Genomic DNA, 72,089 nt, shown 5'->3' on the forward strand with positions numbered 1-72,089 from the left:
TTTCTCTACGCGATATTGGGATAAGCCTTACGTTAACCGGTGGATAGAGCTAAAGCTTAAAAACGTCGGAAACTCGTACTGCTTCCTGTGTTGGAATGGAATCCTTGTATCGAGAAGCTTCGACTGCTCTCTTTGTCACTCGCCCAAATCGATAGGATCATTAGCATAATTCTAACTAATCATATCCTAGTTAACTTCGGATAGTGTCAAAGTTACGAACAATACGGAAAGTTGGAACCAAAAAGGTCAATGACAGATAACATGTAGTGTATCACTGATACCAACAAGAAGGTCACGCGAGCCGCCAGGAAGCCACTGCGACTCACACAATCTGATAGAGTCGTCACGAGAGTCTTGTTAACTCTCAAGCTGAGGCATAATCTTTTACATTTTGTTCTGTGCACTCTTTCTTTTAATACTTTTCATATTACACGACACTAACGGTTGGTTTGATTTAAACTTAAATCGTAAACCACCTGCCATAGACACCTTGCAGACCAATAATAACATACAATGTCATTCTTTCTTGTAATATAATATCTTGTAAACTATTTTGAACAATATGATGCAGCAATTATTAATGAGGTTTGCATTACCACACAGGCCCCCACATGCAGCAGGCCCCTGACGCCTTAAAGTTTTGAAGTCAAAGTCAATCGAATTTTTATCCTCACAATGATTGGTGCCGAGTGTTCTAGACTAGCTCTAGTACAGTTTGCATTAGATTAATCTTAACAGCACGCTATTTGAACACATTTATATATGGTTTTCTAATAAGATTCCAAGGATCATTTATTATAGGATCAGAATATTTTTGAATGTTATTAAGTTATCCTCATGGCCTGTTTTTTCTAAAGATTCTAACTTTTGTATACTAATGTCCGTGAAATAAGTGAGAAAATGATCATTTCCCCCCATAAGAAAACATGCTTCACTATACAACCACCATAAAGATCTCAACAGGATACAATATTGGTTGTATTGTTTTTGCATTATTTAAAAAAGTACCATTATTTCTATTAAAAATAATAGTTATTCGTAAGACTGCGAAAATTCAACAATACAATTTTTTTCAGATTCACTGCATAATATTTTAACGGTGGTTAGATTAAGTTTTTTCTTCGATACAGTTCTGTTTTAAAAATGTCTCAGCTTAAAAAAGAGGGTTGTTCTATTAATCCCAGAACAAAATCGTCCGGACATTTACTTTAAATGTTTATGTGAAAAGAAAAACCCAAATTCAAGACGCTTTTTGGAGAAACGATAGCTTATGCTTAATTCATTTCATAGATCCCTATTCAGCTAGTACAACGCCTTTTCATCATTGCAAAGGTGTACGTTCTCCAAATATAGATAAAAGACGAAATGCTGCATAACTATTGCGGTTTAAATCGATACAGCAAACTCATTACCGTACACGAACTAAGTCGTACAATTTCTTTTAATGTTTGTATAAAAGAGCTATAACGTGACTGCAGCGATTGTGCGTGTTGTATTTTATTGTCGAATAACAAGCCTGCAATGTTTCCTGACGACTACCGTGACGTCACGATCTTGTCCGTCCAACTTGACGGGTCTTTACTCTTTACTCAAACATTTCTATGGTTCCCTAAATTGAAATGTATATACTTATGCAATTGTAAATAACCACAATTGGTCAATATTATTACGTTATGAATTTAGTTAGAAACATGAACTTCAAACTCAGAACTTTTATTATTTTTTTATTAAGTTAACTGGAACTTTTTATTAAACTAACTGAAAGAGGACTTAACATTGATTTCAGATAAGGACATATCTCGTAAATCGTATTCGCAACTATCGTACGATTTATTATTAATGTTGTGTTGAGTGTTTGGCACAAGTTTTAGTGGCATTTAGAAGTAATTAAAGAGTGTCTTTTTACTCATTGAAAATATATACTTTCGTATGTTTTACGTTTTAAGAAAATTTATGTTAAATTAACCGTGGCAATTCATACAGTGCTACAATGAACATTATTGTTCAATTATTTCAGATACTAATTGTACTTCATATGGAAATCTTCTCAGAATTGTACACAAAGATATGTCAGTAATGTGAGCATTACAAGCATTACAAGATGTTAGAATACGAGTATCCATAATGTGAAACTAATTTGCTTCTCGAAGAAGCGTTGATTTAAAATTAGGAATTGACAAGATCCCTTGTTATTCAACAGTGCCGGCACAACTTCAAACGATGTACGTCATTTCCGATGTGTTTCTTTGTGTTTCAAGTTTTTGTTTTACATGTAAATCCGATATCCATATTTTTAGGTTGTTTATTGCTCCTTTTCGTATTCACTTGATGATCAGAACCATTCTCTTCGACAACAGACAGGACAGTACACATAGGAAGCAGGAAGAGTTGATTTAAATTAGGAATTGATAAGATTCCTTGCTATTCAACAGTGCCGGTACAACTTCAAACGATGTACGTCATTTCCGATGTGTTTCTTTGTGTTCAAGTTTTGTTATTTACATGTAAATCGATTATCATATTTTTAGGTTGTTTTATTGCTCCTTTTCGTATTCACTTGATGTTCAGAACCATTCTCTTCGACAATAGACAGGAACATTACACATAGGAAGCAGGAAGAGTTGATTTAAATTAGGAAATTGATAAGATTCCTTGCTATTCAACAGTGCCGGCACAACTTCAAACGATGTACGTCATTTCCGATGTGTTTCTTCTTTGTGTTCAAGTTTTGTTTTACATGTAAATCGATATCATATTTTTAGGTTGTTTATTGCTTTTTTTCGTATTCACTTGATGTTCAGAACCATTCTCTTCGATAACACACAGGAGAGTACACATAGGAAGCAGGAAGAGTTGATTTAATGCGACTTAATGATAATTGTTCGAGTTCAGGTGAAGCTGAAATTTATGTTTACAAAACACGTTTTTTCCTAGTAGAAACAAATTTATAGTTGCAGTCCTGTCAATGTAAATATAATTTTAGATATCTAACTAGTGAAAATGTAATTGATAAAAATTCATATATGCTTAAAATACTGAGAGTTAATATTGTTGTACATTTTTAAATTAAGGTAACGCACAGTTCTGCTGTTATTAATGTAAGTGACGCCTGCAAAGAATATTACGATAACGCCTTGCATCATGTTGATATGGCAGTTTATTGATGTACTCTGTTACCTTCTGACAGCTAGCCTCATAACATTGTATTCTAATTTCTACAATAACTATATGATTCCTTCAATATGCAACTGTTGACTAACTATGCGGAATTTTGGATTTAGTCACACAAAAGAGACAATATTTGTCTCGTGTTCGTTTCTTCTATAGAACCAAGAAGAATTTAAAAAAACTATCCTATTTCACGATTGTTGTTAGTTTTGTTTTATTTGTCAAAAAATAAAGTGTATTTATCCGATAAGTGCTTATCAAAATCATATCGTTGACCGTTCTATAAATATTCAGTTGAGTCCATTAAATTATTTCTATTATATTGCATTTGATGTTTTATTATATTTTGTCCACATAATTTATTCACAATGGATAATAACCACAGCATTATCCTTAAATGAATTAGTCCGGTAATTTTAGAGTTAAGATTTAGTGATAAAGAAGACCATACTCCTTAATCTATGCTACAAGTTTCATCTGCAGAAGCCCTTTTTTCAAAAACAAGATTTTTTTTATCTTCACGGTAGGCTTAGCTTTGGGGAAAGGAAGCTACTCCCTAAGTGAAAGGTTAAAGGTTCCTTAAAAAACGTGTAATATAGTTTAATTAAAAATCAAGCAGACGTACATATTGTACACTGACCAGTCCGTAACTGTGTAGGTTCTCATCAATGGACTGCAGTTTAATTGTTTCTGACAGACCAATTTAAAACCAATTCTATTAAAAAAGAAAAGTGACAGCATACCCAAGTTCTCTTTGTACTTAGTTCAAGTTTATACTTTTTGAATATTTAAATGATGAATTACAACTAAGTTTAAGATTTTTTTCTGTATAACGTATAAAAATACAGAACAAAATTGAAAAAGTTTCCCCACCCCCCCCCCCCCCCACCCCCCCCCCCCCCCACCCCCCCCCCCCCCCACCCCCCCCCCCCCCCACCCCCCCCCCCCCCCACCCCCCCCCCCCCCATGTGGGTAACTAATGCCTGCCATGCACTTCTGAGCTACCCAGTGTGATATTTGGAAACATTTAAACTTTTTAAAAGTTTCGGAGAATGTATCTTGAGGCTACACGTTTTTAATGTAAATGATTCTTTATACATCATGTATTAATGATAGAGTATAAAATTATTGTGTCATTCGGACTTATGAGATCCACAATACAGAATAATAATAATGTACTTATATTAAGAATAAGTATATATATTAATACTCGCCTTCGGCTCGCTGGGGGCTACGCCCCCAGGCCCCCTTTTGGGTGTTAGCCAAATTGGGGGATAAGCGGTATTCGGTGAGAGGTTAATCAGAGAATTAGATTAGGGATCTGGGAGTTTAAATTAGACAATTTCTTTTTGAATTTTCATGTTTTAATCAAAGTTTTGACTTTAAGGGCATTTTTTGGCTAAACGTTAGAGATACAAGAAAAAGTGACTGTACCTTTCTTGTCGGAAATTTAATTTTGTTTTCCGATTCTATCCTCGGATTTGAGCTACGATCTCTGGTTTAGTCGGTACAACGCTTGGGATAAAAGTCTGCACTGGTCAGCTATTGTGTAAACAGATATAGTGTAAATAAATTAAAAACTACCTTTATCAGATTATTAAGTTGATCAGGGGGTTTAATTTAATCAGGAGTTCTTCAACCAGGAAATTCCCGGGAGGGGGGTTTATGTTCTCGGGGGTTAAAGAACGCGTGGTACTTTTCTAGTAAATTTGTGTCTGGGCACGAGGAATTTTTATCAAAATAAAACGTTGATCAGGGGGTTTAAATTACTTCGGAAATTATCATTCTACGCCAGAGTTTTGACAATGAACTAATATTTCATAAAATTAAATTTAAAAAAACACACTCTGTCCCTATCTACTACAGTAGCTTCACTAACGCTCAGCAAACTCCCGATTTGGAGGGGGGTTTTAATCACTCGTTAACGTAGTAATACAAGGTTAATCTGGAACCAGCATGAATCGCACTAATTATTGTTGCAAAAATTAAAAACACCTGACGACAAAAGTGACGACAAAGAATTTGCCATTTAGGATCAATATTATCAATGCTTACGGAAAGATAAACGATAGAAAGCTGCTGGAACCCTTTTTTGTAGATCCTATCAATAGCTAGTAACAAAACATTTTTACATTTAAGCTAGGGCCAACGGTTCGGACTAATAACGAGCCCGGAAGGTAAGTTTTTAAGTGAAATTTTCAACATAATCACGTTTTACGGCTAAAGCATGGAAGAAAGAAGTAAAAGATTCACCAAAGACCTTTTTTGTAAAATCGCATTATTTTGTATTAAATTAATTTTTCAATTTGGCCTAAACCTAAGGTTTTGTCTGCAATGGAGCCCAGAAAACAAATTATCTCACGTAAAACTCTGAAAAATCGATACTTTAAAACGCCGTAATGCGGCCAAACCATTGGGGATAGGGCACAAATGTCATTGGACCCTTTTTTTGTAGAACGCAGCCTGTTTTTCTCACAAATCTCAATGGGAATTTGTTTTGAGCTATACCGACCAATCAGTTTAACCGCTACTTCGAGCCGGAAGGTATAACTTTTAGTGCGAAACACGTTCCAATTACTCTTTCACTAAATCGCAATTAGTCGGCCAAAGCCAATGGAGTCATAGAGTAAAAAAAGTCAATTAACCTTTTTTAGTAGATCCACTTTATTTCCTAAATGTAACCTTTGTTTTATTTTGACCTCCGACCAATGGTTGCGCCCGCTACTCGACCCCCAAAACAAAAGTGTTTACGTCCCCCAAAATATTACAAAAAAAATTGCACATCCAATCACTTTTTTCGGCCACAACGCAATGTAGATAGGGGGAAAAAATCACTGGACCTTTTCTGTAAGATCACGTAATTTTGCTAATTTGATGGGTCAATTAGATTTGAGCTAACGACCCTACTACCGTTCGGGCCCGCTATCGGGCTAGACAACTTTATTTTAAGCGAAACCAAAATCTCTGGAAATGTCAAAACATTTCTGCGTTTTGTGGCTTAACCACACGAGATAGGACAAAAAGTCACTGGACCCTTTTTTTGTAGTTCAAACTTCATTCCTCCACTAACGATTTTTCGTCAGATCGAAAGCTGAGCTCCAACGGTTTCGCCAGCTATCGGGGCTTACAAGAAAGGCCTGCAAGGGTAAAAGGAATGCGCGATTTTCGGGAATTTTTTTAAGTGGTTTAAAAGTTAAAAATTCCCTGTTTTCTCAGACTTTTCCTTGTTGGTTATACGGCAAAAAGGTACACTGTAGTGGCACGATTTCAAGTTTCTAGCACTTCTAGAAGTAGGGTTAGAATTTGTATACATCCATCAGTGAAGTGTCAGTCCGGTTTTCATTTCACATGGCGGGCCTGTATAGTATATTAGATATTAGATATGCCGATTAAATATATATAAGATCTCTTAGAGAAGTTTCAAAGAAAACTACAATTTCGTTTAATGTACAATATTTCGTTGTATTACATAACTTTGTCGGAATTACACTTGTAATACATACACAGAATAGAAAAATAAAAATAAAACAAACAAAAGAAGTTACACCTGATAATAAACTTTTTTTAAATGTACGAATAAGCAAATTTTGACATAGTAACACAAGTTGTTATGATATAGTTGTTCAATTTAAAACATAACTAACATAATTATAAACCTAATCAAACATAAATTAATTTTGAATTTAGGTAAATTTGTAATAATCAAGAATCTAAGGATTCAAGTAGAAAACAATTTATATATATTATAGTATATGATATATATATTAGGTTATATATATATATAATACTTAAATTGTAATAAATGGCAAGTAACCTTATTTTAATTTCAATAAACACTGAATCGCAAAAAAGTTACTTGCTCCGCCGGGAGTCGAACCCGGATCTCTCACTTGCCGAGGTAGAAGTGTGCTAACCATTACCACCACAGAGCGCTTACCTTTTTCGGCCGATTCAATTATTTTAGGTATTTGGCCGTATCTGTTCACATAATGAGTTTAAATAAATAAGCCAAACTAACATATGATTCGGAAAGACCAAATACCTGTAATCAAACAGACTTTTACTTTACATTAAATTTGTTATAAATGGCAATAGCCTTATTTAATTAATAAATTTTATTGAAATTATATAATCACTATATTAATAGGTATAAATATAACTTCAACAAAAGGGTTAAAAAGTTTCAATGTTTTTTTAAATATCACACTAGATTCCTCAGAAGTACGTCGCAGGCATTATTTACAACACAAGTAGACTAAGGACAGTACTAATGCTATAACCTCGTTATTGGTCTAACTGCAGGGTTTATAGTTAACGGTTTTTAACTGCCTCCTTCAGTTATATGCTTTACACCGTTTGGGTTTGTAATTAAATTCATCGACAGGTTTCAGTTATAAGTCTTTTACCATTGACCAAATATTGGCTGAAAACTCCTCTAAATCAGACAAGAAAATTTTTTTAAAGTTTTATACTGTACTCTGTTTGAAAAGCTTCCAAAAAATTTGAATTTGTTTTAAACTTAATTGAGTCATCAGTCATATATGTTGGTGTAATAGTAGCTAGGTTATTTACTATGTATATACTATGTTACAAACTCTCGGCCAATATTTTTAGAATTTGCCGTTCAAGTCAAGGCAAATAAACATGTGCCAGAAATGAATCTGTCCGTCTGTATAAGTTTTGTTTTAGATTTAATTTTTATTTCAGAAACCAGAACTGCAAAAAAATCTCAAATAAACTTCGTTCTTTTGGTCTGAAACTTAAAAAAGAATTAATATTATAGCATCATTTAAATTTTAAGATGGCGGATTTTTGAACAACTAGAAGGTTTAAATTCAAATGCAAACATTTTAACACCTAGGTTATAAAAAAAAAACCCAACCAGTATAATATTTACATGCTTTTAACTGTTATAATCTCGACACTATTAGATAACTTGGGAGTGCCTACCGAGTGTCTAAGACATTGGACTTTGGGTCTGAGTTAGAGATAGCGCAGGTTCAAATCCTGTCTTTGGCCGTTGCACTTTTTATCAGTACCTATGACCTTGTACTGTTAAAGATCCTCGCACAGGCCAGTGGCCCATGGGGACGGGCAGAAAAAGACTGTTACAAATAATGCTACTCTGCCTGGCTTGTATGGTTCTACATTATATTAATTAATCTTTAGTCCTTTACGCTGACACTACACATTCTCACTCCACCCTTGTTATTTGTAACACGTCAAAATTAAAATTGAAATATTATTTTTTTAAACTATTTTATGTTTACTATATAAGAGTCGGATAATTACAATAACTACGATACATTATAAGTATTACCGACAATTCCGCTTAGTGGTATCTACTAAATACCACGGGAAACCCATCCACATGTAGTAAAGTGAAAGGCTTACGGCAGAGATAGCCGTATCTCAAAGTGCGCGAACTGTATTTGGAAACTTACTCCTCCCCTGAAATGTACTAATAGATCATTCAATGAATCACGGCGAAGCCTATCACTCGGACGACTAACAAAATATGAGTTCTTCTGTCTGTCTCTTTGTCGACACGAGAATGAACTAGCATACATACGAAATTTTACTTGAAACTTTATTTCTATACAGTTTATATCTGGGTAGAAAACGGTAAACGTCACTCAACGGGATTTGCTGAGCATTAGTAATCAGTTTATTATTCGTCTTATAGGTAATCATGATGGAATCGAGAAATTCGCAGAATAAATACAATTGTAAACTAACTGAGTACGATCCATTAGACATTTTAAACATGTGAAATTTATAGCTGTTTATTTTCATTTCAGTTTAAATAATATAAAACTACATCTTAATTGGTTTGCTGAAACTAACTTTTGTATGTACTATCATTATTAATCTGAAAACGCTGTTTCTTACTGAAATTAATTATAAAACAGTTTCAAAGCAGGTCTGCTGTTTAAATATTTATACCTTATTACAGTCATTGAGCCGCAATAAAGAATAACCCGCAAGCAATCCATGAATATTTATGCGGTTAGCGAGATAATTACAAAGTTCTGCAGAATGTAACAAGGTCCTACTTGTTTCCAGAGTTTTACCTCAATAAGTTACTACTAGTAATAATTGCACTTCGTTGCTGGAAAATTGTATATTCGTTATATTGAATTTTATAATATTTATAATTTTGTAAAAGAGTTATAAAACGGGATTTTCAGCTTTATGTCAACTACAAAAATAACTGACGGATGGTTTTCAAAATTGTAATTTGTAACACCAGGTAGGCTCTGCATGGCTTTCTATTTATTTATAAATATTTAAAGCTGTGTAAATACTGTAACTGATATTGCTTTGGATAAAAGATAAGGACTTGAAGTTTTAACGATAGAAATAAACCTTTAAATTACATACATAAAAGTAAATCACCGTAATAAGCACTATTGTTAACTATATCACTTGAACTCGCTTACGGTTCTGGTATTTAGTAATTATACACAAGTAAATATTGAGCAAATGTTTTCTACTATTATTTATAGATTGGTTTATAGGATCCGTAGTTACAGTATGTCGTAGATAATATTCTAACTACAAAGTCTTCTACAGAAATAAACGGATTCGTGTTATAACGAGATGCATTATATGAGTTAAGTAGCAGATCGGGCTCATAATTGTAATATGTTTGTTTGGAAAATTGTCAATGAGAAGAAAATGTACCTTATCTAGCAATACAATGTTCTGGATACTTGGTCATAATTAATTATCCTGCTATTTATAAATGTCGCGAGTTATATTTAGAGTTATTTTATAAGGATATAAAAAATACTGGATTTTTTCAACGGTGATTATAAAGATGTAGCCTTAGAATGACGAGGAGGAGTCCTTTAATTTAATCCACTTACTTACGCTATTAGAATATCTCCATATTATGTTAGAAGAGTCCCAATTACTATTTAGAGGCGGGCATGTGGTTTCAACTTAACTCTTGCCCACTTTCGTAACGAGAAAAGAGACTACTTCAAAAACCGAATTGAGTGAATTAGTCACCCATATCACCTGATTTTAATCCCGTTAAACTTCTTCTTATAACGAGGGAAAATGGCTTTGAGAAGAAAGGTATGACTATATATTCATATGAAAGACATTATTTATAGCTCGCTTGTTCAGATTGAAAAGGATTCAGTTGCTCGGATAGCTGAAGCTGGATCTGGTGCTGTGATTCCAAGACAGTGGCTTGGAAACTAACTCACTTCTGACGAATGTAACAATAGAGGAGGACTTCAAATTTAAACATTTAATTTAAGTTTTCAAGTTAGTTAGAGATGAAATTTTTAGTAACTGTAAAGAGAAGAACTGATTTTTATAAAAAAGAGTAAAGTACATTGTTGTTACTTTGCAAACCCACTAAATAATCATGTGTATTAAGTCAGTTATAGTTCTACGTGTAAGTTATTAGATACACGTTTAAATAGTCGCTGTTATCCATATACGACTTCTGTCTGACTGTACGCACGATAAAAGTTGTATGAGTAGACCTAATATATTTTAAATTGATATGAAAACTCTACATCTACGTAAATAAAATATATATATAATATTAACTTTATTTTTAGCGGTTGGTTATTGAGTACTACAGGATCCTGTCACGTATTGGTAAGGAGCAGGGGTTACCTGAGACGGTTGTGTAATGTGAAGTGAGCTTATCTCTACCGTAAAACCCTTCACTATATGTAGGTAGCCGGATGTTCGCTAGCCGTAACCCAAATTATCAGCTGCTACCGGTTCTATAATAACCTCATCGGTCACAAAAGTCCAAGTATAAATAAATCACCTTCCTTACTAGCCAAGTTGTTTATAATGGTGACATTGCTGGCAACTGTATAATTATTCAGTTTGAACTTTTTAACAGTTTTTCCCATGTACTGTACTTATTTGTCGTGGGATTGATACGATCAAGTTGTATTCTGTTTACTAGTAACACATAACATATATTATAAACGTAAATACCAATTATTTCTTTGTTTAAAGTTTTACTTTTTACGATGGATGGATTGTGAAGGAAACAAGATTTTTCTGGACATTTCCCGTCGTTCCGTGTAACACTACGTTTCGATATCCGAAATCTGATTTCTTCTTCAGGTAAATAACTAAACTAACACATAATTACCAAACTAGGTTACAGTTTTAAAAAATCACACCAGACCGTTGTGACACGCATCAGGAATTACAACCACTATGTTGTGAGTCAACTTCACTAACATGCACTTAATAAAAAAATAAACTCAACACTAATGAATAAATCTGATCAACCATTTGCCTGAAATATAAAAACTAGAGTCCTCACATAAATAGAAGAAAAAATATTTTTAGCTATATTTAGCTGTTTTTATTTCTGAATATTGAAAGACTGAAAAGTTGACAGTCATGCGAGCTGAACATTCTGCATTGATTTCATAACATAGCATTAACCACAAAAAATAGAGAGAAGTAGGTTCGATCGTAGGTAATGTATTGCCTTCATAAAACCAAGGATTCCTGCATTTCTTAAAATACTTTCTGTCTTCAACGTGAAACTTATCTGTAAAGGACTATAATAACACAGGCATAACAGATTTATCATACTTGAAAAACTACGTTAATATTAAACTATACCCTTAATACATTATTCAAATTACTCTCTTGAAATCTGTTTTAAAAGAAAATGAGTCAAATCTAAACAAAACGAAGAATTTTATACTCAAACAGATGGACTTAAGTGTTTTGTGTAACGGGCTAAATGAAAGCTTATTAAGTTTAATCTTGCTCGTTCTCTTTGATGTCATTTGTTTAGGGATTAGTGTTTAAAACGTATAATCTATGTTTATTAACAAACAATTAAAATGTTTACCTGGTTACGTTTGTAAGTAATTTTAGAGTCGTTTATTCTGACGTGGTAAACAACACTACTTGCACATCAAAAGTCGCTTTCGTAAATTACGCGCATTACTGTTAATGGATGAATTAACAGTCATTCAAAGTACAACATTCAAAGTAGAAATGTGTTTGCTTTGTTCGTAAACAAACAGATTGCTATTACTCTATGTGTCACTTTGTTCCAGTTTCTTCACAAGATACACAAATATTGGCTATTTACACTGTTATGTTACTGAAGTTACGAAACTGTTGATACAAGCGAGAAGTTGGATATATGTTTTTAAAACACGTAGTTAATAACTTAGCCAAAAAAAGAAAAGGGGATGTACATTTTTATTAGCTCATTCTAGAAACCATACCGTGACTCTGCGTTAGTTTAATACCAATATTTAAACTTTTGATACTTTAGGTTTACAAAGTTAATTACAAAAAGGTTGTAAAAAACATTTAAATCTGGAATAAACTATACCTGTATGCAAATTTCACTTTAAACTACTACTTTTAAAAACATATCCCTATTACTATGATATTCTGAAAATGCGATATGAGATAAAATACATTTGGAAGGTTAAAACATCTACCAAAATCAATAATATGTCAAGTTTATTCAACATGTTGTAAACAAACTAACTGATAACAAAATAATGTATGTTGAATACATAGATATTTCTTAGTTTTTAGTGAACTAAGGATAAAATAATAATCCATCCCAATTTTCCGGATGAAACTTTAAACTTAGATTCAGAAGCAATTATAAAGTTCATACGATTTCTTAATCCAGTAACAATTAAAGAATTATTAAATTTAATTAAAAGTTTAAAACCACAACATTACTGGCATTTACAGAGTCAACTTCAATATAGCGATAACCATACTTAAAAACTAATTAAAGTTTTGCCGTATACAAATAATTTAAGCTGTTTTTTACATATATACATAAATTTCAAACACGTTTGGTCGTACTCTTACTTTATACGTATTCTAAAATATATTTGACATTTTAGGAAACCATGATTACCAATTCACATCTTTAATGTGTTATTAGATAATAATAACTACTACAAAGTTTCGTAGTTTATTAGTAATAATGCTGGCATACAGAGATGTTTGTCAAAAGTTTATATTATATATTACAAAAGAATTTCACACAGTAGATCATGCTGTTTTTTTGTTTTTTTTTTGTTTTTTTTTTGTTTTTTTTTAAGTCGAATTTGTTATTCTTTCTTATTTATTCTTGTTATTTTGTTATTCTTTCATCTGGCAGCAGGCTTGTTATCTGCAGAAGGAAAAAGAGTATCGTTTATTAATGAATCAGAATCACAATAGTGAAAAAACTATTTAGGCTCATGCAAATGTAAAGTAAGATGATCAGGAAATAAAATCAAATACGAACAAGCAAAAGTAATAAATTATAAGCTAAAAAACAAATATTAGTAGTACAAGTTAACTTTGTTAATTATTTAAGTAACAATAATGATATAATAGCACTATTATTAATAGGGGAAGTTTTAAAATAATACACACCAAATCTGATTTGTTTTAAATATTCAGTCAAACGTTACTTTAATAGATAAAACTATAAAAACTTTTACATTAGAAATTCAAAACTTAAGCAATGAAAACAATATTCATTGTATTTCCTCATCCTAGAGTAGAGTAGATTTATCTTGTAAATTAATTTACTAGATATACTAAGTTTACAACATAGGATGGGTAGGAGAAGAGTTACTTTCAGCAGAACTTATAACAGCCTTACTAACTCTATAAATATTCATGAACTGCTTGCGGGTTACTCATTGTACCTCTCTCCGACTGTAATAACAAAAAGTACATAATATGCAATTTATCAAACAATATGCTTTAAAAGAGTTACCAACCAACAATTATTGGCTGAGCGTTCACGAAGCCTATAACTCTAGGGGTGGACAAATTTCTATTTGTATGTCCGCACGATATCTCCAGAACGAACTGACTACATTGACAACGTGGAGTTAGATGATGGTGGTGCAAGTCACTGGATGGAATTTGGGTGAACCCAAGCGAATATTTTTACATTTGTTTTATTGGCAATCATAATGGCATGAGTAAATAGTTGAGTATATAAATTTTTAAACAAACGTAAGCAACCATGTGAGATTTTTATTCAATAGAGGAACATAAATTTAATAGAGTTGATAGTAGATGTTTAAATTTGGTGACAACATTAGATTTAAAATTAAATTATAAACTTATTACAATTAATTCATTATTATATAACATTTGATAGTCGCATACAAAAACAAGTACTAACGACAGCCAATTAAAATAAGTACTACCGATCTTCAGCTTTAACGTAAAACCTCTGCTATTTTTATGTGTGCAATAATCAACAAATCCGGTTTGTAGACTATACTTTATCTCAAGCATAAAGAACTATATATGTGAAAACTAACTGAGGTATAATTTTATTCAAAGGCAGATATCGGATTATATGAAGCCGTGTGTAGGAGTTAGAAATTGAAGACCGGAAATGTTGTCACTATAGCGTGAGGAAGCAAGGACTGAAACTGGAGGTAACCGTACCTAGATGTCTGTCTGTATTGCTCCTGCAGCTACAGTTTATTCTGCAGTAGTGATTGAGACTGAACCTGAATCCGTGAATAAACCTGAGAGAAGATTAGCTGTTGCATTCCGCTACAGTTTCTTACTACGATTCTACAACATTGATTAGTGTATAGAAATGTGCTTTATTATTACGTATTTTGTGAACTGGTCAGATTTTAAATTAGCTGATTTCCATAATTATTTTAACATTTTTTTATTGAAATGTTGTGTTGATTTTGTCAGTCCTGCATAAAGATTTGAGCAGAAAGAATATATTATTGTTATACTATTGTATAGCTGATAATTGTTTTAAAAGAAAGCTACCCGCTGTTAGCTGCTACTGAAAAACTCATCATTGCTTTCTAATAATTTATAAAATGCCCGATATGGATTTAGCGCTAAAAAATATAACTATATCTAACAACTATAGTATAGTAAAGAATAGAAATGTTGGTCCACCATGAGTTGAATGTACAATTCTGAAGTAGCCAGTGATGTGTAAGTTGAAGTTCTTAATATTAAGAATATAAAACGAGAAGTATATTCTTAAAAAGAAAGCAAATACTATGTTATCACGAGGTTGTAGACGAGTGTGGTACTTGTCGAAGAAAATGAGGTTCTGATATGATCAAGGGTGAAATACCAGACTCAGATCTGTTTATGAAATATGGCGTTGTGTTATTGTGCAGAATAAGATATTGCGCGTTTCAGAGGTGTCAAAGAAATATTAGATTTACTGTCGTGAAGAATGAGAAACGATCACGAAAGTCTTCTTTACTTGGTTTGAATTACTTGAAGAGAAATATTATTGTATTATCGCTAAGGCTGAGAAATAGTTTCGAGAGATTTCATTACAAGATTAGAACTTGTCACAAGGAAATAATAGTATAGGAGGTAGCCAATTTGTATCCCATATATAAATGTTATTTCAGCGCAATGTAACCATATACAGACTGTAGCGATTTTCATTCAGCGGTATCTGACGCTGTCGCAGACTTGACTCCTGGAATCTAGAGTCATGTTCGTCTGAAGAGAACCGAAACAAGTCAGCCATGAAGAAGCTAAAAACTAACCGACGTTTCGATATCAGAGACACATAGACGACAAAATAAGCCTAAGAAAGCATCAGATATCAGACATTGCAATAAGCGGAAGGCTAAAAGAAGCTAATGTAAAAAATCAAATTGAATTAATCCTTGCTACTATAGCTACGTTATGTGTAGAAAACTCGGTTGCTCCGCCATACTTGGAGATCGTGTCACAAATATCGTAGTGCACTCAGTTGTGCAACTGATGAGACAATGAGACAGCCACTTTTTCTAGTTTACACTATACTATTGTATTTTGTTGTCTAGGAGCCTCTGATATCGAAACGATGTAAAGGTTCGTTTTTATGTTCTTCGCCGCCGACTTTTTTCAGAAAAACATGATTGTATTTTCCAGGGGTCAAGTCTGAGACAGCGTCAGTTACCAGGCGTTGACAACTTTGAACGGGTTATCTACTATAAATATGTACTTATGGGTTTAATTACGTCTCAACCATTGAAGCTTGTCAGTTTTATACAGTTTCATAAAAGTATACCGGCACGTTTTTATTAGGTCACACCATAAATTCGAATAACTGCCCTCTTACTATTAAAATTCAAATAGTTATTACAATGATAGAACTACGGAAAAGTGTTCATGCTCAAGGTGATCGTTAGTAATTTATCTAAGCATGAAACATAAAAAAGAATTTCCTCAAGTTTACTGGTAAACCAACAACAGTAGTCACTCAGGTTATCACCGTTACACCTCATAGGAGCGGGATATGATGTGTTTGGAATTCTATGTTGTAGTTGAACATAATCTTTACAGTATTTTATCACATAAAATACCTATCACTCTCTAAAGTGTTATAAATTACTACATTATGTTTAAGTACAACATACTACTGTTTTATGTGTATTAGAAGTACCACTTAGAAATATTTGAAGGTGATTTTAGGTTAGTAATTATTTACTTTGATAATATTTCTGCTAAGAATTGTTTAATGCCGAAACAAGACTGAGAGTGGTAAACGAAGTCAGAGAGTGGCATGAATTATGCACCATGCGTCTTGCTACTTGTACATTCACTTCAGACTCTGTTTCTGTAAATATATCTGGCACTTCACATATTTTTACTGGATACTTTATTTACAGGAAAAGTTATAATTCAGTAAATTAAAAACCTCCATTGTCATCTGTAACACTATTAACTACAGTAATATGAAATTACTTGAGTATGTCATTCAATCACTAAATGTAATGCAACCAAAGCTCGGTTGATTTAAAACTTTCATGTCATATTCCGCTGGTAAGTTTTTTTTCGTACTTAGTGTTTTATAATCAATTAATATTATTTTCAATTGGTGCTTTGTATATCACAAGTTAAGAGTTAATTAAGAACTATAACGAAGTGTTTATGGTAAAAACATAAAATAGAATACACAGGAACATAAAATTGTATCTCGGTATGATAAAAGCTTTATTTGGAAAGTGTATTTAATATATTTAAAGAAGAAAGGTATATAAACATAGTAAGTTCACTTTTAAAGTAAAGAGAATTAACAAATATGATAGAATATCAAAGAAGAGAAATGAAAAGAACGAATGGACGAACAGTCTGACGGACAGACAGACGCAAAACGACACGTTTTTAATAAGGCCTGTCGAGTCCTTATAAAGAATTCATTAAATTGCCTGACAATTGGTGGTCATAGTTTCTTGTCTAGTTTGTAGATGTTTTAAGGTTTAGTAACATTTGAGATCCTTAAAGTGAAAAACGTGTTTCGTAATATGTTTTAATGTGTTGTCTATCTGTAGTTGTATTAGTGGCTGGACTACATTTTATTTATGGATAATATTTGATCCTTATCTAAAGGTTATAAGTGACTTTTTTTCTCCATGATTATTTAGTAACGTAGATCAAGAGAGTAATATAGATTAGCCAACGTATATTTAAACTTCATGGTAAAAGCCCACAACCATTATCCGTCAAACTTAGTAGATTTTATATCGGACTCTTTGTTTGATCTACATTGTAGGTATATTTTATTGAAATTGGAATTGTGATTCTATAAGTAACTTATACCGTCTAAATTGTATGAAAAAGCTACAATTTTATTCGCCTGTATTTTTTTTTAATTTTTAACCTGAATATTTATTGTAAATCACAAAAAAACAGTATCCGTAAATCTATTACACTTTATATAATGTGGCAAACAATTCTCTACTCCAATCAAAAATTACGATTTGTAATATTGAAATATTAGTAATTTTAAAATATGATTCTTTCATATAGAATCTTTTTGTAAATTCATTAAAATGATTTGCAGAAACAAGCTGCATTACAGGTGGAATTATAAGCCATCAAATATCTTTACGAGACACAATGTGATGTATTGGCAGGTCCTTAACAACTAGAAGCAAAACTTTCCAGCTTGGGACCATTTATATCAGTTAGTTCTTGGCCTGAAATATTTTTAGAAATAAAGCTATTTTTGGAATGTACTATGGTTATTAACAATGAACAATGATGTTGAGTGTAATAAAAAAAATGTAACTTTAACATAAATGTAATTGTACTAAATTTACGATTACTAAAATATCCAACTTGAATGCCCCTGTTTTATATCCTAAACTTTATGGCGACATAAACGAGGGTATAAACCATTCAGTACCTCAGACTCAGCCCTAGAGTGAATGAGAATGGCTTGATGTATAATGCATTAAAGTCACACGTACTTGAAAATTCACTGCTATCTGAATTTGAGACAAATATTTCAAGCTCTATAATGTTGTTAATTTGTATTAAATCTGTATAAATGTGATTGCAGATTTACGTTCAATGAATTTACTCAAAGAATAACATTATATTAAATCTTACAGGTAGTTAGTCTTCAAAAATGTTTAAGATTGGGGCAAATCAAATTAGGATAAGTTGATCGGAGCTAATACTTCACCGCTAATCCTGTTGGGAGACCACAGTAAGATGTATTGCGATACAGCTGAGACGGTTCTGAGCCACCACCTGCGCCTTGTCTTACCGCGCCGTTTCCTGTTCATGCAGGATACACTCAGCATATTGAGGTGTCATTCTTTCCCAGCCGATCCCGTCTTACATTATTACTATTGGAAAATAAATATCTGTGCGTAATCTAGTTTTATTTTCTGCTAGCAACCAAATAGTAATAAATTATTACCGTTCTCGTCAAAAAACCATAACTAATAAACAAGACTTAATGTACGAGACTAGTAATGTAAAGACTCCTACCTTAAATTGACATTTGCCACGAGATTTAATATATGAAAATTCATTCATTATTAGGAATGGAAACATAACTAAAAGTACAGGACATGATAATAAGCTGTATTTACACAATAAACACTAAATAAAAGTCTACATAGGAAACTTTTAACGCATTCTTGTAACACTTAAGGCCACTTTAAAGGCTTCAAGCGAATTATTGATTACTGTTCTTGAATTGCGCTCCAATGATTTAAAATTAAAGTTTATAAAAATAAGTCATTTGCAGTGATGTCGTTCTAGCACTTAAACCATCTCTCATCTTTGCCACGTACACTTTTAAATTAATATATTTTATCGTAATAAGGTTTATATGGTATACCACAATTATTTAAACTATAACTAGAAAGAAAGAGTCAATATAGGATAGATCATATTGTATGGTCCTCGTTGTTTATCTCACATGTTGTTACTACCTCGTGTTCCTCGTTTTCATGGACCTTTTTACAATGAGTCCCAGTTAAATACGCGCGATGATCGTGTATTATTTTAGGCTTATTCGGCCTTTGTCCTTGAATTAAATCGTAGTTGTCCTGAGGTAAATATCGCTTAGTCTGTTAGATTCTTTATATATTATATCTCGTGGGAAAAACCATCTTTAATCATATAATAAACCTAAATATTTTATTACGGCAGCCTAGATTAAGATTAAAATGGGATTAAGGGCTAATTTAATAACGATGTCTGTCCTTTGAGACATCCACGACGCTTGTGTCTGATGAAAAATGTATAATCAGCGTAAAACCCCAGATTCAACTTTTTGCCAGTCTCAATGGCTGGTATTCTCGAGTAACATTTGAATGAATCTCAGTTACTGTCTGAGTGTAATGAAATTCAAGTTTAAAAAAAGTTGCATATCATAAAATCGTCAATCATTTTTGAACATCTTAAGAACCAAAAGGATTTTTTAATTTCTTTACGATGCCTGATCATATTTTATGCACTAGCTTTGGAACTTTTGATTTAATATTGACTTGTCAAACCACACATTAGGGTAGTAAAACCGAGACTTGAACTTAATTGAAAATCGTCCGAGGAATTGTGAAGAGCTATGGCTTAAGCAGTCAGTAGTTCAACAATCCCAGCTCAAACAGGGTGAATAGTTACAAAGTAAATCATTTTACAAGGTGTGACCATTTAAGGTGATTTATAAAAGACACTTTTATTTAGTATTATTTGCATTCCGTATTATTTAGTATTATTAATATTATTTGCAAGTATTTGCATTCCGCAAAAATAAACAATTATTACAAAAACATTAAGCAATTAGAAAATTTAAGAACTATTTTGATTTAATCATAGCCTTATTTATTTATTTTCTAGAAATAATACAACCCGATATACTAACACCGTAAACACCACCACAATCTCGTATTTCTAGACTAATATCTTTTAGGCTAACAATTTACTACACAGAACAGCCTCACTATTATGTATGCTCCGATAAGTTGAAAAAGGCTGCAATCGTTTGCAGGTATAACAACGGACACTTACCAATTTTAGTGAGCGCTGTGCGCAATTTCCTGGTTGTATGTTTTGGTAAGCAGGTTACTGTAGAATACCAGTATAGTAAGGTTTAAATGAATATAAGCAAGTTTTTGTATTAGTCTATTTAATATGAACGACAACAACAACAAAACTAGTTAGTTTGGAAAAATTTAATGCTCTGTCAGATCGCAGTCACCTCCAACGAGACAGTATTTCGTTATTTCATGAAGGTTTCTCAATAACTGCCGAGAGGAGTAATATTGTAATTAGGACAATACAGTGGTGGCTATCTGGCTCTGATCATTGTTTATTTCACAAGATATTACCAACTTGCGTGTGTCTTATGCTAACTTATCCTAAATATTAATATCCTTGAACCGACCGGATCCTTGGGAGATTTGGATACAAAAAAAATCAAAACATGGGACATGTGTGTGTGGTATCACTTTTTATTATACTTACTATAATCGATAGCTTCTTATATGTTGGTACCCTTAAGGTTCTATAATGTTTTTTATGTCGAGGTTAATAATGACGCGACATCTCTCATGACTTCATTGCTGTATGAATTAAAATTAAAAAAAAATAAAAGAAACTTATTCGTAAATACAATTTCTTAGATCAATACGTGGCTGATAACAATAAATTTAAGTTTATCAATGTTTTCTGAAGTTTGAAAACGACATACAGCATATAAAATGTTATATCTGGGTTTGTCCGTTGTTTACTTTATTACTTAGAGGATCGTTATCAAGGTTAGCTAAGAACTTGAGGGTCTGGAAAAGGTAATTTCTGTCAGTCGTCCGCACAATCACGATATTTTGACAATTAACTTCCCTTTAGACTTGAAAGTTTTAAATGAAGCTTCATTTTTATAGAGGAACATCTATGAACGATCTATGAATATGCACGTTACTCAGTAGGGTTCAGCTAACGGTGCTAACATTTTCTCGTCACTCTAATGGGTAACACTGATGGCAAAGACAATATCGCAGGATAGAAAGATTTGTAAGCAAACTAAGTACAATCATGTGACACGTCAAAATATTACAAAATGTGGACCAAACTGTTTGTAAGATATCTCTAGAATGATTCCATTTGTAGGCTTTATATTTTACATAAAACTAATTTCCACATAGACAGAGTGAGATGTATGGTGGTGTATGTTTATCCATGGGATTGGACTGCACAATTCAGTAGCACAATAACCTTTGCCTGCAGCGGGGATATAAATTTTACTATTTGATTGTCTGTCTATCTCTACGTAGGACATCTCAAGAATGAAATGGTTATAGGGTTTAAATTTGCACGAGTATTCCGTGACACTTATTACGCGACACGCTATATTGTGAAGAGAGTTAATTTAACAACCTTGGATACAACTGCACAATTCAGTAACACAATTAACCTTTGCCTGCAGCGGGGATATAACTTTTATTATTTTATTGTCTGTCTATCTCTACGTAGGACATCTCAAGAATGAAATGGCTATAGGGTTTAAATTTGCACGAATATTCAGTGACACTTGTTACGCGACACGCTATATTGTGAAGAGAGTTAATTTAACAACCTTGGATACAACTGCACAATTCAGTAACACAGTTAACCTTTGCATGCAGCGAGGATGTAAACTTTTACTGTTTGTTTGTCTGCCAATCCAAACGTAGGACATTTTAAGAATGAAATGAGCTATAGGTTTTAATTGTGCAGGCAAATTCGGTGAAGTTAGTTACGCGACACGCTGTGCTTTGAATGGACTAAGTTCAGATAGCAAGTTAATTGTCTGTCATGTCCCCCATGTTATTTTTTTATCTAAACCTCCCACGTTCGGTTTGGGCTTATTGATATAAGATATGTGAAAACCAGACATATCTCAACCTTGGGGGTAATAACATGAGATTTAAATCACGGTTAAGCTCAATATAAAGTGATGCAAACGTCGCTGTGTACTGTTTTCTTGCTTAATAAAACATTGATAAACTTATATTAATCGTTAACAACATCATATTTGTGTGAGAAAATGTACAGACGACCTTCTATACATACAGATAAGACAACAGTAGTTTTCAACCCAGTAACAGAATCTGAGTGTTTGTGTTCCAGCGGAAACAACTGCGAGATAGCGAGTCATCAATTGGTTCTGATTGGAACACAGAATCGACGTTCCCATCACGTTCTCCGGCAAGAGGGCTGGAGCAAAATAACCTGCCACGTCAGGCGCGATAAATGCTCTAACACTATTCTCTCTTGTTGTTCCTGGTGTTTTTGGTATATTTGATAGTTGGTTATTTACCATCGTAGGAGTAGTTTTTATATTAAACTGTAAGTACATTACGTGTATTCATATAAATATGTAAATATGTCTTTAATTATTGTTCTTCCTGGTGTGTTTTGTATATTTGATAGTTGGTAATTTACCAGCGTAAGAGTACAATTTTTATATTAAACTGTAAGTACATTACGTGTATTCATATAAATATGTAAATATGTCTTTATTTCTTGTTCTTCCTGGTGTGTTTTGTATATTTGATAGTTGGTAATTTACCAGCGTAAGAGTAGTTTTTATATTAAACTGTAAGTACATTATGCGTATTCATATAAATATGTAAATATTTCTTTCCAGGCAAAGGAAAAGCACGTTAAGTTCTTAAGTGATCCTGAACTACTGTAAACTCCACTAACTTTTTTTTCCAATTAGATTAGTTATTTAGTCAATACTATAAGTAAAAACAGTAGATGAAAACAGAACTACAGTTAGATCTGTCGTCCTGAAGACAGATGAAACCATGTTGCCCGTGATGTTGCCATTATATGGGATCTTAATTTCTTAATCATAAAAAAGTATACTATAAACCTGATGTCGTTTAAATATATATTACACGAACTGACAGGTAAATTAATAGAATGTAATTGAATGCGTTACTAATTCAATTTACCTTGTCAGTAAACATTGTTCAACTCAAATTATACATTGGGATTTACAATAATATCATACAATGCTAACAAATGTCAGCAGATATAAATCTTCTTTAGTTATTATGTTTAATATGATTAACGACGAAATAGATAAAAATTAATCTACTTGTAATAAACACTGTGGAATTTGTAAATGCAATCACCTTCATAAATCACTGCACCCTAAATTTTTACTATAGTTAACACTCTTGTTCAAATCATTTCATTCAATACCATTGTTTGTTAATTTTTATTTTGAATTAATCAAATCGAATCAAACTTATTTAGGGGTATTGGAAGCGCTGTAATAGCTTCACGTGCCGTCGTGTCGATGAATGAAGATTATTGCTTCATAGGTCGCAACATACATTGTATATATATCATGACGTGATATTGATATATCTTCCTAGGTTTTATGAGATGTATCGAAGAATTCAAGCAATAAAAAATTATAATATTATTATCACATATTGTAACAGAGGAGCACATTAATTTACTTATTCGTATACAAAATTAATTTAACTTACGTATTTTTCCGTTAAAGGTAAAGGGCAGTCATTGATTGAAAATTTGATATTTAGTATACATTTTCATTTACAGAACTTTTTCATCTTTCGTTTGTTGTGTAATAACTATGTTTGGTATTTATTTAATTGGAAATAAACAAGTTTTATGGTGAACTATTTTCTTTGGCAATACCTTGGAGCTAGTAGCGCAAAAATTATTTGATTGGTGGTTTCCCTCTGTAGTAAGAGAAATTCACACAAAATTTGATATCAATATTCCTACCTTTCTGCTGTTATTGTGTGGACATGAGGACAACCAAACAAACAATCATACAAATAAACAAACAAACAGATACTTACGTTATTGGCAAACCAATAAGAGAACGATATTATATGCTCGTGTTTATATTTGCGATTTATGAAATAAAAAGAAGCATATATATGTCTAAATATATTTGTGAACTTAATACGTTCCAACAGTAACAATATTATTTTTAATGAAAATAATGATTTATCCCAATAATAGAATACACATGGTTAACAAAACGTAAAAAAACTCTGGAATGACTGACCACTTATACAAGTAATGTGGTCAGTTAAAACACAAATATAAAACAAAGTTACTTCTTGAGTCCAGGTCTAATGTTCATGTTGCTGCCAGTTGAGCCGCACTCATGGTTTCTTATCAACTAAAACTGAACATACCAAATTTGATATTTAGTATACATTTCCATTTACAGAACTTGTTCATCTTTCGTTTGTTGTGGAATAAGTATGTTTGGTATTGATTTAGTTGGAAACAAACAAGTTTAATGGTGAACTATTTTCTGTGGCAATCTCCTGGAGCTAGTAGCCCAACAATTATTTGATTGGTGGTTTCCTTCTGTAGTGAGAGAAATTCACACAAAATTTGATATCAATATTCCTACCTTTCTGCTGTTATTGTGTGGACATAAGGACAACCAAACAAATAATCATACGAATAAACAAACAAACAGATACTTACGTTATTGGCAAACCAATAAGAGAACGATATTATATGCTCGTGTTTATATTTGCGATTTATGAAATAAAAAGAAGCATATATATGTCTAAATATATTTGTGAACTTAATACGTTTCCAACAGTAACAATATTATTTTTTAATGAAAATAATGATTTATCCCAATATTAGAATACACATGGTTAACAAAACGTAAAAAACTCTGGAATGACTGACCACTTATACAAGTAATTGTGGTCAGTTAAAACACAAATATAAAACAAAGTTACTTCTTGAGTCCAGGTCTAATGTTCATGTTTGCTGCCAGTTGAGCCGCACTCATGGTTTCTTATCAACTAAAACTGAACATACCAAATTTGATATTTAGTATACATTTCCATTTACAGAACTTGTTCATCTTTCGTTTGTTGTGGAATAAGTATGTTTGGTATTGATTTAGTTTGGAAACAAACAAGTTTAATGGTGAACTATTTTCTGTGGCAATCTCCTGGAGCTAGTAGCCCAACAATTATTTGATTGGTGGTTTCCTTCTGTAGTGAGAGAAATTCACACAAAATTTGATATCAATATTCCTCCCTTTCTGCTGTTATTGTGTGGACATAAGGACAACCAAACAAACAATCATACAAATAAACAAACAAACAGATACGTTATTGGCAAACCAATAAGAGAACGATATTATATGCTCGTGTTTAAATTTGCGATTTATGAAATAAAAAGAAGCATATATATGTCTAAATATATTTGTGAACTTAATATGTTCCAACAGTAACAATATTATTTTTAATGAAAATGAAAATAATGATTTATCCCAATAATAGAATACACATGGTTAACAAAACTTAAAAAACTCTGGAATGACTGACTACTTTTACCAGTAATGTGGTCAGTTAAAACACAAATATAAAACAAAGTTACTTCTTGAGTCCAGGTCTAATGTTCATATGTTGCTGCCAGTTGAGCCGCACTCATGGTTTCTTATCAACTAAAACTGAACATACCAAATTTGATATTTAGTATACATTTTCATTTACAGAACTTGTTCATCTTTCGTTTGTTGTGGAATAAGTATGTTTGGTATTGATTTAGCGGAAACAAACGAGTTTTATGGTGAACTATTTTCTGTGGCAATCTCCTGGAGCTAGTAGCCCAACAATTATTTGATTGGTGGTTTCCTTCTGTAGTGAGAGAAATTCAGACACAAAATTTGATATCAATATTCCTACCCTTCGGCTGTTATTGTGTGGACATAAGGACAACGAAACAAACAATCATACAAATAAACAAACAAACAGATACTCACGTCATTGGCAATCAATAAGAGAGCAATATTTTATGTTCGTGTTTAAATTTGACAATTTATGAAATAAAAAGAAGCGTTTATATTTCTAGATACAGTAACAATATTATTTTGGCTTCTTATCAACTAAAATTGAACATACCAAGTTTTACTAATTTGCCAAGTGATTAGTGTCAATATAATTCAATGTATAAAGATTTTAAAGCAATGGATTCAAAACAAAATGACAAAGGTAAGTCATTAACTTCAAGTTCAAAAGTGCATTATCAATAAATCGAATAATATCGACACATATTACTATCCAAGATATTACCTTGGAAGGAATTAGAAGCCTTTGCGAGTGTAAGACATAGTTACAAAAACGCTCTGGTTTTTAACATTAGATACATATCCAAAGTGATTGATTTGTAAATTCTCCTGACAAAATGAAATGTTTTAAATGGTTTCAAATTGCACCACTGCCATACTCAAAATGAAATCCAGCAATATTTATTGCCAGATTTGTATATATGCTACCATAACAGTATACTGTTTACAGTTTCATTATTATAATAAAGTATTATGTACAACAGAATTTAAAATACTTCATCCGTTTATGAAATCAAATCCCGTGTTCTGCAATTAAAATTTTATTGTTTAGCTAGAAGTAAATGTCAATTGCAGCACTTTTTAGTTTTTTAAGAGATATGTGAAAGTTTAATAGTATACAAATTAATCACCGTGTAAAAATATTGTGACTAACTTGAAATTTAAACTTTCCGAAACTGTAAAGGTAATTCATTAACATAAAATAACTACCCCGAGGAAAGTCTGGACAAAAATCCGCAAAGAGTGGAGTAAGGAGTTTCTTATGTAAATAGTATTTTAAACGTGCAGTTGTTTTCAAGTAAATTAAATTATAGTATTTTATAAATATTATGTAATATAAAACTTTCAACATAAATCGCAGTCCTTCTACAACTGGAATTTAAAGTGGAAGAGAACTCGATATCCTGTATAATATTAAATTATGAGATATATTATTTCAAAAGTATTAATTGTGGATACATAATAATTTTTTTAGGTTTAATGGCCTTCCAAATATATAGTTTCGACTGCACTATGAAAATTATTAATATTTGTGAGCAATGAGAAGGGTATTATGGAAGCGGTAGTAGCTGATAATGTGGGTTACGGCTGGTGACCATCCGGCTACCTCCATATAGTGAAGGGTTTACGGTAGAGATAAGTTTACTTTACATTATACAACCATCTCAGAAAACCTTTGTTCCTTACCAATACGTGACAGAATACAGTGACAGGATCCTATAGTAACTATCTCCCACTATTTATATTCTTCCAAAATTCCCCAAGGTGTGGGAGTCATGTACCTACTGCAAAGATTCAATTTGATTTGGTTTATAAATTTAATTTGCAGTCATTATAGTTCAAAAATTATCATCTATACAGAAGGACGCACACTAAAACAGCTGCTTTGCACCCTCTTTCTCCTACAAGTACACCTCTAGAAGCTGTGACGTCACCCTTCGGGGGGAGGATCGAGTGTAACGCCTGACACTTAGTACTAACATTTTGCCATCAAACTGATGACTGTGATCGGCACAGTGCAGAGTTAGACACTTACCAACTGCACTTCCATCCGAAAATCTATAGAAATTTGACTATGCAGGCGCATACAGGATTGGTTTATTTTTATGGTGGTGGAAGGCATTCCGTCTGTTTTTTTCAAGGCACTATATTAGGGATATCAAAAAACAAAATTGTATTTTAGCACTGTTAGCCAGTTCTGAGTTGTGTTCCAAAAATAAAGCCTCCTAAGTGTTCGCTAAGTTTACAATTGATAAATTATTCTTACATAATAGGTTAACAAGTAAGTGAGTTCATAAAAAACATTCTGACCACCATACATTACAGGAATATCTAAGATCCAACCTTCTTATTGTTTTGTCAGTAATCCCAGTAACAAATGAAAACGCAATAAAACCCCATTTGTATGTTCAAGCTTTGTATGAAAACAACCAATCCAATAACATAATTTTATTACATGTATTGAGAAGGTACTGGAAAATGATCATTAAGTTTTAAATTTATAAACAATAAGTACACAATACAATAACAGAGGTCATAAAAACTCTCTAACCATATGTCATATCCATTCTCCGACTTTCCCATTTTTTGTCAGTAATCCTACTAAAAATTAAAAGCACAATAAAAAAACCATTTTGTAGTTTTAGTTAAAATTTTCAAGCTTTGTATGGAACCAATCAATCTAATGACATAAACTTCATCACATGTATTAGTAACGTGAGGGAAAATGTTATATAATTAACCATCTCAGTACGCTCTGTTAATAATAATGTAATAAATACTGTTTTAGTTTATTATGTGTTTTCCTGGTTGAAAACATGATTAACAATACTTCCAGTGTAACCACAGTCACTTTTTGACAAAGAGAACTTTAAAAATAGATAACTCTAATTTTCAATGCCTTTTGAATTCAAAAGAAAAACGTACAGTTAAAAGTTACTTTATAGCTATTTAAGAATTAAATTAAAGTAATTTTACTCTAACAATTTTAAAACCTATATTAATTATTTTTTTTATATATAAATGCGACATCAAAAGAGATTTAGTGTTAAATGCCTGATATCTTCAATAGTAGTGTTTTGCATCACACCACCTGCTTCAGTTATCTGAGCAACTTAATCCTTTTTAACTTTTATCTGGTAAGCAATAAACAATACGACTCTAGAGTGATACTCTTATTCTGAGACTTCTTTCCGCGTTTAAAAGATGTCTAACAGGTTGAAGTCAAGGGATCTTAGCCCGACATCGCGTCTTTTCACTGGTCCTTATGTGTGTTGTTGTCCGCAGACATAAAAGAGCTTAACAATTTCCAATTATTATTTGTACTCCAGGTGGTGGAAACAAGGAGTAAGAATGTTTTATATCACTTCCAGTATTAGCGTAAATTCACTCAGATTACGTACTATATACCCATATACTGTTTGTCGACACGAGAATGAACTAGCATACAGACGAAATTTTACTTGAAACTTTATTTCTATACAGTTTATATCTGGGTAGAGAATGGTAAACGTCACTCAACGAGATTTGCTGAACATTAGTAACCAGTTTTATCATTGGTTTTATAGGTAGCCATGAAGGAATCGAGAAGTTCACAGAATAAATACAATTGTAAACTAACTGAGTACAATCATCAGACATTTTAACATGTGAAATTTGTAGCTGTTTATTTACATTTCAATTAAAATAAATATAAAAGTACATCTTATTTGGTTTGCTGAAACTAACTTTTGTATGTACTATCAGTATTAATCTGAAAACGCTGTTTTTACTGAAATTAATTATAAGCAGTTTCAAAGCAAGTCTACTGTTTAAATATTTATACCTTATTACAGCCATTGAGCGCTATGAAGAATAACCCGCAAGCAATCCATGAATATTTATGTGGTTAGCGAGATAATTACAAAGTTCCGCAGAATGCAACAAGGTCCTACTTGTTTCCAGAGTTTTACCTCAGCAAGTTTAGTACTGGTAATAAATGAACTCACTGGAAAATATTTTCTCCATTATATTGTATTTTATTATTTATAGTTTTTTTTAGGTTTGAACTTTTAAAACTTACAAGATTTTTAGCCTTATGTCAACTAAAAAAATAACCTACGGATAGTTTTCAAAATGTGTAATTGTAACACCAGATAGGTTCTTCATGGCTCTCCGTTTGTTTATAAATATTTACAGATGTGTAATACTGTAACTGATATTGCTTTGAATGAAAGATAAGGACTTTTGGTCTTTAAGGACTTTAAGGTTTAATGATAAATATACAATTTTAAATTACATGTATGGAAGTAAAATAACCATATCAGTTGAATGGGTAACCGTATATTTGAACTCGCTTACGGTTTTGATATTTTGTAACTATACACGCGTACACGTACATTCAGAAAATGTTTTCCTACTGTTATTTATAGATTGGTTTATCGGATCCGTAGTTAAAGTTTGTACTTGATAATATTCTAACTAAAAAGTCTCCTCAGCTAACCAACTGAAATGAATGGATTCGTGTCTAACAAAATGCATAATATGGGACGAGTAGCAGTTCGGGCGCCTAGCTGTAGTATGTTTGTTTGGAAGCTTATCAAAGAGAATAGAATGTATCTTTTATAGCGACAAAAAGTTCTGGATTTTCGGCTACGATTATCCTGCTAGCGTGAATGTCGTGAGTTTTTTTAAAGGCATAAAAACTACCGGATGTTTTTCTAATGTGATTTCACAAGTGTAGCTACTTTCAATAAAGAGGAGGAGTGCTACAATTTAATCCACTCACAACAAATTGACACCAAGTAAATGTTCCTTGTATGTATATAAATGTATGAACAGGAATTAACAACAATCCATTATCGGGACACTTACTTTTGCTCAATTCTCCTACATATGGTGCGCTAGTAAGAGTATCTCCATATTATGTTAGAAGACTCCCAATTACAAGATAAGACAGGCATGTGGTTTCAACATAACGCAGTTTTTTACCCAATTTCGTAACTAGAATAGAGACTACTTAAACAACCGAATTTGAGTGAATTAGTCACTTATATCATCTGATTTTAACCCGTTAGACTTTTCCTCTAACGACGAAAGATGCCGATGAGAGGGAAGGTATGACCATATAGTCATATGGAAGACATTATTTATAGCTCACTTGTTGAGATGGAAAGGATTCAGTTGCTCAGTTAGCTGAAGCTGGATCTGGTGCTGTGATCCAAGACGGCAGCTTGGAAACCAACTCGCTTCAGACATTGTAACAATAGAGAAGGACTGATGAACTTAGCGTTATTATTTCGTTGTTTTATTTTTAAAACTAACTTTATAACAAATTAATTATATTTGTTTGCATTTAACATTTGCATTTTACTATTGTGTATTAGCTTATTTTAAATTCAAACGTAAAGAACTTACTTTAATAAAATAGAAAAACTGCATTGTTGTTATTTGTAAACCCGCTAAAATAATAACGTAATTAAAAAGGATATAGTTTTACATCTAAGTTATTGTATAGTCGTTTAACAAAGCCCTTTATCCGAGTCGCTGTTGTCCAGATCCGATTTCTCTCTAACTGTACACACGATACCTGTTGTACGAGTCGACGCAATGAATTGATTTGAAACTCTTTCTCAACTTAAATAAAATATATAATATTAACTATATTTAAAGTGGTGGGAGTTTGGTAGTACAGGATCTTGTCACGTATTGGTAAGGAGCAGAGGTTACCTGAGACGGTTGTGTAATGTAAAGTGAGCTTATCTCTACCATACACCCTTCACTATATGTAGGTAGCCGGATGGAGGGAGTTGGATACTAGAGGACTCTGTCACGTATTGGTAAGGAGCAAGAGGTTACCTGAGACGGTTGTGTCATGTAATGTGAGCTTATCTCTACCATACACCCTTCACTACATGTAGGTAGCCGGATGGAGGGAGTTGGATACTAGAGGACTCTGTCACGTATTGGTAAGGAGCAGAGGTTACCTGAGACGGTTGTGTCATGTAATGTGAGCTTATCTCTACCATACACCCTTCACTACATGTAGGTAGCCGGATGGAGGGAGTTGGATACTAGAGGACTCTGTCACGTATTGGTAAGGAGCAGAGGTTACCTGTTGTGTAATGTAATGTGAGCTTATCTCTACCGTAAACCCTTCACTATATGTAGGTAGCCGGATGGTGGGAGTTGGATACTAGAGGACTCTGTCACGTATTGGTAAGGAGCAAGAGGTTACCTGAGACGGTTGTGTAATGTGATGTGAGCTTATCTCTACCGTAAACCCTTCACTATATGCAGGTAGCCGGATGGTGGGAGTTGGATACTAGAGGACTCTGTCACGTATTGGTAAGGAGCAGAGGTTACCTGAGACGGTTGTGTAATGTAAATGTGGGAGCTTATCTCTACCGTAAACCCTTCACTAATGTAGGTAGCCGGATGTGGGAGTTGGATACTAGAGGACTCTGTCACGTATTGGTAAGGAGCAGAGGTTACCTGAGACGGTTGTGTAATGTAATGTGAGCTAATCTCTACCATAAACCCTTCACTATATGTAGTTTTAGCCGGAGTGGTCGCTAGCCGTAACCCAAATTATCAGCTGCTACTGTTTCTATAATACCCTTATCGGTTACAAAAGTCTAAATATAAATATATTTCCCACTCCTAACAGCCAAGATTTTTTATAATGGTGACATTGTTGGGAACTGTATATTCAGTTGGCTTGTTTTGACCTGAATTTTACTTTCAAAATACCTAATAAAAGAAGGGAGTTGGATACTAGATACCCTGTATGCCAGCATCATTACTAATAAACTACGAAACTGTGTAGTGGGTTATTTATTATCTAATAACACATAAAGGTGTTTAATTGCAAAACTTGGTTTCCTACAAATGTCAGATATATTTTATAATACGTAATAAAGTAAGAGTACCACCAAGTGTTTAAAATGTATTGTATATATTTAAAAAAATCGGCTTAAATGATTTATATACGGCAAAACTTTAATTAGTTTTTAGTAAGTATGGTGGGGTTGGTTATCGCAATATTGAAGTTGACTCTGTATCAAACCCCAGTAATGTTGTGGGTTTTAAACTTTTTAATTAAATTTATTAATTCTTGAATTGTTACTGGATTAATAAATTGTACGACCTTTATAATAACTTCTAAATCTACGTTTAAAGTTTCATCCGAAAATTGTGAATGGATTATTATTTTATCCTTAGTTCACCGAAAACTAAGAAAATATCTATGTATTCAACATATATTATTTTCTTAATCAGTTAGTTTGTTTACAAAATGTTGAATAATCTTGACTGATTATTGTTTTTTGATAGATGTTTTTAAACCTTAAATTTCTAATATATTTATACCTTATAATCGCATTTTGCAGAATATCCTAGGCAATAGGGATGTTTTTTTAAAACTGTAATTTAAAGTGAAATTTGCATACAGGTATAGTTTTTATTTTTTCCAGATTTAAATGTTTTTACATTCTTTTTATTTTAACTTTGTAAACCTAAAGTATCAAACGATTAAATATTGGTATTAAAACTAACGCAGTGTCACAGTTGCAGTATGGTTTCTAGAGTGAGCCCAATAAAAAGGTGCATCCCCGTTTCCTTTTCTGACTTATTTATTATAAACATTCTGGCGAAGTTTTTATAAACATATAACCGATTTCCTCGTTTGCATTGACTAACCTAACTTCAGTCACATAACACCGTTAATAGTCAATATTTGTGTATCTTGTGAAGAAACTGGAACAAAGTGACACATAGCTACCAGTAACAGCAATCTGTTTGTTTACGAACAAAGCAAACACATTTCTACTTTGAATGTTGTACTTGGACTGCTAATTCATCCATTAACAGTAATTTAATGCGCGTAATTTACGAAAGCGAATGTTGATATTGCAAGTAGTTTGGTTTAACCACGTCAGAATAAACGATTCTAAAATTACTTACAACGTAACCAGGTAAACATTTTAATTATTTGTTAATAAACACAGATTATACGCTTTAAACACTAATTTCCTAAACAAATTACATGAAAACAGAACAAGCAAGATTAAACTTAATAAGCTTTCATTTAGCCCACAAGCAGTTAAGTACATCTATTTGAGCATAAAATTCTTGTTTCTTTAGATTTGGCTCATTTGTTTAAACAGATTTCAAGAGAGTAATTTGAATAATATATTAAGGGTATATAGTTTAATATTGACATAGTTTTGAAGTAAGACAAACCTGTTATGCCTGTGTTATTATACACGAGATAAGTTACATGTTAAAGACAAAAAGTATTTTTAAGAAATGTAAGGAAGGAAATCCTTGGTTTTATGAAGGCAATACATTACCTACGATCGAACCACCTTCTCTCTATTTTTTGTGGTTAATGCTATGTTATGAAATCAATGCAGAATGCTCTAGGTCGCATGACTGTCGATCTTTTAGTCTTTCAATATCAGAAATATAAACAGCTAAATATAGCTACAAATATGTTTCTTCTCTTTATTTGAGGGCTCTCTAGTTTTTCATATAGTTACGATCTGTTAAATGAGATCTATTACTTGTAAAAAGGTTCCTCTTAATATAAGAGCCCTATCAAAGCTTTAATACTTTACTGTAAAAACAAAGTTTTACCCGAATAGCTATAAAATTTGTCGTAATAATAGATTAAAAAAAATATTTTTTAGTAAATGAAATATGACGTTTTGGATTGCATATGCACCCCCCTCCATGTGCTCTCTGTATACATATATTCAGAGTATTTTCGTGGAAGATGCGGCTGTAATGTGATAAGTATTCGAGCGTAAAGGAGAATGTGTAGTTGTGCCGTTCGCAGATTTATTTAATATAAAAGAATGTCACATCAATTTTGGAATCTTACATTTCAATGTTGAGTCCGATAAAAAAATACAAGAATGTAGGACTATGACGAGAATATCAGCGATATGAGGCTGATTTATGACGTTGAATTGTCCGATTCTACTGGAAAATAGAAAGTTTGAAACCGTGTATAAAATTACGTTAAAATTAAATACAAATGTCGCATTTTTTAGTATAATGTTGCCGTTCAATTATGTACCCAGAGGAACGTTTGTCATAAGTTATGATGATGAATAATCCTATTTCTGGAACGAGGTAGAACCCAATTATTTAAATTTGCAGATGAGACAGCTCTACAAGTATAAAAATTGCTTTACAATTGCCAATGAACAAAACGTCACCCTCTGTGATGACACTACTTATTATCACATGGAACATTGATACAGTGTAAATTTATAACATACATTTATTTTTCATATACGTAGGTCTAGACAAAGAGCGGACGAATTGTATTAAGTATGTTCTTGTCACATAAGGCATTAAAAATATTTTTGCAGATTATGAATTTGGTGGTTACATTTTCGTATTTTTCAATTTGTAAATCCCTATTTTAATGTTTTAGCGCTCCATTTTGAAACGGTAAAAAAATTATAGTTGAAAACAAACCACCTACATATTGTTTGCCAACTATAGTTTTTAAAGCAAAGTCGTACTTAATTGCAGGTTTGTATTTGAACATTTTAAAGATTCCTGGGACCTCCAGTCATAAGCTGCATCTTGTTCGTTAAATTCGATTATATTACGGTATTTTAAATAAATTCCCATTGTTTTGTAACTTAGAGCGTTACGATTTCTTTCTTTGTAACGACTCTAAACCTATCACGAAACGTTTAGGACAAAACACACTTACTTACCTAGTATTATAGACAACAAATATATGAGGAATGTATTTAACATGATTAAACCACCAGAAAAAATTTATGGCCCTTCAGTCGTAATTAAAATATTTATTAATATCTTAAAAATTGTACAGTTCTTAGTTCCATAAAGTTATTGTGTCCTACTATTGTTTTCTACAGATTCCACATTGATTATCACTAAAACTTAAAAAGAGATACACATAATCCTGAGTGAAATATTTTATAACCGGATCACACGTAGTAGATGTCAGGGTCGGAATAAGATTGATTTTGTATCGGTGGACATTGCAACTTAACTTCCTCAGCTTTGCTATTCTATACTGAAACGTTATTTCTTTGCAAGACGTTTTTATAACGGGCCACGCATAGGTGTCTGGTCGAAACGATGGCAAATGTCCGGGAGAAATCTTGTTTCCTTAATCAAGCCTTCGATCGTAAATAGTAAACTTCAAACGAAGAAATTAATTGATTTATACGTTATATAACATATTTTTTTTGTGTTAGTAGTAAACAGAATACGACTTGATCTTGTTAATCCAACGACAAATAAGTATAGTACATGAGAGAAACTGTATAAAAAGTTTAAACTTAAAATTATTTTAATATTAAATGGATTCTTTTGTTAGGTATTTTGAAAGTAAAAATTCAGGTCAAAAAGCCAGACTGAATATACAGTTCCCAACAATGTCACCATTATAAAAACCCTCTCCTCCCCCCCCCTCTTGGCTGTTAGGAGTGGGAAATATATTTATATTTAGGGACTTTTGTAACCGATAAGGGTATTATAGAAACAGTAGCAGCTGATTAATTTGGGTTACGGCTAGCGACCATCCGGCTTAAACTACATATAGTGAAGGGTTTATGGTAGAGATTAGCTCACATTACATTACACAACCGTCTCAGGTAAACCTCTGCTCCTTACCAATACGTGACAGAGTCCTCTAGTATCCAACTCCCACCATCCGGCTAACTACATATAGTGAAGGGTTTACGGTAGAGATAAGCTCATACACTACATTACACCACAAAGTACCGTCACAGGTAACCTCTGCTCCTTACCAATACGTGACAGAGTCCTCAGGGAATGTTTGTCAACGGTTTATATTTATATAACATAAAAGTATTTTCATACAGTAAAGCCCATGCTGTTCTTTCTTTAAAGTCGAATTCTCTCTTCTTTTATGTGGCAAGCAGGCTTGTTTATCTGCAGAACGGAGAAGAGTATCGTGTATTAATGAATCAGCAAAACGTATGGGTTTAAACCCCTCTACAAAGGTGACAAGGACACTGGTCCATCGTTTGCTGATAAAGGTGTTATTTGCCACAGCCAATCCGATTAGAAATAATTAATTTTTTCGATAGAAAAAATCGTATAATACTCCTTACGGTTGCTTCCCTATTTAACGATGTTGAAACTCTTTGAAAGAATATTGTCCAAATTTTACGCATTTATAAAAAAACCTAAATAATTCCGGCAGTTTAACCTTATGGTGCTGCAGAAAACAGACTTATCTATCTGGAAACTACGATTGACTAAGAAAAACACACTATTTGTTCGTCGGTTACTGTGTCCAAGATGCTTAGCACAAAACCAAATTTTCATCCACCTACATTAGCAATGGAAGAGATGCATGTGGGAAAGTGAATAATATGGACATATTACATTATTTTCTTTCCAAACAGATCCGTTCTTACTGAAGATTGCATTATGAATTTAGTACATTTTATTAACAAAATTTATTTATTGAATCATAATTGTATTTTTATTCATGTTGTGTTCTCATACTAACGATATGGTTGTTGTTATGCATGCGATGAAACTTATATTGTTTTCATAATTTTCAATTTACATAATCTCAAATACACCGTTTTTTATAAAATTTTACTAGTATAAAATTCTTATGATTCCTTCTCAAATGCAACTGAATATTTTCAAATTTAATTTATATTTTCTCAAACTATCTTTTTTTACATTTTGATTTTACTGGAAAATGTGTATAATTGGATGTTCAGTATACAAATTTAAATATTAAGATGTTAGACTGAAAACATAGCCTATGACAGGTGGCGCTCAATCCACAAGTATGTCTTTATCATCCAATAAAAGCACAAGTCATGTGCTTTACTTCCACTTTCTCTGACTCTCACCCATAATTTCATTATATTTCCTTTCTCCCAGCTTTACGTTCTACCTCTCACCTTTCCAACATCGATTCCTATTTTCCGTTTCCATTACCTACACATTGTTACTCGTATCTTTTACCATATGTATATAAATGTAATTGTTAACACGAGAAGTGGCGTTGTTAAAACTCCACAGTGGCTGACCTATTCTTTGATTTCCTGCAAGCTATGTAACGGTTTTTGTGTTTTCAATAAAGAAAACAATTTGAATAAATTTGGTATATAATGAAAAGTTACAAACATTATTTGTTTGTTGTTTAAATATACCTAGGTTCAATTCATAGAAATCCACTGAATTACCAATTAGTTACGTTTACGGAAGGAGCAATGTGTAATTGAAGCTCGTTATCTCTGGTATTAGGCTTTACTACAAGTGGTTGGCCTCCGGTGGTTTCAGTATATAATCGGGGTAAAACTCGCTAATATGTGAAGCTAATTAAAACACTACCACAATTTTACCGTTCATCTAGAAGCCTAGGTGAGGTTATTCTGAGAACTATCACATTTCATTACATTTACCGTAGTCTATAACACTCTTCAATAAACTTGTTTATTACTTTAGCAATAAAAAAGGTTTCCATTGCTCTTTTCCGTATATATTATAATATTAGTTACATGACTTATAAAGTAGCCAGAACGATATAGTTCACTGGTTGTTAATATATACGAACAAAGCTACGGAAAAAGTGTAAGAGGAAACAATGGGAACAATTAAACATGTAACCACAGGGACAGGACTCTCGTCGTTACTTTAGAGCTAGGTAGTGGATAGCCTTCTCGAGAAAGTAAACAGAAGATTAGAAGGGTAGCTTAAGAGAACCCATTATTAGAGTTATGAAAGGTATAAATAACATCTAAATCTTCTGCTTAATACCACGTGGAAACATTGGTTACACAATCAACTTGAAATATTGCGTCCTCCATGTGGACAGCTATTTTCAGTCAACAGATGTTTAACCGTAAAAGTCAATTGTCAGCAGTTGTCTGTATAGACGAGGTGAAGAGGCGGAGCTTTATTGTTCTTAACTAAACCCCTACTAATTATAATCAATACTGCTTCCGGCAAGACCTTGGATTACCAGAAATTTATTTGAAATTAAAATCTTAAGATAAAAAAATAAGTTACTTCGAATAAAAATAAAATTAAAACTTGCCATAGCTTTTAGTAATTCGTAGTATAATTAGTTGTTGAATAAGAATCGAATGCAATATAGCATTAATAATACTTCAGCTGTCATTAATTGGAGGTGATCGATATTGACACAGGTGACGTGTTTCTGACATTACTTATAGTTTTATTTAATTATCCGTATCCGGCATTAATTAATTAGTTTATGGGTTATTCGTTCAACCTTGTTAATTGGATTTGTTGGTAAACTGTTATTTTACATTAAATTATATGTGTTACACCGATATCGAGTGAGTGAGTGTTACAATATCGTCTATCTATTTTATTAAATGTTAACTTGTTATTAGATTTGGTTTCTTGACAGGATTTCTCTCGGTTACTTCCATGATTAAGTGTGTCCTAAATCAGTTGGTTTTTTTACAGAAGTATGTTTTTCAAACCTTGTATGTATATATATTTTCTTGATCAAGAAAGAATCAGCAAAATCAGCTGTGGAACAAAAAATACTAACATGGAAGTAAACTGCAATGACCATACAGAGGCTATACACTTTTAACATATATTCTTAATTGTGGGAAGAAGGCAAAATCAATATTGGAGTCGGAAATATAATTCACTCGACCAAAAGTGCTTATACAGGTACAAAACCTACGAAATTGCGTGCAAAGCTATTATAATGTATTGTTCATTATAATGTAATAGATGTTTTTATTGTGGCCAGACTACAATCAGTCGGGTACTTACTAATACATAATTACCCAAATGCACAATGAACACAATGAGTACCGATCTAATTATGAGTATCGTAGTGGGGTCCGGCGACTGGCTTATACATTGCTCAATAACTAGTCTAGGAAAATAATTGTTGTAAAATATCTCTGTTAATATTATATGGCTAGCATTGGCATCGCCTGTCGTAGGAAGTAGAAGAATAAATAATAAATTTCTATTTAAGTAAATGAAACATGCCAATAAAACATTAATGCTTATTTATTATTTGCAAGTTTATTCACTAAACAGGTATGCTACATAAACTCTGACGTAAAAATAAACTACTGTTGGTTTTAATTAGTTTGTAATTAAAAACTCATGTTCCTAAAAGTTTGGAGAGTTAAGGATATAAACTAAAAATATACTTATAAATTTAACATAAATGAATTACTGGAACCAATCTCTTCATAAAAAAATATTTGTATATGAATATAAAAAGTTATAACATTTAGTTTTATGAATCATCAACAGCATTATCCCACTAAAGAGTTTGCTCAGAATGTTTAAAGTTTCATATAGCGACTCCATTTTATCGACTTGGTACTTTAAAGACCACCTTTTTAAAAGTTATTGTATAAGTTATACACTTCAACACTATTCGAATCACATAAAGAAAGCTGATATTTAGATATTTGTTCGTTAATCGCTAATGCAGTCTTTTGTTGATGTTTGGTCTTTGCTTTACCACATAGTTTATTACTATTAAATTTGGTTCATATACCACACTGTAATAAGTTATCAAAGGCTGTCTTTACTCATAATATGTTCCTTATGGATTATTTAAGAATATTATATTAATATTATATTCTTCAATAAGTTAATAGTACCGTTTACAAATTCTGGCCATAACTAAACTATCAATTGTTATCTGCTATAAAAACTGTGGGGAACATACATAACATCATAACATTGTTTAAAAAAATTTTGAAATTTCTTTTTTAATTCTACTATTTATGGCTTTTTCTGAAGGATAAACCTGAACATTGTTTATTCTTAAATGATCACTTTTTGAATAGCCCTGAATAATTAACTTTTGCTTAATTAAGTAGTATAGCTTCAGGAAACAGAGTAGAATGAGAGGCTCTCGGATGCTTACGGATGGATTTTTTTACATGCACGACAAACACTCTAGTGCCTTCATCCGTCTGATAAGTGTCACCAATCAGGTCAAAACCTCGTGACCTTCAATACCGCAAGAGCTTCTTCGCGAATTGTGAGTTAGAATTAATTCTGCTTCCTCATATATCTAGTAGTACTCGTTTCCTTCAACTATCAATATCCACAGTTTGTGAGTTAGAACTATTTCTGCTTCCTCATATATCTAGTAGTACTCGTTTTCTTCAACTATCAATATCCACAGTTTGTGAGTTAGAACTATTTCTGCTTCCTCATATATCTAGTAGTACTCGTTTCCTTCATTTATCAATATCCACAGTTTGTGAGTTAGAACTATTTCTGCTTCCTTATATATCTAGTAGTACTCGTTTCCTTCAACTATCAATATTCACAGTTTGTGAGTTAGAACTATTTCTGCTTCCTCATATATCTAGTAGTACTCGTTTCCTTCAACTATCAATATCCACAGTTTGTGAGTTAGAACTATTTCTGCTTCCTAATATATCTAGTAGTACTCGTTTCCTTCAACTATCAATATTCATAGTTTGTGAGTTAGAACTATTTCTGCTTCCTCATATATCTAGTAATACTCGTTTCCTTCAACTATCAATATCCACAGTTTGTGAGTTAGAATTGTTTCTGCTTCCTCATATATCTAGTAGTACTCGTTTCCTTCAACTATCAATATCCACAGTTCTGTTTGTTCGCCAACCTATCGTAACTTTGACCCAGGCCACAGCGCCCGACCCGCAATCCTTAAACAACGATTTTAGGTGATCGCTAAGTTTTACATTTATAAATCATTTGTACATAATACACTAATTGAGGTCATAAAAACTGTCCCACCATATTTCATACTCATGCTCTAACTTTCCCATTTTCTATCAGTAATCGTAATAAAAATTAAAAACGCAATAGAAAAACCAACTTGTAGTTTATGATAAAATTTTCAAGCTTGTATGGAACCAACCGATCCAATGACTTAATTTTATCACATGTGTTGATTCAAACAGTTTACGTACTAAAGACTACCGGAAGCTTAACAACCTGTAGTAAAGTGAAATGTTTACGGCTGAGATAGCCGGGTCTCTCACTGCACAATAGTCTTGGGGAACTTCCTCCTCCCTGAAATGGACGAAATGTTTTCTTGAGAGACCGACAAAAGTATTATTTATGTCTGTATGTTTGTCCACACGAGAATGAACTAGCATACAAACTTGAAATTGTCCATGACACTTTATGTATATATAGCAAATATCGAGGTCGAAGATGGTGCACGTCAATCCACGGAATTTGGCTGAGCATTAGTGAATATTTTAACATTAGTATAATAAGTAACCATGATGAAAACGAGAAAATCGAGGACAAACAAGATTGTAAACAAAATGAGAATGATCATAAGACATTTTAAAATATAGCTTAGTATCACATGTAGCTACATTGATATATGTATGTGAATTATAACTATCTATGAAATACCTCTATTTTTCATACAACCTCCGTAAACCTATTTTGTAAACCTGTTTTGAAAATTACAGTCTAACAGTAGTTAAAATACTCGTAAGTTTTTTTTAAAATTTATATTTCCATCAAATTCATGTAAAATTTCATCAAAATTGCATTCTTTTAATTAATTTTGTATCTGCTCTCAGTATTAATCTAAACACTCTGTTCTTATTGAAATTAATTATAGTTAGTTTCAAAGCAGGTCTGTTTAAACATTTATTCCTTATTACAGCCATTGAGCGCAATGAAGAATAACCCGCAAGCAATCCATGAATATTTATGTGGTTAGCGAGATAATTACAAAGTTCCGCAGAACGAAACACGGTCCTACCTGTTTCCAGAGTTTTACCTCAGTAAGTTTAGTACTTGTAATAAAAGAACTTTGCGTCTGGAAAATATTATTTCTATTATATCCTATTTTATATTATTTATAGTTCGGTTTTAACTTTTATGTACTGGATATTCAACTTTGGTTATCTTAAATGTCAACTATGAAAAAAAGTACTGATTGATAGTTTTCAAAGTATGTAATTACAACACCATTCCACATCAATTTAAAGTCTTGAAACTTCAATAATGGAATACTAATGTAACTATTATCGTCGGAGGAGAAAACATTTACATCCACGTACTTTAGAAATGTCGCAAGCTATAACATGATCTTCGCACTAGAAACTTTAAAATTACAAGCTGGAATCTGGTGACAAGTCTAGGAACGTCTAGGTCGAGCAGAAAAGGAAAGTGTTTCATTACTTTACACAAGATAAGAGACCCCATGGCTATTATAAGAGGGTCGGCCACGTCGATCAGTTGGCCGGAAATTTACTGCATTCAAGAAAACTACGTCAGTCTAAAAAAAAAAAACATTAAAAATGTTCATCTCCTTACTTTTTTTATACATTTCAGTAAAATTTTAAAAGCGTACTATAAAACGTCGGAGGTGATTTTTTTATTGCTTTTTATGCTGAATTGTATTCGTGAATATTGAAAAGTCACTACAAAAGCTCCTCTGGCAACTTTTATAATTTCCTAAAATTTATAATTTCTTTTTCGGCGAAAATAAATTTTAAGGTTTAGGTTGGTAAAACTTGTACTGTACGATGCAATAAGTGTATATAAAGCGAAATAAATTCGCTACAATTCTGCAGAGTTTTTTCTCCAAGCATGTGTCACTCAAGCTGCTAACTGAAGCAATTCACCAAATGCTAATAATTGTTTGTAACAAATATTTGTGTGTTGTTTCAATTACAGTTTATGTGGGACTGCAAGATGGAAATATCTTTTACTTTCAAATTATACAGAGTTACAGCGAAATTAGTAACCTCATGTAATCTGCATGTACGTCTATGTGGGATCCGTTATAATAATAATAATATCTTGCAACGAAATAACGCGTCAGTACGAAATAGGAACTGAAGAGATACAGTCGCACTGTCCACTGTAAGCCCAACTTATACCGATACAAAATATATCTTATCCGTCCAGAAAACCACGTGTGGTCCGTTATAAGAAATGTCTTGAAATGAAATAAAGTTTCAGTACGAAATAGCAACAGAAGAGTTACAGTCGCACTGCCCAGTGTAAGCCCGAGTTATATCGATATAAAATAAATCTTATCCGTCCAGACATCCATATGTGGTCTGTTATAAGAAATGTCTTGAAATGAAATAATGTTGCGGCATGGAAAAGCAACTGAGGAGGTTTAATCGAAATGCCCATTGTTAAACAGATTTATAACGATACAAAATCAATCTTATCTGGCCAATATCTACGTGTGGTCCGTTATAAGAGATTCCTGCTTATACTATTAAATGTCACTGTTAAAAATAACTCAAGATGCTGAACAACATTATAGTGTAACACAAAATATCTTATAAACACATAGGCGACATATAGACATCCGATCGGATAAGATCGATTCTGTATCCGGTTTAAGCAAGGCTTAAAGTGGACAGTTGCGCCGGAACATTTTACTTTTAATAAATGTTTATTTTTTCTCTTTTTTTGTTTTAGTAATAATATTAAATTAAATATGTTTTAAAAACGAAAGAAGAATTAATTATTTTGTAAACCTCATCACTGGAAAAGTTTTAGATATTATAGCATATTTAAATTATTAGTTTGATTAAATTTGAATTTTCCTAATGTATAAACTACACTAAATATATCTTCATATATTTAAATAAAAAGAAATCATAATTAGTAAATAATTAAGACTGCATTATAGTAATAAAGTTATGTTTTCTATTTCTCATTGTACGAACTAAGTAATAATCTTAAGGAAGTCTATATAGAGGTGATATAAACATGGTGTCTCAACTATTGTGTCCTAAACGTTATTAAAAGGGTTAGACCTGCTACAAAGAAACAATATGCAACCTCCCTAAATCATACAGAGGACGATTAAAAAATCTAGACATAAAGTTAAGTCTATTTAAAACTAATTTCATCCATTTTAAGAAACAAGACAAGAGGTCCAGAAATCTCAAAATGTTCAAATGCAAACCAGCAACATAGAGGACTTTGTAGTTGCCCGCCCTATTCACTGCTTGACCATTTACAGCCCGTTGTAAAATCCATGTGCCACTGAAAACGAGCGTTGCCCCTGCCCGGAACAGCACTAATTTTGGTTTGCACAGTACCACATGATTCGTGTGGTCTGGAGAGGGAAGGATGACTCGTGTACATTCGCTAGCCGCCTTTCGATCTACACACTTCGGTCTGTATGCAATTTCATTAAATAGTACTGGACATTTTAAAAGTTTATTGCTAGAATTTACACTGTACATCAGTATCAATGTGATCATTTTAAACATTTTTAATTAGGTATCTACAACGCTGTTTTGCATTGCTACAGTGCTACATAATGTGCACAGCTTGTGTCACGTGATCGGTTAGCCCAGCCGAGCAGTTGGTGTGTGGCAACCTGACGACGTGCATCCACCATCTTCCATGAATCAAATGTCTTTACACATCTCAGCGCAATCTGCAATATAATCTATGAAACAAACGTCGTATTCAAGTAACATTATCAGTGATACACAATAATAAACTGAAAAAATCATTGCTAATTGTATTCTATGTTCAATAACTCACCTTATCTTACAACAATGCAAAGAAATTAAATTAAAAATATGATAACAATCTTTGTGTGGAGAAAAATTACGATATGTAGATGAATATGATTTAGACACAACATTTGTTGTAATCAATAAAGGTCCAACGAGTTTTGGCTACTGATATCTAATTATTATAAATTATTCTATTGTAAAGCCTGACAACATTTTTGCACAATATAATTCGTCTACTGCAGAATGTCTCTATGTTTGTTTGTGCTATAGTATAGTATTATAAAAATCGTTCACCATTTGCCTGAAATATAAAAAATAGAGCCCTTAAATAAAGAGAAGAAAAAAATGTGTAGCTATATTTAGATGTTTATATTTCTGAAAATTGAAAGACTAAACGGTCAACAGTCATGCGAGTTGGGCATAACATAGCATTAACCACAAAAAAGAGAGAGGGGGTGGTTCGATCGTAGGTAATATATTGCCTCCATAAAACCAAGGATTCCTACATTTCTTAAAACTTTCTGTTTTAAAAATATAACTTAGCTATAAATAATTATAATACCATTCAGGCATAAACGGTTTAACATACTTGAAAAGTTAGTCAATTTTAACTAGACCCTCAATATATTAATCAAATTACTCTCCGAATAGAAATGGTCCTTTTACAAATGGTTCAAATCCCAACAAAAAGAAGAATTTTATGCTTGTACAGATGTTCTTAACTGCTTGTGTAACGGGCTAAATGAAAGCCTATTAAGTTTAATCTTGCTTGTTATCTTTGATGTCATTTGTTTAGGGATTACTGTTAAAACGTATAACCCATGTTTATTAACAAACAATTACACTTTTCCTGTCACCTTTGTAAGTAAATTTACCTTCGTTTATATTGTTGTGGTGGTAAACAACTCTTCTTGTAGATCAACAGTCGCTTAGGTAAATTACGCGCAGAAATGTGTTTGCTTTGTTCGTAAACAAACGGATTGCTATTACATTTGTCACTTTGTTCCAGTTTCTTCACAAGGTCCTCAAATATCGACTATTTTCCTGTTATGTGAAAGGTAGAAGTTAGGTAAATGTTTGTTGAAAGCGGGAAAATCGATGATATGTTTTGAACGAATTGCAATTATTGTAACTCTGATATCGGCGCCACAGGTTCGCTGTTACCTCTCCTTAAACGAGACACGCTAACTACTCTCAAAATAATGCGTGTTATTAATAAAATATGTATTATTATTTAATTTTATTATGTTACATGGTATTACTGTAAGAAAATGATAATTAAAATAGGCTAAAATGAAGATTACAAAAAACTTAACTCCTCTATATATACATTTTTGAGTAAAGATAGTCACAGATGTCATTAGAAAACAGGACATTTTCATAAATTTTCCATCGTTTAGTTATACAAAAATCAGTAAGACTGCGTTTCGATATCTAGAATCTGACGTCTTAGTCTGTTTATTTCCTGCAAACGATAGCGGCGAAAAAGGAAACGAGGATGTACCTTTTTATTGTCTCATAGAAACCATACCATACTTAGTCTATTTGATACTTTAGGTTTACAAACATTTAATTAGCACATAACGATGCGGGAATAACTGTGAACACGATAAATACCATAGTTATTATCGGATTCAGACTATGCATAGTACTGAGGCAGTACTTTTGTTTAGTTGTGATGTGTTTATTACTACGTTGTCTTAACCAAATGAAGTGTTTCAAGACAGCGGCTCTTTGAACAATCTTTATTTTTACAGCAATGTACAAGAATAAATCTGTATAATACATAGAAGGCTAAGAATAAAAACTCTAACTCACTTCTAAGTTGTAGAAAATAAAAATCTTCTAACTGCCACCATTTTACCTTGGGTGACTTTTATGAGTTCCGGTTTGAGGAGTTGTAATCTACTAAAAACACTCTTTGATTTGGTTTACTCCACGTATGCTTATATTTAAGATTTTCAAAATTTTCTAATAAGGCATGTCTTCCTAATCTGATGAAAATGACAAAGTCGCTTGAAAAAATGGATGATCTAAATGTAGTATTGATAAACTCACGTGGTATATTCCCATCTTATTATCTATAATCGTTCGATAGCTGGAAGAACGGTTTCAATGGATACCCTATATAATGTCCAAAGACTGAAATAATTACACACAAAAATTAAAATTAATGAAAAAGCTCTATGAATTTAAACATACCATACCCACAAATTTAATTCTTTTTTGTGATTAAATAAAGTAGGAGTAAATAAAAAACTCATATATGACATTATAACTCAATGTACATAATATGATAATGTTGTTACCAGAAACTTTAAAACTGATACACCCCAACTTACCGAAATAATATATTCTACATCATACGAAATCTTGCATATCGCATATTGTATGAAATATTTGTCGACTGGGTGGGTGGCTGTTACAGACTTGTATCCGGTTGTATAAAAGTGTGCATGCCAATATATAATTCTTTCGAAAATTGAAATGAGTGATATTAGAACCTTCAGTACATTGTTTCGGATGTATTGATATGTTATAAAAGGTATAAGAATAAATAAATAAAACAAATACAAGAAACGAAAACTGTTTTTACCAGAAAACTGACATATATTAGACACGTGAAGGATATTTTAGAGTTCAATATGATAAATAAGAAAAGAATAGTTTAATTATTAAAAACTAAAGTTACATGTAATAAACTTGATAATAAGGTTCAAATTAGCATCTGGCTCCGTTACTGTACAAGAGTGTATTAAAAATGGCAGTAATCAGTCATGTGTCTATGATTTCTAAATCTTTTAAACCCACGACTTAGCTTGTAATACATCTATAATTCTTATTCATTTTCCCTTCTTCGGGTATATTCTTTGGCCTATTTCTTTTGTCATACGAACTTTCTTTACCAGCATTCAACGTCAAAGCACCTCCTGTCAATCCTTTTGAAGTCTTTATTGAAAATAAATAGGGTGGTGAACTTGAACACTGCTTAGACAGAATTCCCTGTCTTCGTGTTTTTTTTTTCGATTGTAAATATTTTACTCATCTTACACTTTAATTTTCATCGTCCAAAACACTGAAAATGGATAATGCCGACTTTTTCACCCTACAATGTTGGTTTTGTTTTTTTTACATCTATTCAGTTTTCTATAATCTTCATAGTTTAATTCATTCACAAGTTTGCCATTTTAGAATAATTGTCCTTTTCAAATCAAACAGTGCCTGTAGGCAGGTCAAATTGTTTCATCAACGTAGTATATAATTGAACCATATATCAAAACAAATCTCTTCCATACCAAAAAAACGGAATTCCACCGAATTACCATTTAGTCACGTTTAGGGAAAGAGCAAGTTACGTGAAAGCATTGACTAAAATGAAGTTCGATTATCGCTGCTATAAACCCTTCATTTTACTACAGGTGGTTGGCTTCCGGTGGTCTTCAGTATATAGTCCGGGTCACAATTTGATTCTCTTATCTAAAAGCCTAGGGCATGTTATGCTAAGATGTCAAACTTAGGCTCTTTCAAATGTCAAACCGAGCTTCCTTTCAGAGCTAATCATTTTATTAATAATTTTATTATATTTACTGTAGTCCATAACATTTATTGAAACTCCTATTTTATTACTTATCAATTAGTGGAAGAGGGAACAATGGGGACAATTGAACATATCAATGAAAGGACATACTCTCGTTTTTACTTTAAAGCGAGGTAGTGGATTGACTTCTCGATAAAGTAAACAGAAGTAGATTAATCTTTTCCATAGCTTCAAGATGCCATTATTATAGTTACTAGGAATAAATAAAGCGTTGAAATATGGACTACACAATCAACTTGAAATATTGCGTCCTCTCTGTGGATAGTGAAGAGTAATCCTCAGTGAACATATGTTAAAGCAAAACTGTCAATTGTCAGCAGTTGTCTATATAGGCGAGTTGAAGATGCGTAACTGTATTTTGCTTACCTAACCCCTGAAAAATTATGACCAATATGGCTTCTGTAAAGACCTGGCATTACCGGAAATGTATTTAAAAATCTTAAGAGGAAAATAAATCAAGGAGATAAATTACTTGAATCAAAATAATTGACAGTTGCAATACCTTTTATTTATTCCCAGTAACATTTTAAACTTTGGTCAATTTAAACAATTAAAAAAACAAATATTATATAATGTATGCCACATTATTATTTTAGCACGCTTTTTACCATTATCTTGCCATAAGTACGAAATAAAGGTTTATCAAATATTTGGGTTTTTACTAACGTTTTGAACTACTATACAACTATTAATATTGTTAAATAAGAATCGAATGCAATATAGCATTAATGTTATTTCAGCTGTTTTTAATTAGAGGTGATAGATATTGAAACAAGTAATATATTGCTGATATTACTTATATTTTATTTAATTATCCTTATCCGGCTTTAACTTTAATTAATTAGTTTATGATTTATTGGTTTCCACCTTGTTAATTGGATTTCCAATTAATTAGAACCGAGTATTACACCAATATATACAAATATAGTTTATTTTATTACATGTCAACTTATTAGATTTGACACGAACAAGAATTCTGACAGAATTTCTCTTAATTAATTCCATGGTTAGGAGTGTCTTAGGGGCTGGATAAAATCCTAAAGACGCTGGACGTTACGTCCTCGACGGTATACGGATCGCTGGTATGAAACAAGACCAAGAATGCATCCACTCGTAGTTCACGTTGACCGTACACACCTGTAGTAGTAATAATTGGAGGTAACTTAGGCGGAGGTGATGAATGTGCTGAACTTTTTAGATCTGGGCACTTAAGGTATTTTCCATGTTATATATATATATATATAAAGTATAAAGAACTTTAAAAAGACAAACGCCGTTAATAGCATACAAATGGTTGACTAACAGAATATTTTGTCTGGGATATCCCTAGTACCAGCATTCTTCAAATTACAGAGATTCTAGTCGTTTCCTAGATCAATAATAATAAATCGGTGCAATTTCTACCTCTACATCTCGTCCAGTGTCTTGCCTCTAACTTTGAACTTAAATAATTGTTGAAAATCTACTCGTGCCCGGAGTGTACAATTCAAAAACTGTTTATTAAATGTATTTATTTATCTTTACGGTAATTCCAGCATTAGAATATCATAAAAGGTGAAAGCCCTCGGCATCGTTCTTGATAGCGATCTCACATTCTCTAATCATGTCACTGACACTATCCAATGTGCTTTGGGCAGGTTGAGGGGCCTGTATAGATTTAGAAATTGACTGCCGGAGTCTGCGAAGCTCGTGTGGTCTGGTATTTTCTCTGTTTTTTACTACTGCTATCCTGCCTATGGAAACAGTATCTCGAGGGAGGACATTGGAAGGATTCAAAGATTGCAAAACTCAGCCGTCCGTTTTGTATTTTGTCTAAAAAGGTTTGACCATGGTCCTCTCATCGAGATGCGGCCAATATTTTATGTATGGAAAAGGTATGCAGAATAATTACGGTCTACATGATCCACAAGACCCTAACAATCGGGGAACCTCTTTATCTCTGTGAAAAACGGGTGCAAAGACAGGAGGTCTCGCAAGATAAAAGTCGCCAGGACAACCAGCTTCACTTTTCCAGAGTGAGGCTGGAAGTCGATAGGAGGAGCTTTTCCTAATATGGCCCCCAATTGTACAATGACCTACCCGGTAGCTTGAAGAGCACACAATCACTGTGTAGTTTTATATCTAAATCAAAGGATTTTATGTTAACTAGTTATAAGTGACTGTTGCGTATTTTAACCTCAACAATTTAACTTTAGATTATTTATGTATTGAAACAGAATAGCCAACCTTAGTATAAGTTCTTAGTGTTAAGTTTGGCTTGAGTTGCTCTGTGAAGCAGTTTGTACTGAGGGACGCTGTAAATAAAAGGCATTTTTATTTATTTATTTATAAATAAAAAACAATATGGCTTAGTACTACGATATAAAACACACACACACACACACACACACACACACACACACACACACACACACACACACACACATATATATATATATATATATATATATATTACAATTATAATAAAAATAAAGAAGGGCTTAACTACAGTAATCATAAAGAATAAACACATAAAAAACTACGTGCCTTCAACAGTAAAACTGTAATTAAAACTAATCACAAAAGTCAAAAAATAATTTAGACTAATTAAAACGTAAAGTAAAATTAGAGGGATTTACAATTTAATAGGGACAAAAATATTACTGATAATAATTTAAAAACAAGTGCTAGAATGATAAATTCACAGTATTATTAATTATTTAAGTAAAAATAGTGATATAATTACAACACTATTATTACTATGGCTGTTTTAAAATAGTACATGACGAGTCTGATTTGTTTTAAACATTCAGTCAAATGTAACTTTTAGACCTAAAAGTATAAAAACGTTTAAATTAGACAATACAAATCTTAAGCGATCAAAGCAATACTCATGGTATTTACTCATCCTAGAGTAGAGTAGATTTATCGTGTAAATGTAAGTAAATAACCATATCAGTTGAATGGGTAACCGTATATTTGAACTCGCTTACGGTTTTGATATTTTGTAACTATACACGCGTACACGTAAATTCAGAAAATGTTTTCCTACTGTTATTTATAGATTGGTTTATCGGATCCGTAGTTAAAGTTTGTACTTGATAATATTCTAACTAAAAAGTCTCCTCAGTTAACCAACTGAAATGAATGGATTCGTGTCTAACAAAATGCATAATATGGGACGAGTAGCAGTTCGGACGCCTAGCTGTAGTATGTTTGTTTGGAAGCTTATCAAAGAGAATAGAATGTATCTTTTATAGCGACAAAAAGTTCTGGATTTTCGGCTACGATATCCTGCTAGCGTGAATGTCGTGAGTTTTTTTAAAGGCATAAAAACTACCGGATGTTTTTCTAATGTGATTTCACAAGTGTAGCTACTTTCAATAAAGAGGAGGAGTGCTACAATTTAATCCATTCACAACAAATTGACACCAAGTAAATGTTCCTTGTATGTATATAAATGTATGGACAGGAATTAACAACAATCCATTATCGGGACACTTACTTTTGCTCAATGCTCCTACATATGGTGCGCTGTTAAGAGTATCTCCATATTATGTTAGAAGACTCCCAATTACAAGATAAGACAGGCATGTGGTTTCAACATAACGCAGTTTTTACCCAATTTCGTAACTAGAATAGAGACTACTTAAACAACCGAATTTGAGTGAATTAGTCACTTATATCATCTGATTTTAACCCTTTAGACTTTTCCTCTAACGACGAAAGATGCCGATGAGAGGGAAGGTATGACCATATAGTCATATGGAAGACATTATTTATAGCTAACTTGTTGAGATGGAAAGGATTCAGTTGCTCAGTTAGCTGAAGCTAACTGGACCTTGTGCTGTGATCCAAGACGGCATCTTGGAAACCAACTCGCTTCAGACATTGTAACAATAGAGAAGGACTGATGAATTTAGCGTTATTATTTCGTTGTTTTATTATTAAAACTAACTTTATAAAAAATTAATTATATTTGTTTGCATTTAACATTTGCATTTTACTATTGTGTATTAGCTTATTTTAAATTCAAATGTAAAGAACTTACTTTAATAAAATAGAATAACTGCATTGTTGTTATTTGTAAACCCGCTAAAATAATAGCGTAATTTAAAAGTTTATAGTTTTACATCTAAGTTATTGTATAGTCGTTTAACAAAGCCCTTTATCCGAGTCGCTGTTGTCCAGATCCGATTTCTCTCTAACTGTACACACGATACCTGTTGTACGAGTCGACGCAATTAATTGATTTGAAACTCTTTCTCAAATTAAATAAAATATATAATATTAACTATATTTAAAGTGGCGGTGGGAGTTTGGTTGTACAGGATCTTGTCACGTATTAGTAAGGAGCAGAGGTTACCTGACACGGTTGTGTAATGTGAAGTGAGCCTATCTCTACCGTAAACCCTCCACTATATGTAGTTAGCCGGATGGTGGGAGTTGGATACTAGAGGACTCTGTCACGTATTGGTAAGGAGCAAGAGTTACCTGAGACGGTTGTGTAATGTGAAGTGAGCCTATTTCTACCGTAAACCCTTTACTATATGTAGGTAGCCGGATGGTCGCTAGCCGTAACCCAAATTATCAGCTGCTACTGTTTCTATAATACCCTTATCGGTCACAAAAGTCTAAATATAAATATATTTCCCACTCCTAACAACCAAGATTTTTATAATGGTGACATTGTTGGGAACTGTATATTCAGTTGGCATTTTGACCTGAATTTTACTTTCAAAATACATAATAAAAGAATCCATTTAATATTAAATAATTTTAAGTTTAAACTTATTAAACAGTTTCTCTCATGTACTTATTTGTTGGTGGATTAACAAGATCAAGTCGTATTCTGTTTACTACTAACACAAAAAAATAGGTTATAAACGTATATATCAATTAATTTTTCGTTTCAAGTTTGATATTTACGATGGAAGGCTTGTGAAGGAAACAAGATTTCTCCGGACATATGCCATCGTTCGACCAGACACCTATGCGTGGCCCGTTATAAAAAACGTCTTGCAAAGAAATAACGTTTCAGTATAGAATAGCAACTGAGGAAGTTAAGTTGTAATGTCCACCGAAACAAAATCAATCTTATCCGACCTGACATCTACGTTTGATCCGGTTATAAAATATTTCTTTTTGAGCAGTTGCGTCTCAACATCCTAAATTTCATTTATTTACTCAGGATATGTGTATCTCTTTTTAGGTTTTAGTGATAATAATGTGGAATCTGTACAAACGATAGTAGGACAAATAATTTTATGGAACTAATAACTGTACAATTTTTAAGATATTAATAAATATTTTAATTATAACTGAGGGCCATAAATTTTTCTGATGGTTTAATCACGTTAAATATATTCCTCATATATTTGTTGTCTATAATACTAGGTAAGTCGGTTTTTTTTGTCCTAAACGTTTCGTGATGGGTTTGGAGTCGTTACAAAGAAAGAAATGCTACCGCTCTAAGTTACAACGAAGGGAATTTATTTAAAATAATATAATCGAATTTAACGAACAAGATGCGCTAAGACTGGAGGTCCCAGGAATCATAAATGTTCAAATACAGACCTGCAATATGTACGACTTTGCTTTAAAACTCTAGTTGGCAAACATATGTAGGTGGTTTGTTTTCAACTATATTTTACCGTTTCAAAAGGAGCGCTAAAACATTAAAATAGGGATTTTACAAATTGAAAAATACGAAAATGTAACCACCAAATTCATAATCTGCAAAAATATTTTTAATGCCTTATGTGACAAGAACATACTTAATACAATTCGTCCGCTCTTTGTCTAGTCCTACGTATATGAAAAATAAATGTTGTTATATATTTACACTGTATTAATGTTCCATGTGTATAAGTAGTGTCATCACAGAGTGTGACGTTTGTTCATTGGCAAGTAAAGAAGTTTTATACTTGTAGAGCTGTCTCATCTGCAATTTAAGGGGGGTCTGTTCGCCTATCTCCGTAATGTTAATTATATGTAATTTTTATAGAGTTGTGTTGAACCTACACTGAAATGTTTTATTTTATTTTATTAATCATGTAATACTCTAGTCACTGACACAAGGATTTTTGTTTATTTTGTATTTTAATTTTTCTACAAATTTTTTAAAAACTTGTGTTAAATTTCAAGTTTTTAATTCAGAAATTTAATTTTTATAAGCCCAAAAATTAAAATTTTACAAAATCCTTGTGTTAATGACTATTAAATACTAAAACAAACACACAGTGAAAATTTCATAAAGATATCTTTAACAGGTCCTGAGAAAACTTACATCAAAGTTAGAAAATACAAATTTTGGGAAAACGCGATTGAAAAAATCGTGTGTACTAAACCTACAGTGAACTTGGTAACATCAGTAGCTGCCAGTGCTGTAGGCTGGTTTGTCTGCTTTCATCCTGCTCAAATTGGTCCTCTAACTTTCTTTTCTTCAATGCCTTAGCCTTCCTGATTTTCTTCTCAATCTCATTTGCAGCTAATTCGGCTTTCTTGAGTCGCTTATTCTCAAGGCTTTTCATTGCAGCAACCAAATGTTTACCAGGAGAAAGTTTAAGCTCATCCATTATTTGTACTCTACTTATCAGGCCCATTATTAAATGTGCTTATAGCTAAATAAGTCCCATATTTTAGCACTGGTAGGCTAACAAAAACCCTTTTTGGTTTACAGACCAAATCACATTGTTCAATGATTCGTTTGGGTTTTGTGTTTTGCCCTTCACACATTTTTGCAAAAGCTCAGGATCAGCCAAATCCCTAAATATTGGCTTGATAGCAAGCATAAACAGCTTTTGGCAAATGAAAGTGTTTGTTATGATCATACTCAGTATTATCAAGTAAGCTCTGGTTGAACTTACACCACGTTCCGTCTCCTTTTGGGCAAAGCTCGTGTTGGGGTTGTTCGTTGGTCGATAAGACGTGGAAAAATTCAGCCCAAACTGCTTGCTTCATTTCCCTTACACTTGATGTGTTCCGACGTTATAGCCAGTCCATAATAACTTTGCAGTTGATGAACAGCAGCAGTAGTAAGTCGACCTTTTCCGGACATAGATTTGTTATCTTCATGGAGGGTTTTACCCGACGTACTTTTTATTTTGAGTAAACGTGTTCCCATTCTCTTTTGCACGTGGCCTATGCATTCAAGTTTGTTTTATTTTTATTTCTTCTCCATAAACTGAGCTTCATTCCACTGATGCATAGGCCTTTGAGTCTCCCAATCTCCCAAGTAGTTGAGGTAGCGAACATTATATTCCGGCTCTGACCTCCGAAAAAAACCTCTAAAGCGCCAGCGACCTCCATTCCTCCGCTGCTACCCTGATAGTTTGCTTTACAGCTGACTACATGAACATTTTCACACTTATTTGGGCATTTACAAAACTTTGAAAGGATAGATACATCTAGTACTTTCCCTGTATCTACTGATGTTAGAGAAAGAATGCCATTTTTGAGAGACATGGCCTCTCTTTTGCCATGAACCGTCTAGTGCAACGCATAAGTTATGTCGGTCCCCATAATTACTGCTCACTGCTTCTTCTACGGCGTTTCTCATACTTTTTTTACACATATTTTCTGCTACTGTGCCTAAAACTTGTTCATGTTTTCTATAATGAACTGGAGGAGGAGGAAGATTTAGAGTGCCACACAAGATTTGGGCTGCTGTATGGCCTTTGCCAATGCTGCGCATACCGTGCACAAGACGTAGGTTCAAGTCGTAAAGAGTTACAGATTTTCCATTGATATTTTCAGTGATTTTATTACAATTGTCAATAGACCTTTTTTTTGTCTGTACAGTTTGGACAATACACTGAGAAATTTACTGCAAGTCCTTCAACAGACCGCCTTTCAAAAATCAATTTGTGCTTGCAACGACTGCATCCTGCGATTTCATTTATGGCTTCGGCAAGCGAATTCAAATCAAATATGTCATATGCTAAAACCTCATTCTTCTGATTATAGTATTCAAAATTACCTTGAACTTTCATTTTTCTAACAGAAGAACTAGGGGTGGTAGGATTATCAGAAGTGTCAGTGCTGGTGGTAGGCCTGGGCAAAAGTTTCAGTATTGAGGTTATACATAGCCTCAGAAGATCTATCAAGGCTAGATTTAGTCTTTACAACATGCTTTCTCTTGGAATAAACACTTGAAAACGATTCCCGATTTTCTGTTTATTTTCCCATGTTAACTTGAAACAACAACTAATATTCACAAAACTCGAATAAGTAAACTGTCACTTTGTAAACAACACAAATTGAGAAACACTCTCACTGACATCACATAAACAAAGATCACATGACAAATAGTACACCTGACAGAGACAAAAATATACATCAAAAGCAGGGTAGCCAACATAACATAACAATAAGGAAACAAGAATAGTAGTAGTATGTATGAATATGATTAAAGCGGTGGGCCACCAGCGGGGCTGCCTCTTTCACCACAAATTGGTTGCAATGCTTTCGAAAAACTTTCTTTTCAATAACTTCTAATAAAGATAGAAAGAAAATAAGCACATCTTTGAAAAGGTGAGGTTCTGAAAAATATAAAACTAAAAAAAAAAAAAACCAAAAAACTCAAAAAAAATGAAATTTTTTGGTACGGACCCCCTTAAATAATGGTCTACCTTGTTCCAGAAAAGGATTCTTCATCATCATAACTTATACAAACGTTCCTTTGGGTACATAATTGAACAGCAACATTATACTAAAAAAATGCGACATTTGTATTTAATTTAACGTAATTTTATACACGGTTCAAACTTTCTATTTTCCAGTTGAATCGGACAATTCAACGTCATACCCGCCTCATATCGCTGATATTCTCGTCATAGTCTACATTCTTGTATTGTTTTATCGGACTCAACATTGAGGTGTAAGATTCAAAATTGATGTGATATTTTTTTATATTAAATAATCTGCGAACGGCACAACTACACATTCTCCTTTACGCTCGAATACTATCACATTACAGCCGCATCTTCCACGAAAATACTCTGAAATATGTATACAGAGAGCACGTGGAGGGGTGCATATGCAATCCAAAACGTCATATCATTTACTAAAAAATATTTTTTAATCTATTATTACGACAAATTTTATAGCTATTCGGGTAAAACTTTGTTTTACAGAAAAGCATTAAAGCTTTGATAGGGCTCTTATTAAGAGGGCCCTTTTTACAAGTAATAGATCTCATTTAACCGGTCGTAACTATATGAAAAACTAGAGTCCTAAAATAAAGAGAAGAAACATATTTGTAGCTATATTTAGCTGTTTATATTTCTGAATATTGAGAGACTAAAAGATCGACAGTCATGCGACCTGGGCATTCTGCATTGATTTCATAACATAGCATTAACCACAAAAAATAGAGAGAAGGTGGTTCGATGGTAGGTAATGTATTGCCTTCATAAAACCAAGGATTCCTACATTTCTCAAAATACTTTTTGTCTTTAACATGTAACTTATCTATATAATAACACAGGCATAACAGGTTTGTCATACTTCAAAACTACGTTAATATTAAACTATACCCTTAATACATTATTCAAATCACTCCCTTGTAATTTGTTTTAACAAATGAGCCAAATCTAAAGAAACAGAAGAATTTTATGCTCAAACAGATGTATTTAACTGCTTGTGTAACGGGCTAAATTAAAACTTATTAAGTTTAATCTTGCTTGTTCTGTTTTATGTATTTGTTTAGGAATTAGTGTTTAAAACTTATAATCTGTGTTTATTAACAAACAATTAAAATTTCACTTGGTCACGTTTGTAAGTAATGTGTTTATTTTACCACGGTAAATCGTTTACTTTGACGTGGTAAACAACACTGCTTGCAGATCAACAGTCAATTTCGTAAATTACGCGCATTATTGTTAATGAATGAATTTAGCAGTCAAAGTACAACTTTTAAAGTAGAAATGTGTTTGCTTTGTTCGTAAACAAACAGATTGCTATTACTCTATGTGTCACTTTGTTCCAGTTTCTTCATAAGATACACAAATATTTGTTATTTACACTGTTATGTTACTGAAGTTACGAAACTGTTGATACAAGCGAGAAATTGGATATATGTTTTTAAACACGTAGTTAATAACTTAGCCAAAAATGGAAAAGAGGATGTACATTTTTATTAGCTCATTCTAGAAACCATACCGTGACTCTGCGTTAGTTTGATACCAATATTTAATCGTTTGATACTTTAGGTTTACAAAGTTAAAAATAAAAAGATGTAAAACATTTAAATCTGAAATAAACTATACCTGTATGCAAATTTCACTTTAAACTACAGTATTAAAAAACATCCCTATTGCTAGGATATTCTGGAAATGCGATACAAGGTATAATATATTATAAATTTAAGGTTTAAACATCTATCAAAACAATAATCAGTCAAGATTATTCAACATTTTGTAAACAATAAACATTTTGAAAATAATATATGTTGAATACATAGATATTTCTTAGTTTTCGGTGAACTAAGGATAAAATAATAATCCATCCCAATTTTCCGGATGAAACTTTAAACTTAGATTCAAAGTTATTATAAAGTTCGTTCAATTTCTAACCCATTATTCTTTATTAACAATTAAAGAATTAATAAATTTAATAAAAAGTTTAAAACGACAACATTACTGGGTTTGACAGAGTCAACTTCAATATCGCGATAACCATACTTCAAAAACTAATTAAAGTTTTGCCGTATATAAATCATTTAAGCCTATTTTTAAATATATACATAAATTTTAAACACTTTTGGTCGTACTCTTACTTTATACGTATTATAAAATATATTTGACATTTTAGTAAACCAAGTTTTGCAATTAACACCTTGTACGTGTTATTAGATAATAATAACCACTACACCGTTTCGTAGTTTGATGCTGGCATACAGGGATGTTTGTCAACGGTTTACATTATATAACATAAAAGTATTTCATACAGTAGACCATGCTGTTCTTTTTTTAAATTCGAATACTCTCTTCTTTTATCTGGCAGCAGGCTTGTTATCTGCAGAACGGAGAAGAGTATCGTGTATTAATGAATCAGCAAACGTATGGGTTTAAACCCCTCTACAAAGGTGGCAAGACACTGGTCATCGTTGCTGATAAAGGTGTTTGCCACAGCCAATCCGGTTAGAAATAATTATCGATAGAACAATCGTAATACTACTACGGTTTCTCCCCTATTTAACGATGTTGAAACTCTTTGAAAGAATATTGTCCAAATTTTATGCATTTATAAAGAAAACCTAATAATTCCGGCAGTTCAACCTTATGGTCCTGCAGAAAACAGACTTGTCTACCTGGATACTATGATTGACTGAGAAAAACACACTTTTGTCGTCGGTTACTGTGTCCAAGCTGCTTAGCACAAAACCAAATTTTCATCCACCTACATTAGCAATGGAAGAGGTGCATGTGGGAAAGTGAATAATATGGACATATTACATTATTTTCTTTCCAAACAGATCCGTTCTTACTGAAGATTGCATTATGAATTTAGTACATTTTATTAACAAACATTATTTATTGAATCATAATTGTATTTTTTATTAATTTTGTATTCTCATACTAACGATATGGTTGTTGTTATGCATGCGATGAAACTTATATTGTTTTCATAATTTTCAATTTACATAATCTCAAATACACCGTTTTTTATTAAATTTTACTAGTATAAAATTCTTATGATTCCTTCTCAAATGCAACTGAATATTTTCAAATTTAATTTATATTTTCTCAAACTATCTTTTTTTACATTTTTATTTTACTGGAAAATGTGTATAATTGGATGTTCAGTATACAAATTTAAATATTAAGATATTAGACTGAAACATAGTCTATTTATACACAGGTGGCGCTCAATCCACAAGTATGTCTTTATCATCCAATAAAAGCACAAGTCATGTGCTTTACTTCCACTTTCTCTGACTCTCACCTATAATTTCATAATATTTCCTTTATCCCAGCTTTACGTTCTACCTCTCACCTTTCCAACATATTCCCATTTTCCGTTTCCATTACCTACACATTGTTACTCGTATCTTTTACCATATGTATATAAATGTAATTGTTAACACGAGAAGTGGCGTTCTTAAAACTCCACAGTGGCTGACCTACTCTTTGATTTCCTGCAAGCTATGTAATTGTTTTTGTGTTTGCAATAAAGAAAACAATTTGAATAAATATGGTATATAATGAAACGTTACCAACATTATTTGTTTGCTGTTTAAATATACCTAGGTTCAATTCATAGAAATCCACTGAATTACCAATTAGTTACGTTTACGGAAGGAGCAATGTGTAATTGAAGCTCGTTATCTCTGGTATTAGGCTTTACTACAAGTGGTTGGCCTCCGGTGGTTTCAGTATATAATCGGGGTAAAACTCGCTAATATGTGAAGCTAATTAAAACACTACCACAATTTTACTGTTCATCTAGAAGCCTAGGTGAGGTTATTCTGAGAACTATCACATTTCATTACATTTACCGTAGTCTATAACACTCTTCAATAAACTTGTTTATTACTTTAGCAATAAAAAAGGTTTCCATTGCTCTTATCCGTATATATTATAATATTAGTTACATGACTTATAAAGTAGCCAGAACGATATAGTTCACTGTTTGTTTACGAACAAAGCTACGGAAAAAGTGTAAGAGGAAACAATGGGAACAATTAAACATGTAACCACAGGGACAAGATTTTCGTCGTTACTTTAAAGCTAGGTAGTGGATAGCCTTCTCGAGAAAGTAAACAGAAGATTAGAAGGGTAGCTTAAGAGAACCCATTATTAGAGTTACGACATATACATATACATTGGTTACACAATCAACTTGAAATATTGCGTCCTCCATGTGGACAGCTATTTTCAGTCAACAGATGTTTAACCGTAAAAGTCAATTATCAGCAGTTATCTGCATAGACGAGGTGAAGAGGCGGAGCTTTATTGTTCTTAACTAAACCCTTACTAATTATAATCAATACTGCTTCCGGCAAGACCTTGGATTACCAGAAATTTATTTAACATTAAAATCTTAAGATAAAAAAATAAGTTACTTCGAATAAAAATAAAATTAAAACTTGCCATAGCTTTTAGTAATTCGTAGTATAATTAGTTGTTGAATAAGAATCGAATGCAATATATCATTAATGTTACTTCAGCTGTCATTAATTGGAGGTGGTCGATATTGACTCAGGTGATGTGTTTCTGACATTACTTATAGTTTTATTTAATTATCCGTATCCGGCATTAATTAATTAGTTTATGGGTTATTCGTTCAACCTTGTTAATTGGATTTGTTGGTAAACTGTTATTTTACATTAACTTATATGTGTTACACCGATATCGAGTGAGTGAGTGAGTGTTACAATATCGTCTATCTATTTTATTAAATGTTAACTTGTTTTTAGATTTGGTTTCTTGACAGGATTTCTCTCGGTTACTTTCATGGTTAAGTGTGTCCTAAATCAGTTGGTTTTTTTACAGAAGTATGTTTTTCAAACCTTGTATGTATATATATTTTCTTGATCAAGAAAGAATCAGCAAAATCAGCTGTGGAACAAAAAATACTAACATGGAAGTAAACTGCAATGACCATACAGAGGCTATACACTCTTAACATATATTCTTAATTGTGGGAAGAAGGCAAAATCAATATTGGAGTCGGAAATATAATTCACTCGACCAGAAGTGCTTATACAAAATTGCGTGCAAAGCTATTATAATGTATTGTTCATTATAATGTAATAGATGTTTTTATTGTGGCCAGACTACAATCAGTCGGGTACTTACTAATACATAATTACCCAAATGCACAATGAACATAATAAGAAGCGATCTAATTATGAGTATCGTAGTGGGGTCCGGCGACTGGCTTATACATTGCTCAATAACTAGTCTAGGAAAATAATTGTTGTAAAATATCTCTGTTAATATTATATGGCTATCATTGGCATCGCCTGTCGTAGGAAGTAAAAGAATAAATAATAAATTTCTATTTAAGTAAATGAAACATGCTAATCAAACATTAATGCTTATTTATTATTTGCAAGTTTATTCACTAAACAGGTATGCTACATAAACTCTGACGTAAAAATAAACTACTGTTGGTTTTAATTAGTTTGTAATTAAAAACTCATGTTCCTAAAAGTTTGGAGAGTTAAGGATATAAACTAAAAATATACTTATAAATTTAACATAAATGAATTACTGGAACCAGTCTCTTCATAAAAAAATATTTGTATATGAATATAAAAAGTTATAACATTTAGTTTTATGAATCATCAACAGCATTATCCCACTAAAGAGTTTGCTCAGAATGTTTAAAGTTTCATATAGCGACTCCATTTTATCGACTTGGTACTTTAAAGACCACTTTTTAAAAGTTATTGTATAAGTTATACATTTCAACACTATTCGAATCACATAAAGAAAGCTGATATTTAGATATTTGTTCGTTAATCGCTAATGCAGTCTTTTGTTGATGTTTGGTCTTTGCTTTACCACATAGTTTATTACTATTAAATTTGGTTCATATACCACACTGTAATAAGTTATCAAAGGCTGTCTTTACTCATAATATGTTCCTTATGGATTATTTAAGAATATTATATTAATATTATATTCTTCAATAAGTTAATAGTACCGTTTACAAATTCTGGCCATAACTAAACTATCAATTGTTATCTGCTATAAAAACTGTGGGGAACATACATAATATCATAACATTGTTTAAAAAAATTTTGAAATGTCTTTTTTAATTCTACTATTTATGGCTTTTTCTGAAGGATAAACCTGAACATTGTTTATTCTTAAATGATCACTTTTTGAATAGCCCTGAATAATTAACTTTTGGTTTATTAAGTAATATAGCTTCAGGAAACAGAGTAGAATGAGAGGCTCTCGGATGCTTACGGATGGTTTTTTTTTACATGCACGACAAACACTCTAGTGCCTTCATCCGTCTGATAAGTGTCACCAATCAGGTCAAAACCTCGTGACCTTCAATACCGCAAGAGCTTCTTCGCGTATTGTGAGTTAGAATTATTTCTGCTTCCTCATATATCTAGTAGTACTCGTTTCCTTCAACTATTTATATCCACAGTTTGTGAGTTAGTACTATTTCTGCTTCCTCATATATCTAGTAGTACTCGTTTTCTTCAACTATCAATATCCACAGTTTGTGAGTTAGAACTATTTCTGCTTCCTCATATATCTAGTAGTACTCCTTTCCTTCATTTATCAATATCCACAGTTTGTGAGTTAGAACTATTTCTGCTTCCTTATATATCTAGTAGTACTCGTTTCTTTCAACTATCAATATTCACAGTTTGTGAGTTAGAACTATTTCTGCTTCCTCATATATCTAGTAGTACTCGTTTCCTTCAACTATCAATATCCACAGTTTGTGAGTTAGAACTATTTCTGCTTCCTAATATATCTAGTAGTACTCGTTTCCTTCAACTATCAATATTCATAGTTTGTGAGTTAGAACTATTTCTGCTTCCTCATATATCTAGTAATACTCGTTTCCTTCAACTATCAATATCCACAGTTTGTGAGTTAGAATTGTTTCTGCTTCCTCATATATCTAGTAGTACTCGTTTCCTTCAACTATCAATATCCACAGTTCTGTTTGTTCGCCAACCTATCGTAACTTTGACCCAGGCCACAGCGCCCGACCCGCAATCCTTAAATTTAACGATTTTAGGTGATCGCTAAGTTTTACATTTATAAATCATTTGTACATAATACACTAATTGAGGTCATAAAAACTGTCCCACCATATTTCATACTCATGCTCTAACTTTCCCATTTTCTATCAGTAATCGTAATAAAAATTAAAAACGCAATAGAAAACCAACTTGTAGTTTATGTTAAAATTTTCAAGCTTGTATGGAACCAACCGATCCAATGACTTAATTTTATCACATGTGTTGATTCAAACAGTTTACGTACTAAAGACTACCGGAAGCTTAACAACCTGTAGTAAAGTGAAATGTTTACGGCTGAGATAGCCGGGTCTCTCACTGCACAATAGTCTTGGGGAACTTCCTCCTCCCTGAAATGGACGAAATGTTTTCTTGAGAGACCGACAAAATATTATTTATGTCTGTATGTTTGTCCACACGAGAATGAACTAGCATACAAACTTGAAATTGTCCATGACACTTTATGTATATATAGCAAATATCGAGGTCGAAGATGGTGCACGTCAATCCACGGAATTTGGCTGAGCATTAGTGAATATTTTAACATTAGTATAATAAGTAACCATGATGAAAACGAGAAAATCGAGGACAAACAAGATTGTAAACAAAATGAGAATGATCATAAGACATTTTAAAATATAGTTTAGTATCACATGTAGCGTCATTGATATATGTATGTGAATTATAACTATCTATGAAATACCTCTATTTTTTCATACAACCTCCGTAAACCTATTTTGTAAACCTGTTTTGAAAATTACAGTCTAACAGTAGTTAAAATACTCGTAAGTTTTTTTTTTAATTTATATTTCCATCAAATTCATGTAAAATTTCATCAAAATTGCATTCTTTTAATTAATTTTGTATCTGCTCTCAGTATTAATCTAAACACTCTGTTCTTATTGAAATTAATTATAGTTAGTTTCAAAGCAGGTCTGTTTAAACATTTATTCCTTATTACAGCCATTGAGCGCAATGAAGAATAACCCGCAAGCAATCCATGAATATTTATGTGGTTAGCGAGATAATTACAAAGTTCCGCAGAACGAAACACGGTCCTACCTGTTTCCAGAGTTTTACCTCAGTAAGTGTAGTACTTGTAATAAAAGAACTTTGCGTCTGGAAAATATTATTTCTATTATATCCTATTTTATATTATTTATAGTTCGGTTTTACCTTTTATGTACTGGATATTCAACTTTGGTTATCTTAAATGTCAACTATGAAAAAAGTACTGCTTGATAGTTTTCAAAGTATGTAATTACAACACCATTCTACATCAATTTAAAGTCTTGAAACTTCAATAATGGAATACAAATGTAACTATTATCGTCGGAGGAGAAAACATTTACATCCACGTACTTTAGAAATGTCGCAAGCTATAACATGATCTTCGCACTAGTAACTTTAAAATTACAAGCTGGAATCTGGTGACAACTCTAGGAACGTCTAGGTCGAGAAGAAAAGGAAAGTGTTATTACTTTATACAAGATAAGAGACCCCATGGCTATTATAAGAGGGTCGGCCACGTCGATCAGTTGGCCGGAAATTTACTGCATTCAAGAAAACTACGTCAGTCTAAAAAAAAACATTAAAAATGTTCATCTCCTTACTTTTTTTATACATTTCAGTAAAATTTTAAAAGCGTACTATAAAACGTCGGAGGTGATTTTTTATTGCTTTTTATGCTGAATTTTATTCGTGAATATTGAAAAGTCACTACAAAAGCTCCTCTGGCAACTTTTATAATTTCCTAAAATTTATAATTTCTTTTTCGGCGAAAATAAATTTTAAGGTTTAGGTTGGTAAAACTTGTACTGTACGATGCAATAAGTGTATATAAAGCGAAATAAATTCGCTACAATTCTGCAGAGTTTTTCTCCAAGCATGTGTCACTCAAGCTGCTAACTGAAGCAATTCACCAAATGCTAATAATTGTTTGTAACAAACATTTGTGTGTTGTTTCAATTACAGTTTATGTGGAACTGCAAGATGGAAATATCTTTTACTTTCAGATTATACAGAGTTACAGCGAAATTAGTAACTTCATGTAATCTGCATGTACGTCTATGTGGGATCCGTTATAATAATAATAATAATATCTTGCAACGAAATAACGCGTCAGTATGAAATAGGAACTGAAGAGATACAGTCGCACTGTCCACTGTAAGCCCAACTTATACCGATACAAAATATATCTTATCCGTCCAGAAAACCACGTGTGGTCCGTTATAAGAAATGTCTTGAAATGAAATAAAGTTTCAGTACGAAATAGCAACAGAAGAGTTACAGTCGCACTGCCCACTGTAAGCCCGAGTTATACCGATATAAAATAAATTTTATCCGTCCAGACATCCATATGTGGTCTGTTATAAGAAATGTCTTGAAATTAAATAATGTTGCGGCATGGAAAAGCAACTGAGGAGGTTCAATCGAAATGCCCATTGTAAAAACAGATTTATAACGATACAAAATCAATCTTATCTGGCCAATATCTACGTGTGGTCCGTTATAAGAGATTCCTGCTTATACTATTAAATTTCACTGTTAAAAATAACTCAAGATGTTGAACAACATTATAGTGTAACACAAAATATCTTATAAACACATAGGCGACATATAGACATCCGATCGGATAAGATCGATTCTGTATCCGGTTTAAGTAAGGCTTAAAGTGGACAGTTGCGCCGGAACATTTTACTTTTAATAAATGTTTATTTTTTCTCTTTTTTTGTTTTAGTATTAATATTAAATTAAATATGTTAAAAACGAAAGAAGTATAAATTATTTTGTAAACCTCATCACTGGAAAAGTTTTAGATATTATAGCATATTTAAATTATTTAGTTTGATTAAATTTGAATTTTCCTAATGTATAAACTACACTAAATATATCTTCATATATTTAAATAAAAAGAAATCATAATTAGTAAATAATTAAGACTGCATTATAGTAATAAAGTTATGTTTTCTATTTCTTATTGTAGGAACTAAGTAATAATCTTAAGAAAGTCTATATAGAGGTGATATAAACATGGTGTCTCAACTATTGTGTCCTAAACGTTATTAAAACCTGCTACAAAGAAACAATATGCAACCTCCCTAAATTATACAGAGGACGATTAAAAAATATAGACATAAAGTTAAGTCTATTTAAACTAATTTCATCCATTTTAAGAAACAAGACAAGAGGTCCAGAAATCTAAAAATGTTCAAATGTAAACCAGCAACATAGAGGACTTTGTAGTTGCCCGCCCTATTCGCTGCTTGACCATTTACAGTCCGTTGTAAAATCCATGTGCCACTGAAAACGAGCGTTGCCCCTGCCCGGAACAGCACTAATTTTGGTTTGCACAGTACCACATGATTCGTGTGGTCTGGAGAGGGAAGGATGACTCGAGTACATTCGCTAGCCGCCTTTCGATCTACACACTTCGGTCTGTAGGCAATTTCATTAAATAGTACTGGACATTTTAAAAGTTTATTGCTAGAATTTACACTGTACATCAGTATCAATGTGATCATTTTAAACATTTTAAATTAGGTATCTAAAACGCTGTTTTGCATTGCTACAGTGCTACAGACTATGCACAGCTTGTGTCACGTGATCGGTTAGCCCAGCCTAGCAGTTGGTGTGTGGCAACCTGACGACGTGCATCCACCATCTTCCATGAATCAAATGTCTTTACACATCTCAGCGCAATCTGCAATATAATCTATGAAACAAACGTCGTATTCAAGTAACATTATCAGTGATACACAATAATAAACTGAAAAAATCATTGCTAATTGTATTCTATGTTCAATAACTCACCTTATCTTACAACAATGCAAAGACATTAAATTAAAAATATGATAACAATCTTTTTTTGGAGAAAAATTACGATATGTAGATGAATATGATTTAGACACAACATTTGTTGTAATCAATAAAGGTCCAACGAGTTTTGTCTACTGATGTGTAATTATTATAAATTATTCTATTGTAAAGCCTGACAACATTTTGCACAATATAATCCGTCTACTGCAGAATGTCTCTATGTTTGTTTGTGCTATAGTATAGTATTATAAAAATCGTTCACCATTTGCCTAAAATATAAAAAATAGAGCCCATAAATAAAGAGAAGAAAAAAATGTGTAGCTATATTTAGATGTTTATATTTCTGAAAATTGAAAGACTAAACGGTCAACAGTCATGCGAGTTGGGCATAACATAGCATTAACCACAAAAAAGAGAGAGGGGGTGGTTCGATCGTAGGTAATATATTGCCTCCATAAAACCAAGGATTCCTACATTTCGTAAAACTTTCTGTTTTAAAAATATAACTTAGCTATAAATAATTATAATACCATTCAGGCATAAACGGTTTAACATACTTGAAAAGTTAGTCAATTTTAACTAGACCCTCAATATATTATTCAAATTACTCTCCGAATAGAAATGGTCCTTTTACAAATGGTTCAAATCCCAACAAAAAGAAGAATTTTATGCTTGTACAGATGTTCTTAACTGCTTGTGTAACGGGCTAAATGAAAGCCTATTAAGTTTAATCTTGCTTGTTATCTTTGATGTCATTTGTTTAGGGATTACTGTTAAAACGTATAACCCATGTTTATTAACAAACAATTACACTTTTCCTGTCACCTTTGTAAGTAAATTTACCTTCGTTTATATTGTTAAGGTGGTAAACAACTCTTCTTGTAGATCAACAGTCGCTTAGGTAAATTATGCGCAGAAATGTGTTTGCTTTGTTCGTAAACAAACAGATTGCTATTACATTCGTCACTTTGTTCCAGTTTCTTCACAAGGTACTCAAATATCGACTATTTTCCTGTTATGTGAAAGGTAGAAGTTAGGTAAATGTTTGTTGAAAGCGGGAAAATCGATGATATGTTTTGAACGAATTGCAATTATTGTAACTCTGATATCGGCGCCACAGGTTCGCTGTTACCTCTCCTTAAACGAGACACGCTAACTACTCTCAAAATAATTCGTGTAATTAATAAAATATTATTATTATTTAATTTTATTATGTTACATGGTATTACTGTAAGAAAATGATAATTAAAATAGGCTAAAATGAAGATTACAAAAAACTTAACTCCTCTATATATACATTTTTGAGTAAGATAGTCACAGATGTCATTAGAAAACAGGACATTTTCATAAATTTTCCATCGTTTAGTTATACAAAAATCAGTAAGACTGCGTTTCGATATCTAGAATCTGACGTCTTAGTCTGTTTATTTCCTGCAAACGATAGCGGCGAAAAAGGAAAGGAGGATGTACCTTTTTATTGTCTCATAGAAACCATACCATACTTAGTCTATTTGATACTTTAGGTTTACAAACATTTAATTAGCACATAACGATGCGGGAATAACTGTGAACACGATAAATACCATAGTTATTATCGGATTCAGACTATGCATAGTACTGAGGCAGTACTTTTGTTTAGTTGTGATGTGTTTATTACTACGTTGTCTTAACCAAATGAAGTGTTTCAAGACAGCGGCTCTTTGAACAATCTTTATTTTTACAGCAATGTACAAGAATAAATCTGTATAATACATAGAAGGCTAAGAATAAAAACTCTAACTCACTTCTAAGTTGTAGAAAATAAAAATCTTCTAACTGCCACCATTTTACCTTGGGTGACTTTTATGAGTTCCGGTTTGAGGAGTTGTAATCTACTAAAAAACACTCTTTGATTTGGTTTACTCCACGTATGCTTATATTTAAGATTTTCAAAATTTTCTAATAAGGCATGTCTTCCTAATCTGATGAAAATGACAAAGTCGCTTGAAAATATGAATGATCTAAATGTAGTATTGATAAACTCACGTGGTATATTCCCATCTTATTATCTATAATCGTTCGATAGCTGGAAGAACGGTTTCAGTGGATACCCTATATAATGTCCAAAGACTGAAATAATTACACACAAAAATTAAAATTAATGAAAAAGCTCTATGAATTTAAACATACCATACCCACAAATTTAATTCTTTTTTGTGATTAAATAAAGTAGGAGTAAATAAAAACTCATATATGACATTATAACTCAATGTACATAATATGATAATGTTGTTACCAGAAACTTTAAAACTGATACACCCCAACTTACCGAAATAATATATTCTACATCATACGAAATCTTGCATATCGCATATTGTATGAAATATTTGTCGACTGGGTGGGTGGCTGTTACAGACTTGTATCCGGTTGTATAAAAGTGTGCATGCCAATATAATTCTTTCGAAAATTGAAATGAGTGATATTAGAACCTTCAGAACATTGTTTCGGATGTATTGATATGTTATAAAAGGTATAAGAATAAATAAATAAAACAAATACAAGAAACGAAAACTGTTTTTACCAGAAAACTGACATATATTAGACACGTGAAGGATATTTTAGAGTTCAATATGATAAATAAGAAAAGAATAGTTTAATTATTAAAAACTAAAGTTACATGTAATAAACTTGATAATAAGGTTCAAATTAGCATCTGGCTCCGTTACTGTACAAGAGTGTATTAAAAATGGCAGTAATCAGTCATGTGTCTATGATTTCTAAATCTTTTAAACCCACGACTTAGCTTGTAATACATCTATAATTCTTATTCATTTTCCCTTCTTCGGGTATATTCTTTGGCCTATTTTTTTGTCATACGAACTTTCTTTACCAGCATTCAACGTCAAAGCACCTCCTGTCAATCCTTTTGAAGTCTTTATTGAAAATAAATAGGGTGGTGAACTTGAAACACTGCTTAGACAGAATTCCCTGTCTTCGTGTTTTTTTTTTTCGATTGTAAATATTTTACTCATCTTACACTTTAATTTTCATCGTCCAAAACACTGAAAATGGATAATGCCGACTTTTTCACCCTACAATGTTGGTTTTGTTTTTTTTTACATCTATTCAGTTTTCTATAATCTTCATAGTTTAATTCATTCACAAGTTTGCCATTTTAGAATAATTGTCCTTTTCAAATCAAACAGTGCCTGTAGGCAGGTCAAATTGTTTCATCAACGTAGTATATAATTGAACCATATATCAAAACAAATCTCTTCCATACCAAAAAAACGGAATTCCACCGAATTACCATTTAGTCACGTTTAGGGAAAGAGCAAGTTACGTGAAAGCATTGACTAAAATGAAGTTCGATTATCGCTGCTATAAACCCTTCATTTTACTACAGGTGGTTGGCTTCCGGTGGTCTTCAGTATATAGTCCGGGTCACAATTTGATTCTCTTATCTAAAAGCCTAGGGCATGTTATGCTAAGATGTCAAACTTAGGCTCTTTCAAATGTCAAACCGAGCTTCCTTTCAGAGCTAATCATTTTATTAATAATTTTATTATATTTACTGTAGTCCATAACATTTATTGAAACTCCTATTTTATTACTTATCAATTAGTGGAAGAGGGAACAATGGGGACAATTGAACATATCAATGAAAGGACATACTCTCGTTTTTAC

Source organism: Homalodisca vitripennis, chromosome 3 (assembly GCF_021130785.1).
Source record: "Homalodisca vitripennis isolate AUS2020 chromosome 3, UT_GWSS_2.1, whole genome shotgun sequence".
Taxonomy (NCBI): Eukaryota; Metazoa; Arthropoda; class Insecta; order Hemiptera; family Cicadellidae; genus Homalodisca; species Homalodisca vitripennis.